This window comes from Miscanthus floridulus, chromosome 4 (assembly GCF_019320115.1).
Source record: "Miscanthus floridulus cultivar M001 chromosome 4, ASM1932011v1, whole genome shotgun sequence".
NCBI lineage: Eukaryota > Viridiplantae > Streptophyta > Magnoliopsida > Poales > Poaceae > Miscanthus > Miscanthus floridulus.
In genome coordinates, this window is record NC_089583.1 from 43,510,401 (window position 1) to 43,582,489 (window position 72,089).

A 72,089-nucleotide genomic window follows, 5' to 3' on the forward strand; every position below is an offset into this window, starting at 1 on the left:
GCCGGCTCATGGGATTCAAGGTATGGCTTTAACAATAATCAAAGATCTTTTGCGTAAAAGCTCTTTAACAAAATTATTTATATAGAAAACTTCATAAAATCATATACAAAGCTGACACGATCCATGTTGAGACCATGAAACTTCATATCCAACACCTTCACAAGCCTTATTCGAGTTCCAGTTATTAGTACTACGATGATGAACAGAGAAGTGAGTCTCCATAACCGAGGAGCAACGACGATTCGAACCGATTAAACCCAGCTGGGGATTCCAGACCACACGACATATGCAGGTCCCCGACCTACATATATCAACCTACTCTTGGATCCTCTAAAGCAAGAATGGGTCCGCGCCACCCGAGAATACAGTACTCCTCCAATCCAGCCCATTGCCACGTGGGTACACGCCATTCCCGCCATCTCTCCACTCCTAGTGTGCGAGTAGCCATTCTCGTAATAGAATCACCAAGTTTAGGCTTACCAGAGTATGTGGTTAGTACTACAAAGTCTCACCACACACAGTTCAACAACGGACGTGCCTTAATCAACACAGGCGGAAAGAACCTGCTCACAAGACCTCCATGTCTTGTGGCTCACACACACCGAGTCCGCTCGGTCTAGATTTATTACTCCACATTCCCATATCACATGATAACATAAGTTAATCAAATCCGGTTTAAAGTTCGCAGGTGATAGGTAATCACCTGACTTTCATCGTTCTATGCATAGCTAAGCATAACTAGGCATATACGAATTTAAAACTGGTAATATGGTAATTATGGAATAACAAGGTGGGTAATGTACCAATTTGACTTGTACTTGACTCCTAATCACTTAATGTAGTAAAAAGAAGCAAAAGCAAAATTAATTTGTAAAATACAAGGTAGAGTTGTATGCATCCGGGGCTTGCCTTCGTTGACGGAAAAGTCCGGTTCCTCCGACGTTTCACAAGTATTCGATCCGACCTCAATAGACGGATTAATCTCCTCAGCAACTTGATTAACTACTATGTGTTCACCTTCGTTCACTACACGTAGTAACAATGCCATGTTTAACATGATGCGGGATACGAAACATGATGCTCGATGATGGATGCAAAAATTAACAATTTGAATACAACTTTCCTTCGTGGTATAGTGGCAAGTCAAACTAATCAAACCTTTTTTGCAACCCCCAAATCAATTGCCAAGGATCATTATCAACTAATCACCCAAGGACATCACTCAATCAAAAATTCAAACAAAACCTAATTCATTAAAGGTTACAATTTGCTTTTATGAATTAATTATTTAATTCAAAATTATGAAATAAATCAACTTATTCTAATTGAGCTCAAAATTTTTGTAAATGTTCCTTACATAATAAGTAAGTGGTAAAACAAATTTCATAATTTTTGGACAATTAAATAAGCCTAAAAAAATCATGGAAATCCATTTATTAATAAATTGAGTAATTTTTATCACATTCAAAAATTACTAAAAAACATTATTTCATATTTTTCTTAAATACTTTACATCACAGAGAAGTCATACAAAAATTTTCATAATTTTTGGACCTCTAAATAAATCTACACAAAAATAACAAAACTAGACACTATTCATTCAAATTTGAAAATAGAAAAATTCCATTTGAACGTTGAGTCACTGACAACCCGGCCCCACCTGTCATCTCTAACCTCGCACGCTGACCACGACAATGACGGCGCTGACCAGCGATATCTCAACGACGGTGAGATCAACGGTGACGGCGAAGGCACTAACATGATCACTACATCATGGCGCATCGATTTGTGGCACAAACGCGACCGATTACTGCCTGGACCGAGCACTACGCCGCCCATGGCGGGCACAACGGCGCGGCTACGCTACGCCGATGATGCAAGCACGGTAGAGGTTAAAAGCTTAGCACAGAAGGGTTCAGCACCTCACCCCAAACACGACTGAGCAACGAGCAGGGTCAGAGGAGCAACGGAGAGGTGGGTCGACATTCCGAGCAAGCACGGCGGAGCAGATCGTCGTCGGTGGCGATGTTCCGGGAGCTGTGGTGGTCAAAATGAGAAATCAATGGGTCATGGAGGACTACAGCATCGTGGCGAAGCTAAAACAAGATGCAGCAGGGGCAGAGGATCACCGTAACACACTGGCCACGGCGAAGCGCTCGCGACGGGGACGCTGCCGGCCGTGAGGAAGAAGAGCGCGCACCGTGAGTTTCCGGTGAAGACAAGCCACAAGGACTAGTTTGCTAGACGCGCAAGGAACTAGCGGAGCTGGGACACACTTTGCTGTGATGGCGCGGGCGCTGGTTCGACGGCAAAAGCTCAATGGAGCTATGGCAACGGCGCCGGGAAACAGAGGAAGGGAAACGACGAAGAACGGTGACGGCTTAGGCCTTAAGGAGCGGCCAGAAGCGCAAGGAAGCCACGCAGGAGCCTTTCCCATGCCAGCATGAAGTCAAGGACATCCACGCGCATGTCTAGAAGCGAACCGAAGGTCGCCGGCGGTGTAGCTACGGCGGTGAACACTGTTCACAGTATTTACAAGTTTGCCATTCGCCAAAATTCACAAATTACTCTCAAATTTTCATAACAACTCAAAAATCTCCAAAAACAAAAGTTGTTCAAAATCAAAAGTTCTACAACTTTGCTTTTATAACCAACTACTAATTCGGTCTAGATTTTGAAATGAACTTTTGAATTCAAATGGGGAAATTTAACGAATTACGCCTTTTTGAATTACTCCAAATTTTACTAAACAACTTGAAAAACTCCAAAAATAAACTTTGCTTAACTTGTCAAGATCTACACTTTTGCTTTTGGACTCAACCCCAAAATATTCATAGATTTTGAAATGGATTTTCAGGGTAGGATTTAAATGTTGAAAATCGGGGTTTTCACGAAAAATTCAAAATCAAACAAACTTTGAACTTGAGTCAAACAATACAATTCAACACATACCACATGAATATAAACTTGTTTTAGTGAATGCATATCAAAGTTTGCAATATGAACAAATGCCTTGCAATGCATATGATGACATGTCATGTTTTAATATTTAAACACCCGGGGTGTTACAATCCTTCCCCCTAAAAGAAATCTCGCCCCGAGATTCAAAGCCATAGAGTAAGCAATGGAAAAGGAAATGTGTCAGTCCAAAAACATCCAAAACTTGTCCATAAAACAATTGAGGTTCCTTTTACAAAACACAATTTGTAACAACCGAGCTCAACTAACATTACTCTATTCTATATTGACGCTAGAAACTCTAGAAACTTTTTTAACAAGTAATCTTCTGATTCCCAAGTAGCTTCCTCTTCTGAATGTTGATTCCATTGTATTTTATAGAACTTGATTGTCTGTCTTCGAGTAACATGATCTTTCTGATCTAACACTCGGATAGGATATTCGGAATAAGTTAAATCCGGTTCTAGTTCCACTCCTTCAACTTCAACATTCTGTTCAGGCACTCAGAGACACTTCTTCAATTGAGAAACATGGAACACATCATGCACAGCTGCGAGATGTTTAGGTAATTTCAAGCGATATGCCACTTTTCCATACCTCTCCAAAATTTGATATGGTCCAATGTATCGGGGTGCCAACTTTCCTTTAACACCAAAACAGTTAACTCCCTTCATTGGTGATACTTTCAGATATACAAAATCTCCTTTGTTAAATACCAATGGTCTCTGTCTTCTATCCGCATAACTCTTTTGGCAGGACTGAGCTATTTTCAAATTACTCTGTATTTGCCTAACCTTGTCTTCTATTTCTTTCACAAGGTCAACTCCAAAGAATCTTCTTTCTCTAGGCTCAGACCAACTCAACGATGTTCTGCATCTACGACCATAGAGTGCTTCAAATGGAGCCATTCTAATGCTTTCCTGATAACTATTGTTGTATGAGAACTTAGCCAAAGGTAAGCACTCATCCCACTTATTGAAATAGTTAAGGACACAACATCTTAACATATCTTCAAGTACTTGATTAACTCTTTCAGTCTGTCCATCAGTCTATGGATGATAAGCTATACTATACAGAAGTTTGGTACCCAATGAAGAATGCAATTGTTTCCAAAAGTTAGAGACAAACTGTGTACCCCTATCTGACACAATAGTCTTGGGTACTCCATGGAGACTCACAATTCGCTCTAAATACATCTTGGCATACCGTATAGTGGGATATGTATTCTGGACTAGAAGAAAATGTGCTGATTTGGTTAGTCGATCTACAATAACTCATACTGAATCAAATCCCTTTGATGTCTTGGGTAGACCAACAATAAAATCCATACTTATGTCCTCCCATTTCCAAGATGGAATAGGTAATGGTTGTAATTCACCAGCAGACCTCAAATGTATAGCTTTCACCTTTTGACAAGTATCACACTTTGCTATATATCTAGCAATCTCTATTTTCATTTTAGTCCACCAGAATCTTTGCTTCAAGTCCTGGTACATCTTGTTGCTTCCCGGATGGATAGATAACCTAGTAGCATGTGCCTCTTCTAGAATTGACTGCCGCAACTCAGGAACCTTTGGTACCACAAGGCGATCCTTGAACCATAACACATCTTCATCATCTATGCTAAAGCATTCCGCTTTTCCACTCTTGACTCTTTCCTTGATATGGGCTATACTCTTGTTTTCCTTCTGAGCAACAATAACTTGATCTCGAATAGTGGCTTCAACATTATGTTGGTCAAACTACCTTGTTGAATTACTTCTACATTCAACTTCTCCATTTCTTGACATAGCGTCAAACCCATTGTTCTCACTGCTAGACAATTGCAATAACTTTTGCGACTGAGGGCATCTACAACCATATTTGCTTTACCCGAGTGATAATGTACTTCCAAATCATAATCCTTAGTCAGTTCTAACTATCTTCTTTGTCGCATGTTCAATTCTGACTGAGTAAAGATATACTTTAAGCTCTTGTGGTCTGTATACATATGGCACGTATTATCAAGCAGGTAATGCCGCCAAATCTTTAGAGCATGAATCACAGCTGCTAACTCTAGATCATGAGTCGGATAGTGTTCTTCATGTTGCTTAAGTTGCCTGGACGCATAGGCAATGACTCGGCCTTCTTGCATCAACACACATCCAACACCAATACCTAAAGCATCACAATACACATCAAATGGCTTCTCAATATTAGGTTGGGCTAATACTGGTGCAGTAGTCAACAGTCTTTTCAAGGTCTGGAAAGCCTCTTCACAATCAGATGACCAGACAAACTTAACTTGGTTCTTCAACAATTCAGTTATGGACTTTGATATTTTAGAGAAATCTGGAATAAACCGACGGTAATACCCTGCTAATCCTAGAAAACTCCGAACTTGATGAACTGTGGTTGGCGGTTTCCAATCAAGCACATCCTTCACTTTGCCGGGATCAACTGCAACTCCTTTGGCTGACAAGACATGTCCAAGAAATTGCACTTCCTTAAGCCAAAAATCACACTTGCTGAACTTGGCATATAGTTGATGTTCTCTCAAGCGGGTTAGAACAATCCTAAGATGTTCCGCATGTTCTTTCTTATTCTTGGAATATACTAAAATGTCATTAATAAACACCACTACAAACTTGTCTAGCTCAGGCATGAATACTGAGTTCATCAGATACATGAAATGAGCGGGAGCATTTGTCAAACCAAAAGACATTACCAAGTATTCATATAATCCATATCTTATGGTAAATGCCGTTTTGGGAATATCTTTAGGCTTTATCTTAATTTGATGATACCCTGATCTCAAATCTATCTTGGAGAAAACTTTGGCTTCGGCCAATTGATCAAAAAGCAAATCTATCCGAGGTAAGGGATACTTATTCTTGATGGTTACTTCATTCAACGGACGATAGTCAACACATAACCTTAGGGTCTCATCTTTCTTTTTCACAAATATTGCCAGACATCCCCAAGGTGAGGAACTAGGTTGAATAAATCGTTTCTCAATCAATTCTTGTAACTGAGTCTTCAACTCGGCCAATTCCTTAGGTGGCATCCTATAAGCTCTCTGAGAAATCAGAGCTGTTCCAGGTTGCAACTCTATGTTAAACTGGACATCCCTATCAGGTGGTAGACTAGGTAGATCTTCTGGAAACACATCTAGAAATTCACACACTACCAGAATATCTCTAATCTCTTTGATAGCAGTTGCACAAACCTTGCCCACTGATCTTCTTAGGGTTGGAAGTTGGATGAGAAGTTGAGAATTACTATTAGGCAAACTTACTCTTAATGTCCTATTCAAAGCATCTATAACAGCCTTATGCTGATACATCCAATTCATTCCCAAGATTACATCTATATCCTGATCCTTAAGGATAATCATGGTAGTGGGAAAAATATGCCCACCTAGGTTTATGGGTACCTGGTATACCATTTCCTTAGTACACAGACGTCCCCCGAGCGACTGTATAAAGAAACTTTCCTTCGTTGCCCCAATTGAAATTTCATACTTCACAACAAATGTTCTATTGATGAATGAATGCGATGCGCCAGAATCAAAAAGTATAACTGCAGGGTGATTGGCAATAGGAAACATACCCATCATCACTGGCTCCCCTTCCGAAATTTCTCCAGCTTGAATATAGAACACTCGTCCTGTCTTCCTCTCATCTTTGCCCTTCTGAGCATTCTGATTGGGGTTCTTGTTTGGTGCCTGGCCCTATTGTTGATTGGCAGGGGCCTTCTGATAATTTTGATTAACCTGCCTAGGATATGGACATTCCCTAGAGAAATGATCAGTCCTTCCACAATTGTAACATGAATAGTTGTGACCCTGGGACATTGGAGCATTGCCACTAGGAGCATTGGTTGACTGTGAGTTCGGATAGGTTATAGCAAGATGAACATTTGACTATTGCCCAGCTTGAGACTGTGGCGGACGGTAAGGAGGATGATTATGATGTACTGGATGATAAATCACCCTCTGCCTCTTCTGATTTCCCCCAAAAGATCCGGATGGCATACTCTTTTTCTTTTTGAGCTCCTATGCTGCCGATACTTTGACTCTAAAGCAATTGCAATATTTACGGCCTCATGATAAGTGACATTGGTGCAAGTTGTCATCATTGTCTGCAACTTGGTATTCAGGCCTCTCATGAACCACCTTTTCTTCTTTGCATCAGTATTAACATGTTCTGATGCATATTGGGATAGGTGATTAAATCTTCCCACATACTGCATCACAGTTTGATCTCCTTGCTTCAAAGCAAGGAATTCATCTAACTTCATTGCCATCACTCCTTTAGGGATATAATGGGCTCTGAAGGCAGTACAGAACTTAGCCCAAGTTATTGGAATGCCAGCTGTTTGCATAGCCACTAAGTTCGCCCACCAAGCACTTGCTGCACCTCTAAGTTGCTGGGCGGCAAACGCAGGTTTTTGATATTCCGTGCATGGAATAAGGTCAAATTTCTACTCTATGGTTCAAAGCCAGTCATCAGCCTCTAATGGTTCATCTACCTTGGTGAACACTGGTGGTCTTGTGTCTATAAAATCAACATATGTAGCCTCCTGTCTGTTATGGTGACGACCACGGTTTCCTTGCATCTGATTCTGATTACTTAGAGCAATCTCATGAAACAAACGGGAATTTTTAGCCGTCACATTGACAAGTGCGGTTATAGCATTAGCTAGATTTGTTGGAACTGGTGGCGGATCTGGAATACCATCCTCATCTTATGAAGTTCCAGGAATATACGAACCCCGCGTACGACGCATCTGCTCATAACAAACCAATCTTTATTCACAAGCCTTTATTGAATTGCACAAAAGCTTAATCCAGACACATTACATAGGGTTTACTAATATAAACACCAGAACCTGTAAGTACTAAAACAAAGATACATAGCTTAACTATAACTAACTATTATACAACTCTACTCTTTTCTGTGATTATTTCAAACTTCAGGCTCGGTATCCATTCCGAAATTATTACCACATTCATCATCACTTTCATTGATCATTACTAATTCTTCAGGATCCTCTTCTTCTTCCTCTTCCGATTCATTATCATCGACAAAGATGACACCGGGGTCCATGGCATCAGCTTGGGGCTCATAATTGGGATTTAGCAGATTACTAAGCCTATGAACTTCCTCATATAGATAAGTATTATGTTCTTCTAAATCTTCTACATAGAATTCTAACTCATGAGTTCTAGCTCTAGCTACATTTTCCCTATGCCAAGCCTCATTTCGTCCCTCCACTATATGAACTAACATGCTTTCGTAGTTCCTGTGCGCGGTAGTGAGACTCCTCAATTGATCCTGTAATTCTCCTACCTGTATAGCATCCAAAGCCCTATCTCTAGTAGCTTGTACTAACTCTACAGAAATCCTCTGTATCTCTGCTTGGGGATCAAGCCTAGAACTGCTACTGCTAGCACCATCGTTTCTAGGGGCAAGTTGGTGACGAGGAACTCCTTTGGGTCCAGTGGACTTACAGGGCATCATCTTGGCATGAGCCATACTGTAGGAAGCCAATTTAATCCAAGTAAGACCATTTGATCAAAGTCTAAAGAGCAGCTATGATGGATTACATTACTCAAACCAGTCTCACTACTCAACTCTAGACTAAGAGGTGAAGGAAGTAACGAGTGAATTAATAATGATGCATGAATCATTCTTACGAACCAAAAACATCAAAGTTTATAATGCACATAAACAACATTTATTTTTATATAGGGCATAGTAATATTACTACTCCACCACACAAAACCTTTTTAATCAAATACGGAATAGGGAGAAAGAAATAAGATAAGTCAGAAGCAATTTGAACCAAATTATCAAGTTAAATTTAGTCATCCCAAATCAATTTGAAGTTTTTGTAAAACAATACAACAAAAAACTTTGTAATGATCGCTCTGATACCATTCTATGGTAGAACCTCCTAAGTTATAGGGCCCACATGCACCTGTCACTGTCCGACGACCTTTGACATTTATGCATATGTTTCCATTAACTTAAAAAGACTATCGGGTGTCCTCGGGGAACCCCGAATCATCCATGATTTCCGAGCAGGATCACGTTACAGAGTCATTGCAGTATTACAACATTTATTCAAACATCAATACCAGAGTAAAAATAGCGGAAGTCTTACAATAACATAATTTACAAAATAGTAGTTTCAAACCTCGCAACTAGGTTCGATGTTTATTACAAAACGAAATAGTGGAGTGGCATTATAATATAATACAAAACACACAATGAAACTGCCCTGCCCAAGGGCCACACATTTACTTCTCATCGTCATCACAAGGTACAACTGTCATGCAGCATGATCCAAAACAGATCTGCTCATGAGGCTCGCTGCAACAAGGGTCAACGAACCCTAAGTACAAAAGTACTCAACAAGACTTAACCAAAATAAAACTGATAGAACTCAGGAGTGCCGGCTCATGGGATTCAAGGTATGGCTTTAACAATAATCAAAGTTCTTTTGCGTAAAAGCTCTTTAACAAAATTATTTATATAGAAAACTTCATAAAATCATATACAAAGCTGACACGATCCATGTTGAGACCATGAAACTTCATATCCAACACCTTCACAAGCCTTATTCGAGTTCCAGTTATTAGTACTACGATGATGAACAGAGAAGTGAGTCTCCATAACCGAGGAGCAACGACGATTCGAACCGATTAAACCCAGCTGGGGATTCTAGACCACATGACATATGCAGGTCCCCGACCTACATATATCAACCTACTCTCAAATCCTCTAAAGCAAGAACGGGTCCATGCCACCCGAGAATACAGTACTCCACCAATCTAGCCCATTGCCACGTGGGTACACGCTATTCCCGCCATCTGTCCACTCCCAGTGCGCGAGTAGCCATTCTCGTAATAGAATCACCAAGTTTAGGCTTACCATAGTATGTGGTTAGTACTACAAAGTCTCACCACACATAGTTCAACAACGGACGTGCCTTAATCGACACAGGCGGAAAGAACCTGCTCACAAGACCTCCATGTCTTGTGGCTCACACACACCGAGTCCGCCCCGTCTAGATTTATTACTCCACATTCCCATATCACATGATAACATAAGTTAATCAAATCCTATTTAAAGTTCGCAGGTGACAGGTAATCACCTGACTTTCATCGTTCTACGCATAGCTAATCATAACTAGGCATATACGAATTTAAAACTGGTAATATGGTAATTATGGAATAACAAGGTGGGTAATGTACCAATTTGACTTGTACTTGACTCCTGATCACTTAATGCAGTAAAAAAAAGCAAAAGCAAAATTAATTTGTAAAATACAAGGTAGAGTTGTATGCATCCGGGGCTTGCCTTCGTTGACGGAAAAGTCCGGTTCCTCCGACGTTTCATAAGTATTCGATCCGACCTCAACAGACGGATTAACCTCCTTAGCAACTTGATTAACTACTATGTGTTCACCTTCATTCACTACACGTAGTAACAATGCCATGTTTAACATGATGCGGGATACGAAACATGATGCTCGATGATGGATGCAAAAATTAACAATTTGAATACAACTTTCCTTCGCGGTACAGTGGCAAGTCAAACTAATCAAACCTTTTTCGCAACCCCCAAATCAATTGCCAAGGATCATTATCAACTAATCACCCAAGGACATCACTCAATCAAAAATTCAAACAAAACATAATTCATTAAAGGTTACAATTTGCTTTTATGAATTAATTATTTAATTCAAAATTATGAAATAAATCAACTTATTCTAATTGAGCTCAAAATTTTTGTAAATGTTCCTTACATAATAAGTAAGTGGCAAAACAAATTTCATAATTTTTGGACAATTAAATAAGCCTAGAAAAATCATGGAAATCCATTTATTAATAAATTGAGTAATTTTTATCACATTCAAAAATTACTGAAAAACATTATTTCATATTTTTCTTAAATACTTTACATCACAGAGAAGTCACACAAAAATTTTCATAATTTTTGGAGCTCTAAAAAAATCTACACAAAAATAACAAAACTAGACACTATTCATTCAAATCTGAAAATAGAAAAATTCCATTTGAACATTGAGTCACTGACAACCCGGCCCCACCTATCATCCCTAACCTCGCGCGCTGACCACGGCAATGACGGTGCTGACCAGCGATATCTCGACGACGGCGAGATCAACGGTGACTCGAGTGATCTAACTTTGCATCGTCGCTAGGATTGAGTCACTACATCATGGCGCATCGATTTGTGGCACAAACGCGACCGATTACTGCCTGGACCGAGCACTACGCCGGCCATGGCGGGCACAATGACGCGGCTACGCTACGCCGACGATGCAAGCACGGTAGAGGTTAAAAGCTTAGCACAGAAGAGTTTAGCACCTCACCCCAAACACGACTGAGCAACGAGCAGGGTCAGAGGAGCAACAGAGAGGTGGGTCGATGTTCCGAGCAAGCACGGCGGAGCAGATCGTCATCGGTGGCGATGTTCCGGGAGCTATGGCGGTCAAAATGAGAAATCAATGGGTCATGGAGGACTACAGCATCATGGCGAAGCTGAAACAAGACGCAGTAGGGGCAGAGGATCACCGTAACACGCTGGCCATGGCGAAGCGCTCATGACGGGGACGCTGCCGACCGCAAGGAAGAAGAGCGCGTACCGCGAGTTTCTAGTGAAGACAAGCCACAAGGACTGGTTTGCTGGATGTGCAAGGAACTAGCGAAGCTAGGACATGCTTTGCTGCGATGGCGCGAGCACTGGTTCGACGGCAAAAGCTCAACGGAGCTATGGCAACGGCGCCGGGAAAACAGAGGAAGGGAAACGGTGAAGAACGGCGACAGCTTAGGCCTTAAGGAGTGGCCAGAAGTGCAAGGAAGCCATGCAAGAGCCTTTCCCACGCCAGCGTGAAGTCAAGGATGTCCACGCGAGCGTCTGGAAGCGAACCGAAGGTCGCCGGCGGTGTAGCTACGGCGGTGAACACTGTTCACAGTATTTACAAGTTTGCCATTTGCCAAAATTCACAAATTACTCTCAAATTTTCATAACAACTCAAAAATCTCCAAAAACAAAAGTTGTTCAAAATCAAAAGTTCTACAACTTTGCTTTTATAACCAACTACTAATTCGGTCTAGATTTTGAAATGAACTTTTGAATTCAAATGGGGAAATTTAACGAATTACGCCTTTTTGAATTACTCCAAATTTTACTAAACAACTTGAAAAACTCCAAAAACAAACTTTGCTTAACTTGTCAAGTTCTACACTTTTGCTTTTGGACTCAACCCCAAAATATGCATAGATTTTGAAATGGATTTTTAGGGTAGGATTTAAATGTTGAAAATCGGGGTTTTCACGAAAAATTCAAAATCAAACAAACTTTGAACTTGAGTCAAACAATACAATTCAACACATACCACATGAATATAAACTTGTTTTAGTGAATGCATATCAAAGTTTGCAATATGAACAAATGCCTTGCAATGCATATGATGACATGTCATGTTTTAATATTTAAACACCCGGGGTGTTACACTAAGGGATGGAGGGATTGGTTCCGTAGGGTATCAGAGAAAAAGGCTAGAGATTGGGAAATTTATGACTTGAATCAATGCCTAACACTCTCACTATTTGGAACGGAGAGGAATGACTCACTTCTGATTTCTGCATCTTACTTTTGGTCCAACACTTTGAATGCTTTTGTTTTTTGTCATGGTCCAATGACCATCACATTGCTCGATATTTACATGCTGACCAGCCTTAGAATAACAAGATCAATTCAACCCTATGATTTTTTAAATGCTGAGTCCAAGAAATTAGCCAAAATATCAGACTGCATAGGATGGGCAAGCTATATTCTGTACCATATTGGGGATGGATCGATTGTTGATGAAAGAGAGCATGTAGCTTTCCTGAATATGTGGCTAGAAAAATCATCTTTTGTGGGTCATCTTGTGGACCAACTAACAATCATAAATACATAGTAGAACATCTAGCAGCCGGCAATGAAATCCCCTCGGAAGATATCTGCTGGGGTTTGCTTATCACCTGATGCACCAAGTATATGTTCAATTACTGAAAAATGAACTAGTGCATACCATCAGTGGCCCTTGGTGGCTTCCCTTCTTCCAACTTTGCTGAAAATTATAAGACCCGATCTTAGGAATCTGAGCTTCTCTTCTTTCAACTTTGCTGAAAATTATAAAGGAAAAGAAGGAAGAACTTGATAGTGTATGAATTAGGGTGAAACTGCATCAGCCATAACAATTGTTGTTGATGCAGGCCACCTTTTTAAGAAATTTTTCAAAGGCTTTGATGCAAACATTTTGACTTGGCTGCCTTATGAAGAGGATGAAGACAATGAACTAGTTCTGCCAGTCAAATTTTGGTTTGAATCAGGTAGCTCAGATGAAATAGCTGCTGCAATTTTTAGTTGTATTATCAAACCCTGTGTACTGCTAGCCGAATTTCTCCATGGCCGTGTGAAAGGTCCTTGCGTGGTTTTGGTAATTGAGTAACAACCAAGGTGGACTAATTGTGTTTATGTGAGATACACAGGTGATTAGTCCACAGGTACATATGTATGAGCAACATATGCCATGAAGGTGAAAATGGCTTGGAAATATTGCAAAGCTCACACATGTGATGATGAAGGAGCTCATTGCACATGAGACATGACATTAAGTCATGTGATCAAGATGGAGAAGATCAAGACAAGACTTGGCTTGATGGACCAGTTGTAAGCATGAAGGGCAAGTCGGAGGCTTTGGAGCGATGGACCGCGTGGCGGTGAAGCTTGAGCAAGACTTGGCGCCCATGGACGAAGGCAATGGTGAAAAGCAAGTGAAGTCAAGATCAATAAACCAATATGATCACGTGATGATATGAAGTGGATCATATCATTGTTGATTGTGTTGATGCATGTGTTGCATCAACATTAGAGGAGATGGAATGGAATGCGCAAGGCAAAGGTATAACCTAGGGCATTTCATTTCACCGGTCATAGGTGTGTAGAGAAGTTTGTGACCGGGTTTAGGATAGATGGTCATACTATCAAGAGGGGCAAACTTGTTTTCATATCGATCATCTAGTGCCACTCGAGTGATCTAACTTTGCATCGTCGCTAGGATTGAGTGGCTAATCCTTTGAAAGATGATTGTGAAAATGCTAACACAAATACACATAGTGGTGTATACTTGGTGGTGTTGGCACATTTATAAAGGAGATGAAGTTGGAGTTGATGTGGATCAACTCGGCAATGGAACAGAGGTGAGAAGGGTTCGAAACTCCACCGGCGCCCTATAAAAAAAGATAGGGTCTCATAGAGTGGACCGGACGCTGGTCACGTGGTGACCGGACGCTGGGGTCCTGTGTTCGGTCAGTGGCGGCAGAGAGCGTGTAGGCATCGGTCTTTGACCGGATGCTGGCACTAGAAGTGACCGAATGCTGGTAGGGCATGTCCGATTAGGCTGATGTACGGTGACATAGGCAACACAGAAAAGTTGGAGAAGGACCAGACGCTAACACTGCATCCGATCGTGACCGACCGGACACGTCCAGTCGCGACTGGTACCTTATTGGAAATGACCGGACGTTGGGGTTTCTGCGTCCGGTCAGTTTGAGCAGCTGCATCCGGTCATCACTTGACCATTGAGATCAAGTGACTGAGGTTGAATGGAGGTGACAAGTGGCGAGGATCCATTGACCAGACGCTGAGGTCCAGCGTCCGGTCGATCTGACTGACGTGTCCGGTAAACCCAAAAAAAGCCTAGTGAAGGGGTAATGGCTATTTTAGCCCGTTGGGCTATAAATAAAAGGGTGTCTTGGCCATGGCTAGAGCAGAGCACCTCGGGAGACTTTGTGTCCATGCTTGAGAGTGCTTGGGAGCTCTCCATCTCACATATGCTTGATAGTGATCATCCGATTGTGTGAGAGCGATTCTAGTGCGATTGCATCATGAGGTTGCATCAAGTGGCACTAGGTGATCGAGTTGCAAGCCGGTGGTGCTTGTTACTCTTGGAGGTTGCCACCTCCTAGATAGCTTGGTGGTGGTCTCCGTCGAAGCCCACAAGAAGCTTGTGCGGTGCTCCGAAGAAGAGCTTTGTGAGGGGCATTGTGCTCACCCCATGGGAGCTGCGAAGAGCAATGCTAGTTGAGCGTGTCATTGAGATACCCTCACTTTCAGGATAGGTTCTTGCGGTGCCCGACGTGCGGGTTTGGTGGGTGATGCCAATTAGCCGTCGAACCACCAAGTGAACGGTCGACACAACGGGGACTAGCGTGTTGGCAAACACGTGAACCTCAGGAGAAAAATCACCGTGTCAACCTTGTTCTTCCTGTTGGTTTGCATCCTCGTTACACAAGCTTGTAATTACTTTTATATACATCATGCTTGTGTAGTTGCTCTTGTAATTAGTTAGCTTGTGTAGCTTACTAGTTACCTTCTTGCTTGTGTAGCATAGAAGTACCTCCCTTGCGTGGCTAATTTGGTTTGTGTAACCTTGTTAGTCACATTGCTTAGTTTATGTAGCTAAGCAATTGTGCTCCCTAATTTGGCATTGGTTGCCTTGTTATTGAGCATTGCTAGTAAGCTTAGATAGCTTTGTGTTTTTGCTTACTAGTTTGTATAGGAGCAACCTTGTTTCTTAAAGTACTAGTGGCATAGGTTTGTGTGACCTTGCTTCTAGAATTAGTTAGGCGAGCTCTAGCTAGCCCGATGCCTTTGTTGCTTAATTAGTATCTTTGGAAGGTGCTAGAGAACATAGATAGAGGGGTGTAGTCTTGGCTAGACCGATAGTTATAATTCCGCACTTGTTTTGGTTAGCCGACGCAATTAATTTTAGAAAGGACTATTCACCCTCCTCTAGTCCGCCATCTCAACCCTACAAGTGGTATCAGAGCTAGGTCTCTCATTTGTGGTCTTCACCGACCCGAGAGGATGGCGTCTAGTGGGCTAGATGTTTGTGAGACACATTTTTTATGGGACAAACTTTGCACTTTGGAAAAATCACATGCTTGATCATTTTCGTGCAAAGGGACCTAAGTTTTGGTGGATTATCACTAGTGGTCTCACTCATGTCTTGGACCATAGAAATCTCACTAAAGCTCAATGAGTTCTCTATAAACTTGATGCACATGCTTGTTGTTTTCTAATGGATGCATTGAGTTTTGATTTGATGAAACAAGTAAACTACATGGAAACCGCTCGTGAGATATGGGAGTCCATCAAGGACACCTTTGGTGATTCCTCAACATGGGATGATGGCAAATTCAAGAAGGAGGATGAGCCTAAGAAGGAGGCATATGAGTGTGTCGAGCATGATCACAATTTGGTGATTGTGAAAGATTGCTCCACCTCATGGTCAAGTGATGATGATGATGATCAATTCACTACAAGTTCACTTGACAAGGTTGATGATGATGCCACAAGTGTTGCACATGAAGATTCTACCTCAAGCACACTTGTTGGTGATCTTGACGATGTTGGTTCATGCTCAAGCCATGATGATGATGCTACTACAAGCTCTCCTACTACACCATATTGTTTCATGTCACAAGGTGACACCAAGGTATCAAATGATAATGTGGTTGATCATGTTGATTCATATGATGAGCTTGTTAGTAGACTTGCTAGCATGACCATGTCTTTAGAAAATGAGAAAGCTAAAACATTGAAATTAGAAAATAAAAACTTATTTCTAAAGAACTCTTGTGAAGAACATAAGAAATTACTTGATGCTTTCAAATCTTCACATGATGAGCTAAAATTGAATCATGAGACACTTCTTTCATCTCATGATGAATTATTAGAACAACATGCCTCTCTCATTAAATTGTTTACAAAGAAACTTAAAAATAATGAGAGCTCATCACATGGGTCAATTGATCAATCACATATTGTTGCTAACCCTTGTGATGTAGGCAAGAAGCATGTATCCACCTCTTGTGATGATTTATTAGATATGCCATATTCTTTGCATATAGATACTTATTCTACTTCTATGTCTTGTGAGACTAACCTTTTGAAGGAGAACAACGAGCTCAATGAACAAGTGAAGAAATTGAGCAACAAGTTAGAGAGGTGCTACAACTCTCAAGTCACCTTTGAGCATATGTTGAAGACTCAAAGAAACTTTGGTGACAAGAGTGGAGTCGGCTTCAAGACTAGCTAAGTCAATCATCAAGAACGCCGCAATGACATAAGTGGCATTGGCTTCAACAAGAGCAAGATCAAGGGCAAAAGATGGGGCAAGAGAAGATATGAAAGAGAGATGAAGAAGCAAGAACAAGAGAAGCTCTCTCATTTCATGTGCCATGAAGTGGGACATCTTGCAAATGGTTGCCCCAATGAAGAAAAGCTCAAGTTGAAGAAAGAAGAAGAGAGGCTAAGGCATGTGAAGTGCTTCAAGTGCCACACTTGGGGTCACCTTACCTCAATGTGCCCAACCAAGCAATTGGTGAAGCAACTAAAAGAGCCTCAACCAAAGCCACAAGTTGAGCAAGAGAAGACACCCCAAGAGCAAATCAAGATCAACCATGAAGATGGTGGTGATTTGATGATAAAGAAGAAGAAAACAAGAAGGGGTGGAAAGGCAAGGCATCCAATGCAAACTCAAGATGCCAAGATGATGAGCAAGAATGAAGATGAGAAGAAAGATTATGCTCACATCAAGTGCTTCAAGTGTAGAAGTACAGGACAATTTGCCTCTAAGTGTCCTACCAAGCTTGAGAAGAAGGCTCAAGCAATCCATGAGAGGCAAGGCAATGAGAAGCACCACATGAGTAAGGAAGAGAAGGCTCAATCAAAGAGAAAGAGCTACTCATGTCGGGAAAGGGGGCACATGGCACATTCATGTCCCCTAGGTGACATTTCTAAGCCTATTTCAATTGTTGATAATAATGTGCTTAGAAAGGATGGAAATGGTACCTCTACGGTTGCTATTGCAAAACATCCCGCTATTCATACTAAGGCTATGCCTAAGTATGTTGTTCCTAACTTGAGAGGACCCAAACTTGTTTGAGTACCATCAAAAAGTGGATGATTGATTGTAGGTACCATTGGCATTGGAGACTTGATTTAATTGATCTCACATTATTCATCATATGTTGAATCAAGTTATGAAGCTTAGTGCACATCCAAACCCAATGCCAAGTAAAAGTTAAGTGAAGTCCAAGTGCTATCAACATACAAGTGCTATAATTCAAGTTGTTGGTGATTCATTGGATATATTTGATGACTTGCAAATAATTGAGTTGAAGATTGCTAGTTGGATGATCATGAGCTAACCAAGGTATATCTCTTGTTGATCATTTCATTTGGGTGCATATGAGTTGATTGAATTGGATAAATATGCAATGTTGCTTGCTATGAGATGATTGATTGGATAATTGATTAGTAGTCAAGTTTGGATTAATTTGTGTTGGATAAGTTCATAAGATGACATTTAGTAAGTGAATTGAATGGATTTATGTCTTGTGAAAGTATTCAAACAAGTTAGTTTCAAGTTTGATTCATATTTGATGAAGTATAGCTTAAGTGATTGAAATCTGTCCTATATTGAAAATCTGAGTGAGCTGTGGTCTTAGCCATGTTTGAGAAATCAAAACTTATTGGATTGGCATGAAAATTGGTGTACATGCTCTAGACTTATGGTATGAGATTCTGTAGAAATTTCATGAAAATTGGATAAGAAATGCTTTGGTTTTGGAGTGGTTCTTGTCAGCTATAGTGCAGCAGTTTTCAGCATGTAGTAGTAGTGGAAGAATTGAAATCTGATAGCAATCTAGAAGTCAAATAAAGCTCAAATTTTTACAGCTACTAGATAACTTAGTGAATCACACCTCAACCAAATTTCGTGGTATTTGGATTTGTACTTTTGGAAATATGCTTATTCCTTTGAAGGGTACAAAATCTGTTAGAAAAGTGACAAATGTTGGATTGATCTAGAGTCACTTTGATTGAAAGGTCCTCAAGTTGGAAATATGTTTATAAGTAATTGAGGCACCTAAGTTTGGTTTTGAGATGATCTATAAGCATGACAAGAAAAGAGTACAAGGTCATTTGATTGTGGAGTGTACTTTGCACCCATTCGGTACTAAAATTGGAAGATCAAGATCAAACTTAAGATAAAGATGAAATTTAAGTTCTAGTGACAATTGGAAATAATTTGGTAGAAAGAAAAGGACTTAAAGAAGGAATCAAGGTTACTCATCAAGTCCATCACTTGGATCAATCAATCAAGTTATTTCAAGCGAGTGTCAAGAATGGTTCTTGGAGAGAGGTCACTTCTCCCTAGTGTAGGGGCTTACCGCCTATGTGTAGGTAAACCAAGTATGGTACTTAGAAGGCTAACATGAAAGTAGTGATCCGAGGGACATTTGAGATGTTTAGTTGAAGCAATCAAAAGGGTTGATCAAGAAAAGCAAGCAACACCCAAAAAGAGAGCTAATCGTGATATTTCAAGTGGTATTCTTAAATTGATGCTCTCATGCAAGCATTGATCAAAAGATGAAGCAAGCCAACAACAACAAGAAAATGCACTTGATCATAAGTGGTATTCATTTCATATGGGTGAAGAGTGAAATTCAAAATGGTGTCTATTGGTCTTCACCAAGCTTATAATTGGACTTCACATTGCTATTGGAGTAATGAATTGGAATCTATGTGACTATCCTCTACTCCAACATAGCAAAGGTATCATTGTAATGTGCATGATCATTTCATCCCTTACTAGTATGCGGTTAGTGCATATAGTACATGCTTCATAGGATCATGCATAACAAATGAAATGTTTAAATTCATAGCCTACCACTATTGCTTGAATGATAAATTGATCTAGTGGTTAGTATACGAATTTGTTCATGAGCAAGTAAAACCAATTACTTGACTTAATTTGGATTGCTAACAAGTGACAAGTACAACATTGGCAAGATAACCCTTGCAAGAGGTGTGACAAAGCTTGTTATTCGTTCAAACCGGACTTGAAAGCTTAGGCAAATCAATTTAGTTCAAGTTAACCATAGAAGCTCATGGTAAGAGTATAAGCACAAGACAACAATGCAAATGGATATCTAGTTCGTTTGTTTCAAGTGGTATCTAGACTCAAGCATTTTATCAAGAATCTACAAATGATGTCTAGATCAACTCACAAGTGATGTCCTATAAGTAGTACTCATGAAGATAGCAAATGTTCAAGAAATGGTTTTCATTGATAAATCCAACAAGTGGTTCCATACTAGAAAATTCTTTCAAGTGATATCATATCTACACATGGTATCAATCACGCAAGACGATGGTTCCACAAGTGATCCTCAACTTTAAGTGGTCATCAAATGAAGAATGCACCCTTCACCTACAAGATCTCAAGTGTATCAAATGAATGACCCATGCTATCACATAGGGGGAGGTGTCCCACAAATTGATCTCAAGATCAAAAATCTTATGTGTGATATCTCAAAAAAAACCCTACACAAGATACAAGTAGTACAAGTTACAAGTGGTATCTACAAGTGGTGTCATTCCAACAAACAAGTGATGTCCATAAAAAAATGCAAGATTCAAGCCTCAACCATCTACCCCAAACGTATACCTTTGCATCAATGAGAAGCTCACCTTTTATGGGAATTGATGACAAAGGGAGAGAGATTATACAAAGATATGAAAGCTTTGAGATTGAGATTGTAGGAGGAGAGATAAGATATAAAAGCTCAAAGAAGTAGAGGTTGGACATGGACATGGACAAAGAGGGAGCAACATTTAAAAAAGAGATGGATCAAAGTTCTTGGACAAGAGAAGCACACAAGTAGGGGGAGCAAGCTCATGAACTTTGATTGATTGCATTTGATATGTGCATATTCATGTGCTTGCTTGCATGCATAAGTTTTCAAATTCAATATGCATGCTTGTGTGGTGTATGCTAGTTGTAGAACTTGAATGATGATTTGATAACTAGCATGCATAGGATGATAGCTAGACACTTGGTATGCTTTTCAAGTAATGATAGTACCTTGCTTTTAATGTTGATCTCACAAGGTATCTAGTGCTTTTATTTTCAAGTGATATCTAGCTAACCATGGTGCTAAGGATGAACTTAAAGGTGCACCTCCAATTGGTACACGCTTCAAAGGTTTATTCTATACACCTTAGCATCATTTAGTAGTATTTACTCTCCCACAATTTTATTCTATGCATATGTGCGAGCTTCAAATCAAACACTCTAGCACATATGTAGGGGGAGCTAATACTACCATCTCAGGTTTGTGGTACTTGTCCAAAATCATTTTCACATGGTAAAATTGCTTGGGCAAGCAACATGAATCCAAAAGAGCTTAATTTCTATATCTTTGTAGAGTTGTCATCAATTACCAAAAAGGGGGAGATTGAAAGGTCCTTGCATGGTTTTGGTAATTGAGTGACAACCTAGGTGGACTAATTGTGTTTATGTGAGATACATAGGTGATTAGTCCACAGGTACATATGTGTGAGCAACATATGCCATGAAGGTGAAAATGGCTTGGAGATGTTGCAAAACTCACACATGTGATGATGAAGGAGCTCATTGCACATGAGACATGACATTGAGTCATGTGATCAAGGTGGAGAAGATTAAGACAAGACTTTGCTTGATGGACCGGTTGCAAGCGTGAAGGGCAAGTCGGAGGCTTTGGAGTGATGGACCGCGTGGCGGTGAAGCTTAAGCAAGACTGGGCGCCGATGGACGAAGTCAATGGTGAAAAGCAAGTGAAGTCAAGATCGATAAACCAATATGATCACGTGATGATATAAAGTGGATCATATCATTGTTGATCGTGTTGGTGCATGTGTTGCATCGACATTGGAGGAGATGGAATGGAATGCGTAAGGCAAAGGTATAACCTAGGGCATTTCATTTCACCGGTCATAGGTGTGTAGAGAAGTTTGTGACTGAGTTTAGGATAGATGGTCGTACTATCAAGAGGGGAAAACTTGTTTGCATATCGGTCATCTAGTGCCACTTGAGTGATCTAACTTTGCATCATCGCTAGGATTGAGTGGCATGGCAATTTGAGTGGCTAATCCTTTGAAAGATGATTGTGAAAATGCTAACACACATACACATAGTGGTGTACACTTGGTGGTGTTGGCACATTTATAAAGGAGATAAAGTTGGAGTTGATGTGGATCAACTCAGCGATGGAACAGAGGTGAGAAGGGTTTGAAACTCCACCGGCGCCCTATATAGAAAAGATAGGGTCTCACAGAGTGGACCGGACGCTGGTCATGTGGTGACCGGACACTGCGGTCCTATATCTGGTCAGTGGCGACAGAGAGCGTGCAGGCGTCGGTCTTCGACCGGACGCTGGCAGGGTGCGTCCGGTCAGGCTGACGTACGGTGACGTAGGCGACACAGAAAAGTTGGAGAAGGACCGGACGCTGACACTGCGTCCGATCATGACTGACCAGACGCGTCCAGTCACGACTGGTACCTTACTGGAAACGACCGGACGCTGGGGTTTCTATGTCCGGTCAGTTTGAGCAGCTACGTCCGGTCATCACTTTACCGTTGAGATCAAGTGATTGAGTTTGAATGGAGGAGACATGTGGCGAGCATCCATTGACCGGACGCTGAGGTCTAGCGTCCGGTCGATCTGACCGACGCATCTGGTCAACCCGAAAAACGCCCAGTGAAGGGGTAACGGCTATTTTAGCCCATGGGGCTATAAATAGAAGGGTGTCTCGGCCATGGCTGGAGTGGAGCACCTCGGGGAACTTTGTGTTCATGCTTGAGAGTGCTTGGGAGCCCTCCATCTCACATATGCTTGATAGTGATCATCTGATTGTGTGAGAGAGCGATTCTAGTGCGATTGCATCATGAGGTTGCATCAAGTCGCACTAGGTGATCGAGTTGCAAGCCGGTGGTGCTTGTTACTCTTGGAGGTTGCCACCTCCTAGACGGCTTGGTGGTGGTCTCCGTCGAAGCCCGCAAGAAGCTTGTGCGGTGCTCTAGAGAAGAGCTTTGTGAGGGGCATTGTGCTCGCCCCGCGGGAGCCGCGAAGAGCAACTCTAGTTGAGCGTGTCATTGAGCTACGCTCACTTTCGGGGTAGGTTCTTATGGTGCCCGACGTGCGGGCTTGGCGGGTGATGCCAATTAGCCGCCGAACCACCAAGTGAGTGGTCGACACAACGGGGACTAGCGTGTTGGCAAACACGTGAACCTCAGGAGAAAAATCACTGTGTCAACCTTGTTCTTTCCGTTGGTTTGCATCCTTGTTACACAAGCTTGTAATTACTTTTATATACATCGTTCTTGTGTAGTTACTCTTGTAATTAGTTAGCTTATGTAGCTTACTAGTTACCTTCTTGCTTGTGTAGCATAAAAGTAGCTCCCTTGCGTGGCTAATTTGGTTTGTGTAATCTTGTTGGTCACATTGCTTAGTTTGTGTAGCTAAGTAATTGCGCTCCCTAATTTGGCATTGGTTGCCTTGTTATTGAGCATTGCTAGTAAGCTTAGATAGCTTTGTGCTTTTGCTTACTAGTTTGTATAGGAGCTCCCTTGTTGCTTAAAGTACTAGTGGCACAGGTTTGTGTGATCTTGCTTCTAGAATTGGTTAGGCGAGCTCTAGCTAGCCCGATGCTTTTGTTGCTTAATTAGTATCTTTGGAAGGTGCTAGAGAACATAGATAGAGGGGTGTAGTCTTGGCTAGACCGATAGTTATAATTCCGTACTTGTTTCAGTTAGCCGACACAATTAATTTTAGAAATGACTATTCACCTCCCCCCCCCTCTAGTCCACCATCTTGACCCTACACCGTGGCAAAATAGCTACTGGTTCTTTTCCCCATATAATCTCCCAACTTATGAATTCTATAATTCTTTTTTTGTGGCCCGTCAATTCGGCCTTGGCCAACTACCTCCTCGGCTATTCTTTTGGAACACTCTAAAGCCAAGAGAAGGTATCAGTGAGATGATGGAAGCTTCTAGAGTTTTTCAATTAGGATCAGACCTTCCTTCCTTTTGCCTGCATAAATGGACAAGGGCTACTTTCTCCTCAAATTTGTTTGATTCCTGGTGGCAAGAATGACACTCTCACCTTTTCTGTAGACCAATTCATTCCAACTGTTAGGCCCTAGATGAAGAATTTGCTTCTGATAGTGAGGTAACTTACTACTTTTCTTTCAAAAGGATTATCTAACAAGTTCTCCTATCAACTCATCTAACAAATTCTTTTGTAGGATACCGAATTTGATCCGCCAAGTGTGGACAGGAAAGGGCATCCCATAGAATACTATCCACCATGTCCAGCCTCAAGAATGGGATCAACTGCACCTACTCTAAAAAAGTTGATAAAAACCCATGCTGCCCCAACAATACTCACATATCAGTCTTCAAAATGCAAGGCAACCCAAGGTGTAACTCAGAAAACCACCACTAGGAAGAGACTTCACAGAACAAAATCATCAATTGCTCAGGTAACTTAACTTATCTTCCATCTTAAGATGATATTCAACTTCTAATTCAATCCCTTTCTTGCAGACATCGACTATTGCATCTTAGTCTGCCTTGGGTGCCGAATTGTTGTACCAGGCATTCGAATTGGCATCTACCAACCACTCATCGGCTAATCCCCCTAAGGAGCCGATTATAATTGAAATGACCAATGCTTCTGATAGACCCAAAACAGCAGAAGATGAGCACCTCTCTACTTCACCTCCTGATGCTACCAAGGTATCTCCTCAAGCCTTTTAATTTTATGTAATCCTCACTCTTCTCTGATCAGTCTCCTTTATCAGACACCACCTGAGAAAACATCTATAGAAGAGCAAAGGCCTAACAACCCAATAGTTAAAGATGATCCTGTTGATGCTGATACCCAACCCATTGATTCTCCAACTCAGCAAATAGTCGATGGTAAGAAATTCATATGCTCATTCCTATCCTTCTATAACAAATATAAATAAAAAAACTTCTTGATGCCTGCAGACACTAGCATCGAAAGTCCAGAGCCGATTCAACCAAATGTTGAAAAAGATGTTGGCACATAATCAGCTATTCCTTCCCCTCAGCCAGAGTCTCTTCTAGAAAAGGTATTGTGTTCCTCACCATTCTTCTAGAGACTCTGGCTGAGGGGAAGGAATAGTCGGACTCTACAAATAAGGAAAATTATGGTCCAAGTTATTATTAAATTTAGGAGTTTTCTTTTATTCCAAGAATTGTAATCAGTCATATTTAGGGAGGATTCATGTTTAGGTTCCGGGGTATAAATATTAGACCCTGGTTATTGTAAAAAAGGTCGAACACACAATCAATACAATTTTTTCGGCTTTCGCCATCGCATTAGGAGTAGGAGTACTGTAGATCTCGGCGAGTTCTTCAGCAAACAGGGATGCATCGACTGATCGATCTTCAGCTTGCTTGTGAGTACCGTCACGACTTATATTGTGCTTGTAAAGCTGCATCAGCTGATTGATCTTTTATAAGCCATAATATAAGTTAGTTATCGATTTTTATTGGAGTTTGTAAGGCTGCGTCAGCTGATTGATCTCTTATGAATCATAATATAGATCAAAGTTATCGATCTTGTGTTAAATAACTTGTTTAATACAATTTCACCGATTATCGAATCTGCTAAGATTAGTATGATTTTCCTTGCTATTTTTGGCTGATTCACTAGTTATCGATCTTGCTATAATTAATATTTTATTAATTATAACAAAATCACCCGATTGAGATAGAGATAGATCGGCATTATATCATCTTAATTGGTCGTCCTCTGATCTGGTCCCGCTTTAAATCTTATAATTGATGGCTTAATTCCGCTAGATCGGCTGTTTTATCTCTATTCCAATCAAACATAGTACGCATTCAAAGATATGTTTCACTCTCGAATAAACTCACTAGTTAATGAGATCTAATCCAAGGACACTACCATAGCTGCATCGATTCGGTCGAACCACACTGGTAAAACTTTAGATTAAAAATTATCGATTAGCGGTCTTGTTCATGATAAAGACATATACTCTATTGCACATGTTGCAATGCCGCCGATGGCTGGCCACCACCTTCTCCTGGTCCGTGAACTCCCTATCCAGTGCCATGCCCCTGTCGTGGTCACTAGCAGCTCTGGCACCTGGCCTCCTCAGCATGGGTACGGGAAGCGGAGGCCGCGCGAGCGGGGAAGCGAAGGGAGTGAGGACGTTCGAACGGGAGGCGCAACGGGGCGCGGGCATCCGAACGGGAGGCGTGGAGGGGACACGGCCGTGCGTGAAATGAGCAAGAGGCACCGGTGTCCAAATGCGGGCGTCCGTCAGGATTTCCGGGTGCTGACCATATCGCAGTTGGAATGGTTCACTATTTGTATAATGTTTTTTTATCTCCTATTCCTATAATGTTGATGAGCTTGGAATGATTCGTAGCTCCAACGCAGGCTAACCGAATGGACCCTAAATGAGGTATGTGACCGTGAGCCTGTTTCTCGGCGCATTTTGGGCCAGCCCTCGTCCCGCGGAGGCCCAAGGTCGCCCCATCACTGATTCGCTTAGGCCTACTAATCTCTGTCCCGCCGTCGTGCTCTGCCTCAGCATGATTGAGCACCCTGTGTCTGTGTCAGTTAGTCCTCGCTGAACCAAACAGCAGACGAGTGCACCATGGGAGCCTTGAAGCTTGCAGCCTTTGACCACTCTCTCTCTCTCTTTCTCTCTTGACCACTCTCTCTCTCTCTCTCGACAGTGTGTTTTGTTTGTGTGTGTGTTGCAGCCTTTCGCCGTAAATTTTCTTTTGGTGCCGTTTGCTCGGGTACAGGTCAGAGGACACGGGCAAACGACAAGGCACTAGAAGAGGCAGCAGCATCCGTTACATCCATCCGAGTAGTACCACATAAGTACGTGGCGTTGGCAACGTATTAGGACACAATCATTGATCCAGTGGATTAGGTTAAGTTATCTTTAGAAAGGGAGGGCATCTAAAGAAAGCACCCGAGAACATTCTCTTTAACAGCCGGTGGCGAGTCAGAGGTCACAAAGTGGTGGCACCGCCGTTGCGGCGTCCCACTCTGATGCTGACCTAATCATAGGCCGGAATGGATAAATTAAGAAGCTCTGTCTTAATAATCAATCAGACGGCCCTCTTCTAAGTTCAATGATTAGCTCCATATTCGCGTTAGGATCAGACGGGAGGAGCTGTCTGTCTGTCCTTAACTTCGTCACGCTGATAGATATAATCTGTGTGTGGTGTGGCAACACATTATTGTGGCGTTGGGGCTCCCAGAGTGGCTTGGAAACTGAAAAACTTGGTGTCACCACGATGAGCCACAGTAATTTTGGCAGTGGACGAAAGGAGAGGAGGGGAGGGCCCGGCCCAGCGCAGCGGAGCAACGGTAGACGGTAGTGGTAGCCGTGCCCCCCTATTTTCGCGAAAGCAAAGCAGAGAGCTGGCTGAGGCAGAGGCGCAGACGGCAGAGCAGAGCTGGTATCCATCCACGGCCTGATCTGATGGCCATGGGCAATTCCTATTCCTATTCGGCCATGGCGGCATGCATGGCCATGCCAATGCCAAACAGGCCAAGGCAAGGCAGCGGCGGCGGCAGTCCGTAGTCAGTCCCACCGGGGAGCGGGGACGGTCAAACTGAGACGCTAGCGCAGCGCGGCGAGCAGTGCCTCCCCAGCGGCCAGCGTTGCGTAGCCCGGGCCTCCTCTCTTTTTTTTATCTGGTCAGTATCACTGTGTCTCGGAGTACTCCTACAGTACATGCAGTAGCGGCGGCCAGCAGCCACATTGCTAGGCTACGGTTGCTGTGTTTGTCACTGATTGGTCTTGCGTCCTTCTAATCTAACACCCTGCTCGCTTACGTTGAAATCGGAATTACGCTCAAATGTCGTGAGAGAAAAATGCAGTGAGTAGCAGCACTAGTGCTCTCCCGCTCTCATATCTTTCCGCTTTCGGATGCGTAAGTTCCTAAGCACGCCTCGATGATTTTGGCAACAGGGGCAAGGAACTTTTGTTCTTATCATCGTGATTCCAATTCCAGGCAGCAGAAGCGACCCGGTGAAGATTCATGAACTCCGCGCAGCATGCTCCTACCCGTAACTGCTAAAGCGGCACGGCAGCCCCACGTAGCACTACCTACCGCGGGGGGAGAGAGGAGAAGGGGACAACAACGGCCAGGCAGCTCAAGGACAGCTGGAGACGCCGCATGCCACGCGCGAGCTCTCTCGCGGGAATCACAGGCCGCCAGCAAGCAGAAAAGCACCCCAATGGCGCCAATACCCCATGGTCCATGATACTGCAATAGTGACAGGTGACAGCAAGGTAGGATTGATTGAGAGGGCAAGACGCAAGCAGAGTGGAGAGGAAAGATCCACGGAGAGAAATTGAGCCACCAGTGACTGCTTTGCTGTGTCTCGTCGCCATGGCATCATGGCTGGGTCGGTCATCTGATAGCTTTGGTTTCTTCAAGGTTGGAGCAGGCCAAAAGCAAAGGGCACTAGAGTGCAATGCAATGCAGAGACAGGTATGCACCTATAGCAGCTACCTCGTGATATGATTAGGATCAAGTGCCCAAACTCACAAAGCAAGACAGCCGAACGAGCAAGAGCACAGATGATCAATCCACTCCACATTGTCGGTTGATTTAGACAGAAGCAAGGTTCTCACTGATGATGATTATGATGCTTGTCGCTACATAACAATGATTAAATGAGGCTAGGAGAGCAGATAGGAAGGAGACGGAATCCCTTGGACAGCAGATTACGACACATGATGATGGTTGATGATTACAGGGAACGAAACCAAATTTCACGCACGCACACGCAACGCAGCTAGCTGCTGAAACAAGGGCGACCGAACCACCCGCACAAGTTGATTGATGATGCATGCATGGCAAGTGAATGCAACACTGACGCGCTTGCCGCTGCCCCCTAAGATCGCCATTGCTCCAGCAGAAGAAGCCCTTTGCAAATTAAGAACGCTTGGACGAGAGGCTCTCCTCCGCTCACGCGTTGCTCCTGAAGGAGCCGAGGGCCTTGATGGCGCCCGCCCGGAGGATGTACTGGTGGTAGAACGCCGCGATGGCAGCGCCCGCGAGAGGGCCCACCCAGAAGATCCACTGCAAAAAAGGGTTAACCGGATCACATCAATCAGTACATCTGCAGCGCAAGGACAAGTGTCAAATAAACCACAGAAAATTAACAAGACAACATACGTGGTCATCCCAGGGCTTGTCCTTGTTGTAGATGACGGCGGCGCCCAGGCTCCTGGCCGGGTTGATGCCGGTGCCGGTGACGGGGATGGTGGCCAGGTGGACCATGAACACGGCGAACCCGATGGGGAGGGGAGCCAGAACCTGCCCAAAAAAAAAAAAATCACGGACGGTCAGGTCAGGAGTAAGGTAATAAGAAGCAAAGCCGATATACAGTATCATATCGTACTTTGGCAATAATAGAAACCATTAGCTAAAATACACTCGTATTGTACCACATCGAATGCGACGGGCGCCGAATGGTTGCCAAACTGCTGAACTAAACGCCTGCAGGGAGGAGGGTACGGTGCGAGGCGCCAATAATTCACCATGGTCGTGCAGGGAGGAGAGGCTCACATGGCGTGGGACACAACACGAGGGCGGGCGTGCACGGACCAGCTCATGACGAGGATGGACCCGACCCTACAGGGCCGGACCAGACCCAGCTCAGCTTTTTACACGATGGGGGCCCACCCCCTGACCCGTACCACTACTACCGGCCCCGAATGTTTACTGTGCCCGTCAATGGGAGTCAGCCAGGGGATGGGGGCGGTAAAAAAACTTCTTTTAATTATGTCTGGAGGGTGATGGCTGGCCGTGGCGGGGCCTGACGATGCCCTGCCGGATGCCACTGTGGATATGACTCCTACTCGAATGTTCCAGCAAGTGTGCGTTAATAACGGCCATTAATCACGACTATGAAAGCCTTAATGACGCACGGTGGTTGTGTACTGCTATTTTACAAGATTTGGAGCTCACGCATCCAGACACACACACCTGATTCACCTGCCTTCCACACGTTTTAACTCAATCAACTTCAAGCTTTTAATAGTTTTAATTCTCACCCCACCAACGAACAACCTTAGCTAATAAATAGTGTAAAATTTGTAGCTAGAAGCATGGAAGAACAAAACAGACAGCAGGAGAATCTTTCAAAAACTAAAACACTTTAGTTAGTCTACGGCGAAGAAATTCGCTCTGGAGCAATGATGATACTCATATTCTGCCCTGGACTTTCCAAAGAGGAGATAAACTGGATATTCTCCTGCCTTTTTGTACGTTGCCAAGATTTGAGCATGTGATTAGCTCGCATGACTTGAGCTCTAATTAAGCTCGCCTAGGACTCAACTTACGAGTGATGCCAAGTATTAAAACAAGCTAACTTTTAAGCTACAAAATAGTATACTCTCAACTAAGCAGGTAGCAGCAGATCGAGACACAAAGCTGAAAGAAAAAAAAGGAAGAGGCGGTGGCGTTGGTCGGGTGCTCACCGGGACGTGGGAGTCGCGGGCGCTGCGCTTGGGGTCGGTGGCCGAGAAGACGGTGTAGACGAGCACGAAGGTGCCGACGATCTCTGCGCCGAGCCCCGTCCCGCGGGAGTACCCCGACGCGAGCGAGTTGGCGCCGCCGCCGTACCTGTCGAAGTAGGCGCTCTGGAACGCCTTGACGAGCCCCACGCCGCAGATGGCGCCGAGGCACTGCGCCACGATGTAGAGCAGCGCGCGCACCAGGGAGACCTTCCGCGCCAGGAAGAGGCCGAACGTGACGGCCGGGTTGATGTGGCCGCCCGAGATTCCGGCCGTGCAGTAGACCAGCACGAAGATCATGCCGCCGAACGCCCAGGCGATGCCCAGCACGCCCACGCCGCCGCACGCCGCGTCGGCGCCCGACGCCGTCGTGTCCGTCTGGTGCTTGTACCCGATCACCGTGGCGACGGTGATGTACAGGAACAGCAGCGTCGCGATGAACTCCGCGATCACGGCGCGGTACAGCGACCAGGAGCCCAGCTCCGCCGCGTCGATCAGCGGCGCCGGGGGCGGGTCCGTGTAGTCCTTGGCAGCGAACTCGCCGCCGCCGGCGCCGCTCTCGATCACGTCGTCCTTGCCCATGGCCGCCTAACTTGGCTTCGCTTAGCAGCAGCGAGAGAGTGAGTGAGGGAGAGAGCTGGCTCCGCTTGCAAGGAATGGAATGGATGAGTGCGTGAGGAGGGAGAGGGTGGTGCTATTTATGGAGGGAGTGGAGAGTAGGCAAGTGACAACACAGCACAATAGTAGTGCTGCAAGGCTGGGACGGGCCATGACTCCCCCTCCTTGATTATTGCTTGATGGAATGGAACAGGAAAAATTCAGCAGCTTCTGTACCAATTTCTGGTTTTTTATTACTTTTAACTTTGTGTTGATAAGATTGAATAACCTTTTCTCTCTTTTTTTTTCTCACTTGTCTTGTTCGGATGTTTTTGCTGAAATGTTACAAGAGAAAAATACTAAAATACTGTTTCATGATTAAAAAGTAGTTTGAAATAAGTTCAAGTAAACAAGTCATTTGTTTTTTTCTTCGCTCTGTTTGTTTGAGCTTGTTTGACTTATAAGCCGTACTTTTTTAACCAACGAACGGTATTTTTCTCTCACACCAAATCAGCCAATCGTACTTTCAGTCATGATTTATCAGCCAAATAAGCCCAAACGATAGGGCGCTTAGGTATAAGAGTCGTATATATTTGATCATCCTGTTTATTTGGCTGATAAGCTAAAACCAAAAAATATTATTCACTGATTTGTTTTTAGAGAAAAATATTATTTATTAAATCAAAAAAAAAGTACGGCTTACAAAAGCTAACAGCGCGCCTGACGCTGGCGCGCGCTCTGTCTGTGCCTTTAGTTTTTGTTTTGCGTGCTCCAATGCAATGATGCTGGCTGGATAAGCTTATCGAGGTTTGTGCTGTAAAGCCAAGGATCCCCACAAATCCATGGGCTGGTGGGGTTTTTGTTTTCAGAGGGGGAAAAAATGGGTACAGAAGTTTCCAGGGATGGAATCCTGAGAATCGAAAATGTGACAAGATAAACTTTAAAAAATGTTACACGAGATGTGGATTATTGGTCTCCCTTCGCTGTCAGATAAATCAAACGGAAAAAAATATTGACCCCCCTCTCTAGTCTCTATCAATCGTCAAGGAAGCACCGAGAGAATTTTTTTATTTTTAACACAATTTTAAATTAATTTTAAAATTAACACTATTTAATTTTATTTTCAAATCTAACACTTTTGACCGCGCCTATTCACACGGCATGGTGAATTAACGCTGTCGCGCTATGCATGGGGACGCGGCAAGGCTGCCCACGTGGCAGTGACCAGACCGCTGACCGATGACGTGGTCGGCTCTGCCGCGCCGCCGATCAGGGCACGGCAATGACGCGCCACCGCCTAGGGCGGGGCAGAGCCTAATACAGGCCCGCGGCCCTGTCCCGCCGCGCCACGCCACCGCCACCGCCCACGCACACGTGCACGCACGCACGTCGCGGCGCGCGCGCCTGCCCGCATGCGGTCGCCGCGCCCGCCGCTCCTGCCTGTCCGCCGCGCCTGCCGCCGGCCGTGCCACGCACGCCGGCGCGACACGCCCGCCGCGCCCGCACGCGGACGTCGCGCCGGTTGCGCCACGACCGTCGGCGTGCCACGCCCGCCGGCCGCCCGCTGCGCCCCCCGCCCACGCACGCCGGCGCGCCGCGCCCTCCGGCCACGCACGACGGTTGCTCGCCGCGCCCACCACCGCCCTCACTGCCACATCCGCGGCTGCCGCATCCGGCCTCACTGTCGTGTTGTACACCGCTCCCTCTCTCTATCCCGTGTCCACCCGCCAGCGCCCGCGCCTCCTGGCTCGGTCTAGCGCGTCGCCGCCGTGAGGTCGAGCGCACGCTGCTGCCGCGAGGACGAACGCCGCTGCCGTGAGGTACTCCCCTAGTGTATTTGTTGATTGAATCGACATTGTTAGTATAGTAAGTTAGTACAATAAGTAAAGTTAGTATAGTTAGTAAAGTATAGTTAGTAAAGTTAGTTAGTACAGGCAATATAGTAAGTTAGTAAAGTTAGTTAGTTTAGTTAGTACAGTTAGTGAGTCTAGTTATACATTGTATTTAGTATAATTAGTTGTTGTAGTTAGTCTTGTATAGATGTTAATATTAGATTAGTTAGTATAGTTATAGTTAGAATATGTATTAATATTATTATGGACAGTACGTACGACGATTTCGACGACTTGATGAAGTTTCTTGAAATGATTTTGTAGATGTATTGTTGTGTTAGAGTTTTTTACGGAGGAAGTGTTATGAGAGAAGATGGTATGTTTGAGGATATGGAAGAAGAATTGGAATGGTTTGATGAACCTCCTAGCTTCAACGACCTTTGTGTCCGTTTGAATGAAAAGTTTGGCGGTGATTTCACACTAAAGGGGAGGTTTGATACTAGGAAGACTAGGGCACACTATGTCTTGATGCCCTTGCGTGACCCTGCTCACTGATCCCGCTACACTCGGGTGCTCCAAGATTCCAATGTGCCTATGGCTGAGGTGGTGGTGGAGAATGGGTACAGGATGTAGGGTGTTCTGGACGGGCCGTCCATTGACGGTGTTGGAGGCAATGAGCAAGAATTGAGGGTCAAAGGGGAAGCAGCTCAGGGTAACATGGATTTGGATGGTCAGTTATCGCAGGAGCAGTTTCATTCAAGTCAAGTAGGCTGTATAAGCAATGACTTCGATGTGAATGAGTTCGAACTGGAAAAGGAGGAGCAGGAGGAGGAGGACAGGATCGGTGATGTAGTTAGCAGTGATTTGGACGATTCAGATGATGACCAGGGAGATAGACATGCTATGCCCACACCGGTTGATGCCATGCCAGTACCTGTTCATGGTATGCCATTACCAGTACCAACTGAGGTTTTGCATGCTATCTAGGCTCAGGGTAGACTAGTTATAGATTTGCCAGCAGATGATACCCCTGTAACACCTCTGGTGTTTTAAACACTAAAATATGCCATGTCATCATATGCATTGCACATCATTTTTGAGTTAGTGAAAACTTTGATAATGCATTCACTAAAACAAGTTTACTTTTATGATTATTTGTGTTGACTTGTATGGATGAATCAAGTTCATAACTCTGGTATTAAATTTGAATTCCAAAACCCTAATTTCCAGCCTTTAAATTCTGCCCTGGAAAACCTAATTCAAAATCTTAGCACATTTTGGGGTTGAGCCTAAAAGGAAAAATGTAGAGCTTGTCAATGTGTACAAAGTTGGTTTTTAGAGTTTTCAAAGTTGTTATGTAAAATTTGGAGTAATTTAAAAGGGGATAAATTCTTAAAGTGTCCCCTTTTGATTTCAACCTTGTATTTTCAAATCTAGACAGAATTTGGGTATGGTTATTAAAGTAAAGTTGTAGAACTTTGAATTTGGAACAACTTTTATTTTTGGAGATTTTTGAGTTTCCATACAAATTTGAGAGTAATTTGAGAAATTGAGTGAGTGGCAATTCGATAATTTGCTTGAACAGTGCAAGCAGGCAGCTCTCGCCGCCGGCCATGCTTCCACTGGCTTCTACGCGCGTCCGCGAGTGCCACCTCCTGCTTTGACGTGTCCGCGTTGCCGTAACATGTCGAGCGCACCTTCTTCCGCCGCCCTCCGCTCGCCTGATAACTTTGGGCGCCGTCCAATCGCTCTCTCCCTTCCCTCTGTTTTTCCCGTCACCGCCGCCCTGCTCCGTCGAGCTCACACCGGAGCCACCGAGCCTTCCCGTCTCCAACCAGTGTCACCACCATAACCGTGTTTGCCTGGCGCACCCGTAGAGCCATCTAGCTGAGCCTCTCTCTCCCTGGAGTGCCCGGCATAACGTCGTCTTCCTCCTCTCCGGCGAGATGGCACCGTGATCCACTCCACCGTAGACACAGAGTTCTGGTGGGCTTCTCACTTCGCCGTTTATTGTTTCATGACCCTCATGATTTAGCGTTGCTCGTAGTCTTGATCGTTCATCATTTGGCAGTTCGCTTTTGCCAGAACGGAGCTTTGCCGTGAGTTCACGCCGCTGCCATCGTCTCCAACGTCGATGACTTAGCTCCGACTCGCCGCAGCCATCGTTCTTGAGCGCATCAGCTTCGGGGTGAGCCACAGATCATGCATGTGCGGTCTTTTTAACCTCTACCATGCCATTGCCACTGGACCATGGGATGCCGGTGAGTTTTGCTCCGCCGTGCCACTGCGCTCGTCGCTGCTTGCGTTGTAGAGCGTTGGGGTTCTATTAAGGGCTCGGTTGAGTCCGTTAGGAGTTGCTGAGTACGCCGAAGACCTTTGTATGCCGGTGAAGTCGTAGATCACCAGGTGCACGTCGGGCGTGCTCCACTGAGCCGCCATCATCGCCGGCAAGGTCACTCCAGTGACCTAGAGCTTCAACCCGTGCCACAGGTGTGTGCGCAATGGCTAGGAGATCATGTTGGTCCGATTCTCGCCCCCGGAAACCTCGCCGCCGGCGAGAACGCACCGGTCAGAGGCTCGCCGTCGCGCTGCTCTCACTGACGGGTGGGACCCCGATGTCAGTGACCGTTTATGTGAAAATGAATTTTTCTATTTTGCTGAAATGATTAAATAGTGTTGTGATTTGTTTATTTTGTGTAGAATTAAATAGAGCTCCCAAAATTATGAAAATTTTTGTGTGACCTCTCTGAGATGTAAACTGTTTAGAAAAAATATTAAATGTTACTTTTAAGTACATTTTGAATGTGATAAAAATTGCTCAAATTAATTAAGAAATGGGTTTTCATGATTTTTCTAGACTTATATAATTATCCAAAAATTATGAGAATTGTTTTTACGCTTAGTTATCAGGTCATGAGCGTTCCCAAAAATATTGAGCTCAATTGGAAAAAGTTGATTTATTTCATAATTTTGAATTAATTGTTAAATTAATAAAAACAAATATTAACCGTTAATGACTTAGGTTTTGTTTGAATTTGGGATTGAATGATGACCTTGGGTCATAAGCATAAAATGATCCTTGGCATTTAAAGTAAGTGTTTGAGTTTATAAAAAAGGTTTAGTTAGTTTTTGGCTTGTAACTATACCGTGAAGGAAAGTTGTATTCAAGTTATTAACTTTTGCATCCATCGTCAGGCATCATGTTTTATATCTCGCATCATTTTAAACATGGCATTATTACTATGTGTAGTGAACGAAAGTGAGAACGTGGTAGTCAACCAAGTTGTTGAGGGAGTTAATCCACCTGTTGAGGTCAGGTTTGATATCTGCGGAACATCTCCAGAACTGGACTTTTCTGACAATCAAGGCAAGCCCCAGATGCATTTAAACCTACCTTGTGTTTTACAAATTTATATCGCTTTTGCTTTTAAATACTGCATTAAGTGATTAGGAGTTGTGTGGAAACCTAATTGGTGCATTACCAACCTTGCTTTTCCATATCAACCTTGTTACCAGTTTCAATTCGGGAATGCCCACTTATGCTTAGCAATGCTTAGACCGATAGAAGTCAGGTGATTACTTGTCACCTGCAAGATATAAATAGATTTTTGGGTACGATTGGGTATTTATGTTATCATGAGATATAATCTTGTGGAGTAATAATTCTAGACCGGGCGGACTCGGTGTATGAGAGCCACAAGACATGGATGTCTTGTGAGCGGGTTCTTTCCGCCTGTGTCGGTTAAGAACCGTCCGTTGTTGAATTGCATGAGGTGAGACTTTATAGTACTGGCCACATACTCCGGTAAGCCTTAACTCGGCTATTCTATTACAAGAATGGCTACTCACGCACTGGGAGTGGAGAGATGGCGAGAGTAGCGTGTACCCATGTGGCCATGGGCTGGATTGGTGGAGTACTATATTCTCGGGTGACGTGGACCCATTCTTGTTTTAGAGGATCTGAGGGTAGGTTGGTATATGTAGGTCGGGGACCTGCATATGTCGTGTGGTTGGGAATCCCCGGCTGGGTTATAATCGGTTCGAATCATCGTTGCTCCTCGATTATGGAGACTCAACTCAATGTTCATCATCGTAGTTAATAAATGAAACTTGAGGAAGATTTGAGAAAGGGTTGATATGAAGTTCATGATCTAAATATGGATCATGGTAGATTCATATATGATTTTGATAAGGGTTATTTGTTGAAAGAAAGAATCTTGTTAGAGAGCTTTTACACAAAAGAACTTTGATTCTTGCTAAAGCCCTACCTTGAATCCCTGAGCCTGCATTCCTGAGTTTTCTCTGTTTATACGTCGGTTTAGTCTTGTTGAGTACTTTTGTACTCAGGGTTCGTTAACCCTTGTTGCAAGTGAGCCTCATGGGAAGGTCTATCTTGGACCGTGCTGCATGACGGTTGTTCAAATCGAAGATGTCGAGTAAATGTGTGGTCCTTGGGCATGGCACTTTTATTGCGTGTTTTGTTTTATGTTACTAAGCTACTCCACTACTATGATTTGTAATAATAATCGTACTTAGTTTGTGAAACAACTGTTTTGTAACTAAGTTATTGTAAGACTTCTGCTATTTTACTCTGATGTATATTAATGAATAAACTGTTGTAATACTGCAATGACTCTGTGATGGATCCTGCTCGGAAGAAATCGTGGATGATTCGGGTTTCCCGAGGACACCCGACAGGCTTCTTAAGTTACCGGGAACATATGCATAGTCGTCAGAAGTCATTGGACAATGACAGGTGCATGTGGGCCCTATAATTTAGGAGGTTCTGCCACAGAATGGTATCAGAGCAACCATTACAAAGTTTTTGTAGTATTGTTTTACAAAAAACTTCAAAACGATTTGTGGCAAATAAATTTAATCTGTTAATTTAGTCCAAATTGCTTCCGACTTATCTTAATTCATTCTCGCCAGTCCTTATTTAATTAAAAAGGTTTTATATGGTGGAGTAGTAATCTTATTATGCCATATATAATAAGAACTATTGTTTATGTACCTTATGAGCTTTGATGTTCAAGTTTCATAAGGATGATTCATGCATCATGATTAATCCACTTGTTAATTACTTTCCCTCTTAGTTTGGGTTGAGTAGTATAAGTCCCATTGTTACTACTCTTTAGACTTTTCTCAGATTGTCTTACGGTTATTAAATCTTGCTTTCTACAGTATGGCTCGTACCAAGGTAATGCCCCGTAAGTCCGTTGGACCCAAAGGAGTTCCTCGTCACCAGCTTGCCCCTAGAAGTGATGGTGCTAGCAGTAGCAGCTTTAGGCCTGATCCCTAGGCTGAGGTATAGAGGCTTTCAGTAGAGTTAGCACAGGCTACTGGAGATAGGGCTTTGGATGCCATCCAAGTGGGCAAGTTATAGGATCAATTGAGGTGTCTTACCACCACTCACAAGAACTATGAGCGTATGTTAGTTCGTATGGTGGAAGGAAGAAATGAAGCTTGGCATAGAGAAGATGTAGCTAGAGCCCGAGTTCATGAGTTAGAGTTTTATGTAGAAGACTTAGAAGAATATTATACCAATCTTCATGAAGAAGTCCATAGGCTGAACAATCTCCTGAATCCAAATCATGAGCCTCAGGCAGATGCAATGGACCCAGGTGTCATCATAGCAGATGATGATGAGCCTGAAGAGGAAGAAGAAGAGGATCTAGAAGAAGTAGTGGTGGTCAATGAAAGTGATGATGATGGTGGAAATGTTTCTGGAATGGATACCGATCCTGAGGTTTGATGTGATCAAGGAGAAGAGTAGAGTTGTAATATAGTGAGTTCTAGTCTAGCTAGGTAGTCTTGCTTAAGTGCAGACTTGTGTATAAATAAGTAAACCCAATATAATGTGTTTGTAGTAAGCTCTTTTAATATTTCAATAAATGCTTGTGAGTAAAGTTTGGTTTGTCATGAATAGATGCCTCATACTTGGGCTTCTGATATTCCTGGTTCTTCGCAAGACAAGGGTGGTGTTCTTGATCCACCACTAGTTTCGCCAACTTTGGCTGATGCTATCGCGGCACTGGTCCATGTGACCATAGATAATGCTCGGTTGCTTCGGGAGTTAGCTAAAAACAATCAAAATATGATGCAAGGGAATCATGGTCATAATCATCAAAGGCAGGAAGCTACATATGTTGACTTCACGGATACACGACCACCAGTATTTACCAAGGCTGATGAACCACTTGAAGCTGATGATTGGCTTCGTACCATAGAGCAGAAGTTCGACCTCATTCCATGCACTGAGTTCCAGAAGCCTGTTTTTGCTACCCAACAGCTTAGAGGTGCAGCAGGTGCTTGGTGGGCGAACCTTGTGGCCATGCAACCAGCTGGTACTCGATTAACTTGGGCCGAGTTCCGCACTGCTTTCTGTGCCCATTATATTCCAGATGGAGTTATGGCCATGAAGCTTGATGAGTTTCTTGCTTTGAAGCAAGGTGATCAAACAGTCATGCAGTATGTGGGCAAGTTCAATCACCTTTCACAGTATGCACATGAGCATGTTAACACGGATGCCAAGAAGAAGAAGTAGTTCATGCGTGGTCTTAGTACCAAACTTCAGACCATGATGACTACCTGCACAAATGTCACGTATCATGAGGCAGTTAACATTGCTATTGCTTCAGAGGAAAAATATCGGCAGCATAAGGAAATTAAGAAGAAAAAGAGCGTGCCATCTGGGTCTTTTGGCGGCAATCAAAAGAGACAGAAGATAATTTATCATCTAGTGAATCACTACCGTCCTCCTTATCACCCACCGCAGTTCCAAGCCGGTCAATAACCAAATGTCCGTCCTGCCATAACTTACCTGAACTCACAATAGACAAATGCTCCTGGTGTTCATGCTCCAACACCCCAAGGCCACAATTACCCATGTTTCAATTGTGGGAAGTCAGGTCATTTCTCTAGGGAATGCCCGTATCCTAAGCAGTATAATCCGAATTTTCAGAAGGCTCTCGGAAATCAACAACAGGGTCAAGCTCAGGACAAGAACAATAACCAAAATGCTTAGAAGGGCAAAAATGAAAATAAGACGGGGCGCGTTTTCTATACTCAAGCTGGGGAGATTCCAGAAGGGGAACCCATGATGCTGGGTATGTTTTCTGTCGCCGATCATCCTACAGTTATGCTTTTTGATTCTGGTGCATCTCATATATTCATCAATAGAACCTTTGTCATAAAGCATGAAATCCCAATTGGGGAAACAAAGGATAATTTTTATATACAGTCGCCCGGGGGACGTCTGTGTACTAAGAAAATGGTGTACCAGGTACCCATAAACCTGGGTGGGCACATTTTTCCCACTACCATGATTATTTTAAAAGATCAGGATATAGATGTGATCCTGGGTATGAACTGGATGTATCAGCATAAGGCTGTTGTAGATACTTTGAATAGGACAATAAGGTTGAGTTTGCCAGACAATAATTCTCAGCTTCTTATCCAACTTCCAATCTTAAAGAGATCAGTGGAAAAAGTTTGTGCAACTTCCATCAAAGAGATTAGAGATATCCCTGTAGTCTGTGAATTTCTAGATGTTTTTCCTGAAGATTTACCCGTCTACCACCTGATAGAGATGTTCAGTTTGGAATAGATCTTAAGCCTGGAACAACTCTGATCTATAGGAGAGCTTATAGGATGCCTCCCAAGGAATTAGTTGAGTTGAAGACTCAATTGCAAGAGTTGATTGATAAAGGTTTTATCCAACCTAGTTCATCACCTTGGGGATGTCCTGCAATTTTTGTGAAAAAGAAAGATGAGACTCTGAGATTGTGTGTTGACTATCGACCATTGAATAAAGTGACAATTAAAAATAAATATCCCTTACCTCGGATAGATTTACTTTTTGATCAACTGGCTGGAGCCAAGGTTTTGTCCAAGATTGATTTAAGGTCAGGTTACCATCAAATCAAAATTAAGCCTGAAGATATTCCCAAAATGGCATTTACCACCAGATATGGATTATATGAGTACCTAGTAATGTCTTTTGGTTTGACGAATGCCCTAGATCACTTCATGTATCTGATGAATTTAGTGTTCATGCCCGAGCTAGACAAGTTTGTAGTAGTCTTTATTGATGACATCTTAATATATTCCAAGAACAAGAAAGAACATGCTGAACATCTCAGAGTTGTTCTGACACGTCTAAGAGAACATCAGTTATATACCAAGTTCAGTAAGTGTGACTTCTGGTTAAAGGAAGTGCAGTTCTTAGGGCATGTCTTGTCGGCTGAAGGAGTTGCAGTAGATCCAAGCAAAGTTAAGGATATACTAGATTGGAAACCACCAACCACTGTTCATCAGGTTCGAAGTTTTCTGGGAATGACGGGTTATTACCGTCATTTCATTCCAGATTTCTCTAGAATATCCAAGTCCATCACTAGATTGTTGAAAAACAAAGCCAAGTTTGTCTGGTCACCTGACTGTGAAGAAGCTTTCCAGATCTTGAAGAGATTATTAACCACTGCACCAGTGTTAGCACAGCCAGATATTGAGAAGTCGTTCGATGTTTATTGTGATGCTTCTGGTATTGGTATTGGATGTGTATTGATGCAAGAAGATCGAGTCATCGCCTATGCTTCCAGACAACTTAAGCGACATGAAGAACATTATCCAACCCATGATCTGGAGTTAGCAGCAGTTGTCCATGCTTTGAAGATTTGGCGGCATTACGTGCTTGGTAATACTTGTCATATTTATACAGATCACAAGAGTTTAAAATATATCTTTACTCAATCAGAATTGAACATGCGGTAAAGAAGATGGTTGGAATTGATTAAAGATTATGACTTGGAGGTGCATTACCACCCTAGTAAGGCAAATGTGGTTGCAGATGCACTCAGTCGTAAGAGTCATTGCAATTGCATGACCGTGAAGACAATGGATCCAACTTTATGTCATGAGATGGAAAAGTTGAATATAGAGATAATTCAACAAGGTAGTTTGACCAATATAACTGTTGAATCAACTATTTGAGACCAAATTATTGCCGCTCAGAAAGAAAACAAGGGTATAGCCCATATCAAAGAAAGAGTCAGGAATGGAAAAGCGGCATGCTTCAGAATAGATGATGCAGGTGTGCTATGGTTCAAGAATCACCTTGTGGTACCAAAGGTCCCTGAGTTGCGGCAGTTGATTCTTGAAGAGGCACATACCACCATGCTCTCTATTCATCCGGGAAGTAATAAAATGTACCATGACTTGAAACAGAGATTTTGGTGGACCAAAATGAAGATAGAGATTGCTCGATATATAGCCAAGTGTGATACTTGTCAAAAAGTAAAAGCTATACATTTGAAGTCCGCTGGAGAGTTACAGCCATTGCCTATTCTAGCTTGGAAGTGGGAGGATATTAGTATGGACTTTATCGTTGGTCTACCCAAGACATCAAAAGGTTTTGACTCAATATGGGTTATTGTAGATCGACTGACTAAGTCAGCACATTTTCTTCCAGTCAAGAGTATATATCCCACTATCCAATATGCCAAGATGTATTTAGCACGAATCATGAGCTTACATGGTGTACCAAAGACCATTGTGTCGGATAGAGGTACACAGTTTGTTTCCAACTTTTGGAAACAATTGCATGCTTCGATGAGTACTAAACTTCTATATAGTACCGCTTATCATCCATAGACTGATGGTCAGACTGAAAGAGTAAATAAAATACTTGAAGATATGTTAAGGTGTTGTGTCCTTAACTATTCCAATAAGTGGGATGAATGTTTGCCTTTGGCTGAGTTCTCATACAACAATAGTTATCAAGAGAGCATTAAGATGGCTCCGTTTGAAGCACTCTATGGTCGTAGATGCCGAACGTCGCTAAATTGGTCTGAACCCGGGGAAAGACGGTTCTTTGGAGTTGACCTTGTGAAAGAAACAGAAGAGAAGGTTAGGCAGATACAAAATAATTTGAAGATAGCTCAGTCCCGACAAAAGAGTTATGTAGATAAACGACGTCGACCATTGGTATTTAACAAGGGAGATTATGTATATCTGAAGGTATCACCAATGAAGGGAGTCAACCGTTTCGGTGTTAAAGGCAAGTTAGCACCTCGTTATATTGGACCATTTCAAATATTGGAGAGGTGTGGAAAGGTGGCATATCGCTTGAAGTTACCAGAACATCTCTCACCTGTACACGATGTGTTCCATGTCTCCCAGTTAAAGAAATGTCGTCAAGTGCCTGATCAAAATATTGATATTGAAGGAGTGGAACTTGAACCTGATTTGACCTATTCGGAATATCCTATCCGAGTTCTGGATCAGAAAGACCGTGTCACACGAAGGGGGACAATCAAGTTCTACAAGATACAATGGAATAAACAATCAGAAGAAGAAGCTACTTGGGAATCTGAAGATTTCTTGCTAGAACAGTTTCAGGAGTTTCTTGCGTCGATATAGAATAATGTTAGTTGTGTTTTGTCTTTACAAACCATGTTTTGTAAAGAGACCTTAGCTGTTTTATGATCAGGTTTTGAATGTTTTTGCTTGACACATTTCCTTTTCCATTACTTTATCCTAGGACTTTTAAATCTCGGGACGAGATTTCTTTTAGGGGGAAAGGTTGTAACACCTCTGGTGTTTTAAACAGTAAAATATGCCATGTCATCATATGCATTGCACATCATTTTTGAGTTAGTGAAAAGTTTGATAATGCATTCACTAAAACAAGTTTACTTTTATGATTATTTGTGTTGACTTGTATGGATGAATCAAGTTCATAACTCTGGTATTAAATTTGAATTCCAAAACCCTAATTTCCAGCCTTTAAATTCTGCCCTAGAAAACCTAATTCAAAATCTAAGCACATTTTAGGGTTGAGCCTAAAAGGAAAAATGTAGAGCTTGTCAATGTGTACAAAGTTGGTTTTTAGAGTTTTCAAAGTTGTTATGTAAAATTTGGAGTAATTTAAAAGGGGATAAATTCTTAAAGTGTCCCCTTATGATTTCAAACTTGCATTTTCAAATCTAGATAGAATTTTGGTATAATTATTAAAGCAAAGTTGTAGAACTTTGAATTTGGAACAACTTATATTTTTGGAGATTTTTGAGTTTCCATACAAATTTGAGAGTAATTTGAGAAATTGAGTGAGTGGCAATTCGGTAGTTTACTTGAACAGTGCAAGCAGGCAGCTGTCGCCGCCGGCCATGCTTCCACCGGCTTCTACGCGCGTCCGCGAGTGCCACCTCCTGCTTTGACGTGTCCGCGTTGCCGTAACGTGTCGAGCGCACCTTCTTCCGCCGCCCTCCGCTCGCCTGATAACTCTAGGCGCCGTCTAATCGCTCTCTCCCTTCCCTCTGTTTTTTCCGTCACCGCCACCCTGCTCTATCGAGCTCACACCGGAGCCACCGAGCCTTCCCATCTCCACCCAGTGCCACCACCATAACCGTGTTTGCCTGGCGCACCCGTAGAGCCATCTAGCTGAGCCTCTCTCTCCCTAGAGTGCCCGACGTAACGTCGTCTTCCTCCTCTCCGGTGAGATGGCACCGTGATCCACTCCACCGTAGACATGGAGTTCTAGTGGGCTTCTCACTTCGCCGTTTATTGTTTCATGACCCTCATGATTTAGCGTTGCTCGTAGTCGTGATCGTTCATCATTTGGCAGTTCGCTTTTGCCGGAACGGAGCTTTGCCGTGAGTTCACACCGCCGCCATCGTCTCCAACATCGATGACTTAGCTCCGACTCGCCGCATCCATCATTCTCGAGCGCATCAGCTTTGGGGTGAGTTTTGCTCCGCCATGCCGCTGTAGCCACCGGACCACAGGACGTCGGTGAGTTTTGCTCCGCCGTGCCGCTGTGCTCGTCACTGCTTGTGTTGTAGAGCGTTGGGGGTTCTATTAAGGGCTCGGTTGAGTCCGTTAGAAGTTGCTGAGTATGCCGAAGACCTTTGTATTGCTGGCAAAGTCGTAGATCACCGGGTGCACGTCGGCCATGCTCCTCTGAGCCGCCATTGTCGCCGGCAAGGTCACTCCAGTGACCTAGAGCTTCAACCCGTGCCACCGGTGTGTGCGCAATGGCTAGGAGATCATGTTGGTCTGATTCCCGCCCCTAGAAACCTCGCCGCCGGCGAGAACGCGCCGGTCAGAGGCTCGCCATCGCGCTGCTCTCACTGACGGGTGGGACCCCGATGTTAGTGACCGTTTATGTGAAAATGATTTTTTCTATTTTGCTGAAATGATTAAATAGTGTTGTGATTAGTTTATTTTGTGTAGAATTAAATAGAGCTCCAAAAATTATGAAAAGTTTTGTGTGAGCTCTCTGAGATGTAAACTTTTTAGGAAAAATATTAAATGTTACTTTTCAGTATATTTTGAATGTGATAAAAATTGCTCAAATTAATTAAGAAATGGGTTTTCATGATTTGTCTAGACTTGTATAGTTATCCAAAAATTATGAGAATTGTTTTTACACTTAGTTATCATGTGATGAGCCTTCAAAAAAATTTTGAGCTCAATTGGAAAAAGTTGATTTATTTCTTAATTTTGAATTAATTGTTAAATTAATAAAAACAAATATTAAACCTTAATGACTTAGGTTTTGTTTGAATTTGGGATTGAATGATGACCTTGGGTCATAATAATAAAATGATCCTTGGCATTTAAAGTAAGTGTTTGAGTTTATAAAAAGGTTTAGTTAGTTTTTGGCTTGTAACTATACCGCGAAGGAAAGTTGTATTCAAGTTATTAACTTTTGCATCCATCGTCAAGCATCATGTTTTATATCTCACATCATTTTAAACATGGCATTATTACTACGTGTAGTGAACGAAAGTGAGAACATGGTAGTCTTAGTGGCTTGTGGACTTGAGAAAATGTGAAATGAGTGCTATGTGTGACATACATGTGTTGTATTTATTTTCATAAGGACTATGCATGCTAAAATGAAAATATTTGATGTGATGCCTTTATATTTATTCTTGTGTGATATATCTTGTCATATGCATCACGATTTTATTTTGTCACACACACATGCACCCCACAGATGCAATGATTAAGGGGGAGTCTCCTATATGTTTTAATGTGTGCAATTAACATTTGAGGTCATTTTATGAATTCTAATCATAATAACATATTAAGGGGGAGCCTCTCATAAATCATTGAACCCAAAAGCTTAAATGTTTATATTCTTTTGTAAGCTTTAATTGAGTTGTCATCAATCACCAAAAAGGGGAAGATGGAAAGTGCATCTAGCCCTTTAGTGGGTTTTGGATGATTGAATGACAACGTGATTAAAGGTCTAACCCATTTGCTAGGTGTGGATAGGTAATAGGTTATCTCACAGGTACTTAATTAAAGCCAAAATGATGTGATGTTGTATAAACAATCTAGTTCAAGCATAAGACAATAATGCAAATGGAATTCATGCAAAGGCTTATTTTATTGTGGGATTTCCATGTACTGTGTGAAAGCAACCTCGTAAGAATTAATTAATGAGACATGAGGGATTGCATATGGAATGGTCTCATATTTGAAGCTTGCTAAATTGAAATGAAAAAGATAACAATACAAATGAATGGATGATTCAACATAAGATGTGACTTGATGGCTTGAGATGGTGAAGATAGCAAGGAAAGGCTTCGAGGTACTAAGCAAGGGTGAAGGGAAAGCGACGGCTTGGCGGGCGAAGAACCTAGTTAGGGTGAAGAAGGAAGTACTTGCATTTAGTTGAGGTACTAATCAAGCTATGATGGCCATGTTTATGTGGAGGATCAAATCACTATTGGAGTATTTGATGGAAGTGACTTGATACATTTGGGATTATTCAAAATTGATGAATGGAATCAAGTCACGTGCTCAAGAGAAAAGATCAATATCAACATGTTGGCACCCTTACTTGATGAAGATTGAAAGAGACGGCATTAATTCAAAAAAGGTCAACTCAAGCGGTATAAATTCGTTTTTCCTTTAATCTTGAGTTTAATAGGTATGCCGTACTATTAAGAGGGATGCATCATGTTGATAGATAATGTTTCATAAGTGCTCAAGCCAACCCATGTGAGTTTTGAGTGTTCGACAGACAAAAGAGCTAATCTATTTTTTGCTGGTCTGGCAATACCGGACGTGCCGGTATTTGCCCAGCAATGATAAAAGTGTTGTTCTCGGGTTAGTTCGTCGGGAGTTCCGACGTGAGTCGGAAGTTCCGACGGTCAGGAGTTCCGACGTCTCGCGCTTAAAACTGACTTGGAGGTTCACTGTCCTGGTCATACCGGACGTGTCCGGTATTCATACCGGACTTGTCCGGTATGGACGACCAGAGGCCAACGGCTAGTTTTCAAATGCCTTGAGGGCCGGGAGTTCCAACGTAAGTCAGGAGTTCCAACGGTCGAAAGTTCCGACGGTCGGAAGTTCCGACGGTCGGAAGTTCCGACGGTCGGAAGTTCCGACACCTCACAAACTTCAACTCAGTTACTTAGTTTTCAAATATGCTGAGGGTCGGGAGTTCCGACGTGGGTCGGGAGTTCCGACGTGAGTCGGGAGTTTCGACATTCATCGGGACTTCTGACACCTCATATTGACACTGTAACTTAGTTACCGTTGGGGCAGTATAAGTCATGACGTGTCCGGTATGGCAACGACTATAAAATGGTTAGTTTTTCCAAGGGGGCTATAAATACCCCAAGCCTCCACCTTTGAAGGCTGCTGATTCTGCTGGTTGCTATACACGTTTTTGAGCCTTGCCAACTCTCCCAAGTCCTCTCTTAGTGAGTGTGTGATCCAAATTGCCAAATTAATTAGTGGGTTGAGAGAAATTCAAAAAGAGAGCAATCCAACCACTTGAGCACTTGTGCATATTGTCAATCTCGTGATTCGCATTTGTTACTCTTGGACTCTTCGGTCCTAGACGGTTAGGCGTCGCCGGAGAGCACCCGAGAGATTGTGGTGTGCCTCGAAAAGTTTGTAACAGTCGATTTCGCTACCTCGAAATCAACTAGTGGAAGGAGGAAAAGGAGATGGAAAAGACTCCGGCTAGAGTGACCTTCATGGTTCCCTCTAGGGCTGACCTTCGCTGGGTCGCTCGCAGCCCCCTCAACAGAGAGTAGGACTCAAACGAGTCCGAACTTTGATAAAACAAATATCGTGTCTCAATTCGCATTTTATTTGATATTTGTGTTGCTCTAGCTCTTATGCATGCTCTCTGTGTATATTATCATCTCTAGTAGGTGCCTACAGTTTGGTTTGAAGATAGAAATTGAAAGGAGCAAGTTCGGGGCTGATCTGCAGAAATCGTGTATACCGGACACGTCCGGTATTAGAGCTCAGTACTGAAAATATTTATTCTCTGTTCTCACTTTGTGTTTTAGGGTTGTAGCTTCTAGATATATTCTTTATACCTTGTTTACTCTGTGGCTAACTTGTGAGGGGTGGTATTATTCTTAATTTGGAGTTTCCATTTTGGAAACTCCCTTTTCTAATTGTTTTCGTATTTAAAGGTGTTAATTTTTAGAAACGCCTATTCACCCCCTCTAGGCGGCACCCTAGGTCCTTTCAGGGGCGCGTCCAGAGGGTGATGCCCAAGACTCTATAATTAGTAGCCGTCGCTCTCTTTAGGGTTTGGATTTTATTTAGTTCTTGATTTCCTTGTGAAACAGACGTCGTTTTGCTGTAATTGCGCCACCAAGGCCGCTTGCTGTGAACTAGGGCCCTAGTTCTTGATCTTGTTCGCCTGTGGCGATTAGTCCTTTCGAATAAAGACTTGAACTCCTTCTCATTATCATAAGCCTCATATTTATTTGCAATTTCAGACTACGTTCATCCCGTTCTTACTTGTGTTCTAGATTCGCTTGTAGGAAAGCCTTCTCGGCGAGGTCAATCGCATTCGCGTGGTTGATAACTAACGGAGCAGTGGTGTAACGGTTGTGAGGGTCTGAATCAGTCTTTGTTCGAAGCCTAGATCATGAACGTCAAGTCTCCACCAATCGACGCTATCGTACCTATCGAAAGATCGGGCCTTGTCTACATCAGTAGAACCACTCATTGAAACGACACTTCACAAATCCATAACGCTACTAGAGAATATATTAGTACACGTACACATATATAGATAAACATTTAAACAGATACACTTTCCACTTACTTCATGTCTGTTCGGACACACGAACTTCAACATATTCCTCGTGTTTATCATAGCTCGATCTCCGCATTCACACAGAGGAGGTTCCTCGAGTCGTCTAACTGTGGCTAGGTGCTTCTCCTTAGCCATCATTGGTGGGGGGTTAGGGGAGGGTGGAACCCACCGCTAGAAGTGCTCACGTGGATGTCTCCCTCTACACCAATCGTTGAAAAGGAGGTACCTAGGGTTAAACTTTTCTGCACCGTCGATCCACTGAAAGAAAAATCATCTCTCATGGTCCTACACAACAAGATTCCAACAAAATATTAGTAGCCTACTTACACAAATAAAGAAAAAAAAGATAGTGGAAACATTTATTTATATTAAAACGACTGCATGTGTAGAAGCAACGCACCGCTATGTCTGGATGTCTCGATTGAAACACGTCGGCTGGAAAACCACAGTCACAGTTAGGGACAGGGAGGTCAGGAGGGATGGGGCATCTTTGCTAGACGCGTCGGGGCATAATTCTCGAGGACGACCCCGTTTTTGCCAAAACTTCTTCCGATACATTTCTTGCATCTAACAAAACGGTTGTAATTTAACAAACAAAAATCAAAATATCACAAATTAATGTCAATGAGAACCATTTGCATTACAACAAATAAAATATAACCTACACTTTGTTGCAAACTCTATCTTAGATGCAAACATGAAAACTATATAAAAACAATACTTTGGTCAGTAAAAAATAAAATTTAGTACATCAACAGTGTGTCCATATATTTATTCACATATAAAAGTTGAGATGCAAACTCAAACAAGTAAAATACATGGTAATCATAATTCTAACAAACCAATTAATCTTAACATTGACAATCCTAATCCTAATCCTTCAATCCAACGTTCTAACGAACTCATATTTTCCTCCATACCCTATCTACTCATTTAAATCATTCGATCCACCCTGGAGGCCAAGGAGGAGCTTCATTGCATGGCACGTGGGCAGCCTCGCCGCGCCCCCTTGCATGGCGCTGCCGCGTTAATTCGCCGCCGTGCGAATAGGCGCGGCCAAAAGTGTTAGATTTGAAAAAAAAAATTAAACAGTGTTATTTTTAAAATTAGTTTAAAAAATGTGTTAAAAATAAAAAAAAATCCACCGAGAAAACTAGCTTCGACCGGAACGGGAGGCAACGAGTGTAAGGGGTTGGACGGCAATTTGCTTACATCTTTAGTCTCCTGTTTAACATGGGACGTCTAAACCTTAAATTAATTACGATTGAGCTTTCTACGAGTTCACTCGGTAGGAAACAATGTAATAACCTTAGGTAAAGGTATGGCGCGCGTGGTAAAGAGTAGTAGCTGGGAGAACTAACCAATTACTAGCTCCTAATTAATTCGACAGTCCTTGCAACGTGGAACAGAAGAAAGCGAAGCGTCCTGTTCGCTTGGCTTATACAGCTTGTTCGGCGGGGCTTATACGATCGTATACGATCGTAGATTATAAGATAGAATAGTATTTTTCTCTCACACCAAACCAACCAACAATATATAATTCACGATCGTTTACGACAAAACGAACAAGCTGATAATATGTACTTTTTCAGCCAAAGAACCATAGTTTTTTCTCACAACAAATCATCCAACAGTACTTTCAGCCATAGTTTTTTAGCCAAGCGAACAGTGTGAAGAGGTTTTACACCTGATCGAAGCGGACTCATAACACTGTTTTTTTTTTTTGACAATAACAACTTTTAATATATAATGTTAAAGTACATTACAACAGTGTGGAGAAGAAATTCCCATATTACGTGGCACAGCCAACTGCCCAGACGTACGTGCTGTTGTCACCATTGGTTTGCTCATGTAACATTGCTTACCACATACTCCGATCCGTGGTAGGAGTACGTCACTAGGAGGCGCCTTGCGTATTCAAAATTCGGGTAAGGTACACCACCGGGTTTCATGCATCGGCAACGGCACGTAGGGCCTTTTGAACAGACTAATGTAAAACGTAGGAATCGCTGAAAACACAGGAACAGAGGTGTAAAATAGAGGATTGAAAATACAGGATTTTTATAGGAATTGGTTTTTAGAATACAGGAATACTAATAATATAGGAATCTATTGATTTGCAGTAAGGATAGTTGTTTAGAGTAAATAAGAGCTAACTACTTATTAGCAGCTGTAGTATCCTAAAAATATGCTACATGGACGTATGATGCAACCACTTACTTTTGTCTAATCAATACATGTAGATAATAAAAAATAGAGATGCATGCATCTTCACAGTGAGCTTGTCTAATCAATGGCTACTGTAAACTGCAGCATCTGTCATCATAAGCTTGATTAGCCTGTGAGCCGCACGCAAGCGCCGCAGAAAAATTCCATCGGCTCAACGTGGATGTTTTTTTCCTCCAAAAAGTAGAGGATCGCTCGCCGTTTCAAAGGAAACGGAACCATTCATTCCTTTGTTCCAAACGCATCTACAGTGAAAAAAAACCATAGAAACTTCATTTCTTCATTTTTCCTTTGCTTTTCCCGTGAACCAAACAGGCCCGTAGCCAAGGAGCGTGCAACCGACCGACGACGAAATGGGCAGCGGCATGGTTTTAAATAGCTCAACATTACTAGTATACTATGTATTGATTGGTTGATTGATTATAGCTAGACAGAGAGTGTTTTATAAATAATAAAAGAAGTTTATGTATGTTAGTATCTTGCAACGACCATAACCGGCGAGGATACTGGAAAAATCTCCTGACCATTCCAGAGCGGAAGAAGGAGATAAGCAACAAAAATCCGCACTAGCCGTCGTCCATGACTCGGTCATCGCATCGGAATATCGGATGGCATCGCAATCAGTGAGCCGCCCCGCCCCCATTCATTCGTGCTGGCCTGGCCACCGGCCGAGGAGCCGTGCGTTGGACTTGCGCAGAGCATGCCGCACGAGGAATAAAATTCGGGCCGATTGGGCGGCGGGGTTGATCGACGCATCCCGGCACCGGTACCGCCCTCGCTGCGTACTACGCTCTGTACTGCGTCCAACGACGACTGCCTGGCCAGCAGAGGAAGCTGCTGCTCTTTGTTGGTCTTCATCTCTGCCCGGCCGGCCCCTCCCGTCGCGTAATCTCATCTCAATCAATCGTGGCGCCCGCAGGCTGGCTGCCCGCGAGGGCGGGCGCGGCCGACCGGGCAGCCTGGTTGAGGTGGGCGAAGGCCGTGCGTGTCCGCCATTGCATGCATGTCAGCATGTGCCTGTGCCTGTGCGGCTGGGTGGCCTGGGTGGAGGACATATCAGCGGCGGGTGAGACTGAGACGAGATCATGGCTACGGCGACTGCGATGCGGCTTGCGCACTCCATCCATCAGACGGTGGCGCAAGTGGACGGACGCTGGCTCGGGCGTGGCGCAAGTGAACGAAAGGCGAACCCAATCAGCGCCGCGGATGGGCCGGACGGAGAGTCCTTCTGGTCTTGTCGCTCCCGGCGCACGTCGCGTCGCGTCGCAGCAGCGCGCTCCCCATCCAGCGTGGCGGGTCACACTCACACGCTTCCCCGGGCCGGACCGCTCCAACGTTCACCTAGGTGCCGTTTGGAGTAGCCACTAGTAGGCACGTCCAGCTACTCCGATCGTAGGCTGCTCTGGCGGTCTGGCCCCGCTCGGAGCCTGGTCTCGCCTTGCCTTGCCTTGGGTCGGATTCCGATCGCCTGGGGGCCCCGTTGTTCCAGACCCTTCTGTTCTGCCACCGCCCTCCAGCAGGTCCGAATTCCCCATCCCTATCCGCGGCCAGCCAGGGCCAGGGTAGTCGTCGCCCGTGCTCGCTGTTCCAACTCCAACGGCAGCAACGCCGACAGCCGCTGGGGTCTCGGCATCGGCAGGGCCGCCACTCCGCGCGCAGCCACACATCCCACCCATCCGTGGGCCGCAACGGCTACGTGTCGCGACTCGGCTCGCGCGCCGCAATTCTTTACCGTGTCATGTCTGCTCCGGTGCCGTACTGTTTCGACGCTGTCACGATTCACGAAGAGCGTGGCTGCGTGGGAAGCGAACGACTGCGCCTGTGCGTCAACCTCTCGGATTCCTCTTTTCTTCTGGTTCTGGGGGTTCAGGCGACGGAGGTGCCCACCTGTCCACGGGAGGTCGAAAACGTTTGGAAAAATGTCTTAACCATTTTTGTTTTCTAAGACGAGCTTCGGCTCGACTGGCCAGGAGGTGAGGCGCCTCTGCCTGTTGACCGGAGTTCGAGCTCCGCTGTGGGCAGAATTTTCGGTACCTACAAAAAAAAATCCCCTCGTCTGTCTCGACTTTCCCAAAACACAGGCAACGGACCGGCCGACTCACAGGGTAACGGGCCCCTATGTAAGGGCGGGACACGGTGTTCAGGGGTTTTCTCGGCCTGCGTGAGAAGGTCTTCTTCCTTAAGCACAAAGTTGCAGGGGCTGTCTGCCCATCGTAGGCCGAGTTTTTTTTAGTTGAAAATGAGAACGGGAAGGTTGGATGGGAAAATGAATCTGGTATTACGGGATATTGGGAACGGAATATTTCGAACGGGAACGTGTCGATTACGATCGGGAAGCGGTAACACAAGACAGGAACATCCATATATGTAACCACTTGAAACAGTGAGCTCGATGCAACAATAGCAACCATGTATAATCCATATGCAAACAATAGTAAACAGTGCGCGTCTCCGTGGCATAGAAATAAAAATTTGCACGGATGACAGATGATCATTGCAAATTAGGCAATTAGCAATTAAAAAAATTAGAAATCGTATCATATAGTTTATGCTTACTTTGCGGCTGCTTGCACCTTGCACAGTTGCGCTTGCGCCTGTAGATTTGCTTGCTCACATAGTCGCAGCGAATCAGTGGTCGCTCGGGCTCGGCTGCTTGGTGCTCGCTATTGGCAGCCGCAACACAGACTGCAGCTCTACCTTTGATGTCTGCCTGTCCGCAGTCCGCTCCGCTTCTGAATGACTGAATCGCTGATCGGGATCGCTCGCGGGGAACTGGAAGTGACGTCGATGCGAGTAGCGAGGCGTGAGGCGTCGCCGCCGATGTTAATTTCCTCGTTGCGACTCCTGAGAGTCGTCTGCCGCCTTAAAAACGGGAATTTCCCGCGGGAGTTCCGGACCAAATACGAAATCCGCTAATTCGGTCGGAAAATCACTCTAACCGATTTCGATCCCGGATTCGCCGAATTTTCTCGGATTTCTTCCCGAATCCGTTTTTTCCGAGAAAATGATATCCAGCCGGGAATTCCGGTGTTCGGTGTCGGTCGATACGGGAATTTCCCGTTCCCGCTTTCATCCCTACATGGGAGCCCGACATGCCCCGATCCTCTCGTATCTCGGGGCGTGGATGCGATGAAAAGGCAATCACATGGATCAAGGTCTCATTTTAATTCAAGGTGTGTTTAAATTCAGGGTGCAAATTTTTGACGTGTTACATTAGGTGTCATATGAGGGAGCCATATGAGATGTTCGGATACATATAAAAAAACAAATTATAGAATCCGTCAGTAACCCGCGAGACGAATTTATTAAGCCTAATTAATCTGTTATTAGCATATATGTTAATGTAGCACCACATTGTTAAATCATGAACTAATTAGGCTTAAAATATTTGTCTTGTAAATTAGTCGTAAACTGTGTAATTAATTATTTTTTAAGTCTATATTTAATACTTCATGTACGTGTCAAACATTCGATGGGACGTAAAGTAAACTCTAGAGCGAGTAACTAAACAATAGGGATGAAAACGGTACGGATATTTTCTGACCGTATTCGAAACTGAATCCGCTTAGAGGGGTTGAGATCTGTCCGTATCCGAGTCCGGATATCAACATCCGATACCGTATCCGTATCCAAATACTCAAATCGCATATTTATGATATCGATATCCAATCGTATCCTATCTGACATAGTTGACACTATCCATATTTGAATCTGAATTCGGACAGAAATATGAAAATAAACCGTCCGTATCATGCAAATATGCAACCCATTCATTTTCCTTCGTCGTATCCTTCAACTATTTTAACGAGGAGAGTCCAGAACAGGAAAGCGCAGCGGGCGCTCCGAGAAAACGGGGTATCCCTCTACGGCATTTGCATGTGCACTCGCTGCTGCTGCAGGCGCTCAGCCACATGTTTCATCGGGAAACCTTTGTTTATTCCTCCTAATTAATTACTACCACTGGCAGACCCGGTCTTCTAATGTTCCCCAACCGGGCGGCAGCAGCAGCACTGCAGCAGAGGGACGAGGGATGAGAGCATCTCCAAGTTCTCCGAACTTCTCCTAATCCTAAATTTATAAAAAGATTCATAAAAAAAATCATCTTCAACAACGTCTAATATAATCTCTTAATATTTTAGAAGTTTAAAAAAAAATCTCTTTATCCGCGTAACTTTACGCGCCGCACAAAGTATCGTTCGACTCCCGTTGCGACGAGATCCCCAGGACCGGCACTGCGCGAAACTACCTCAGCTCGGGCTCCTCGGTGCTGCTCCCGCTGAAACCCAACCCCACCGAGGCCGATGTGCTGGTCTGCGGCGGCGCGCCAGCGGGCTCCTACAACGCCACCAAGGGCGGCGCTGGCACCTTCGTCCCGGCGCTGACGACGTGCGGGCGGATCAAGATCACCGACGCCGCGCCGGCGTGGGTCATCGAGACAATGCCGTCGCCGCGGGTGATTGGCGACATGATCCTGCTGCCCAACGGCGCGGAGGTGGCGATCATCAACGGCGTCGCGGACGGCACCGCCGGGTGGGAGTCCGCCAAGACCCCGGCGTACGCGCCCGTCGTCTACCGTCCCGACCACTCGCCGGGGGACCGGTTCGAGGAGCAGACCGCGACGGGCGTCGCACGGCTGTACCACTCCTCCGCGACGGCCGCCTGCTGGTGGGCGGCAGCAACCCGCACACCTACTACAACTTCAGCAACGTGCAGTTCCCCACCGACCTCAGCCTGGAGGCCTTCTCGCCGGAGTACCTCTACGCGTCCAACGACATGCTCCCGCCGAGGATCCTCGAGCCGTCCCCCACCGGCGCGGCGACGAGCGTGGCATACGGCGCGACGGTGGCGCTCCAGTTCTTGGTCCCGGCATCGGCGCGGAGAAGGCGTGGCGGCGCCGCGGGCCTCGGTGACGTGTCGGTGACGATGGTGGCGCCGTCCTTCACGACGCACTCATTCGCGATGAACCAGCGGCTGCTGTTCCTTGATGTGACCAAGAATGTGGCGGTACGGGGCCGAGCCGGCGCACGCCGGCTACGACGACGATGCCGGCGACGGCGGTGCTGGCGCCACCGGGGTACTACATGCTGTTCGTGGTGAACGGGCACATCCCCGGCGTGGGGATCTGGGTCCAAATACAGACACAGCAGTGACAGCGTGCGATTGGGAAGGGTTATAGATTTCATTCATTTTGTTTTCGTTCTGCCATTCATATACTCTTGTTAGTTCTGCCATTCATTTTGTTTCGTTCTGCCATTCGCGGTCTCAGCGTTCGGCGCGTCCGGTAGTTTTCCGGGATGGAAAAGGAGAAAACCCGCAACATAATTTATGTGGGCTTTAAATTTAATTTTTTTAGATGTTATTTATTAGAAAATTTTGAAGATAATTTTCTTTTTTTTTTAAATTTTTTTAGAAGTTGCCAAACTATAAAATTTAAGGAGAAAAAAAATAAGAAACTCTTAGAGATGCTCCGAGGATGGTGGATGGTGGATGGTGGATGGTGGATGGATCAGCCCAGTCACGTTGCATCACGCACCGCGCACGGGTACACCTGGGGCCTGAGCGTTCAGGGGTTATCTGGATTGGTTAATTCAAAATTCAGGTAATAAAAACTGCTGCCTGGTATTTGGGTTTGAGTTCGGATAATTCGGATACAGCTTCTGTGCATGTGAGTGTGACACTGTGTGTGTACGGGCGGGGCATATGTTACCTGATGACTGATCAGTGATGCTGATGCCATTGCGGCGGTGTGTGCTTTGAAATACGACGGGTAGGATTCTCCTTATTTTGAGAATCTTATATTCGGCTTGTTCGTTGGTTGATTTATGGGCTGGTTTAGGCTGGTTGGTGTTGGTGTATTGTGAGAGAAAAATACTGTTGGCTGGCTGGTTTGGGCTGGCTAAAACCAACAAGCGAACAGGCTCATTCTCATCTACTAAACATGATAGATTTTATAAGAATTTTATCCCATAGATTGTTAAATCACGAAATCTAATACAACTGTTAGGATTCATTTTATTTAGATTTTTAAAATCCCGTAGGATCCAAACGGCACGGTGGAGTACGCTCTTTCTTCCGAAAGCCTCGTTAGTTCATTCTTCCCGTATCTACTTGCCGTTGGATCTCGCCTTTCTCACGTCCCGCCGCTTGTTGGTGGAACCATGGTAGAAAATCTGTGGGGTGATGATGCGGCCTCCAGGGCTTGGGCTTCAGTCAAGTGCACAGGCACCATCCATGATCAGCCATCGATCGCACTCTTCTCTTCGGATCGGACAAGCTCATGACCGTGCACACATTTTCACACGTGTTCCATTCAAACAAGTAGGAGTTCATTTGTACCAAGAATGGCTTAAGCACGACATTATTTGCGTTGACCTACACCTACATAGTACTCTCTCTCTCTCTCTCCGTTCTTAAGTATCGTTTAGATTTTCGTGCTAGTCAAACGCTTCAATTTGTCTGGATTTATAGAAAATATTAATAAATATATTTGTATCCATATTTAATGATTAATCCAACAATACTTATTAAGCATCATAAATATAAATAATTTTATATAAATTTGGTTAAAATTCAGTACATTTGACTCTTCGATAAATGAGAACATCGCTTAAAGAGTGGAGTATATAATGGAAAATAAATGTATGGACAACAAGCACTATGGTACAGTAAAACATCGGCCATTTATTGGAACCCATGATTTTTAAAACTACAAATTGTGTCAGCTCCTCACATAGAAGCCATGTCCACGTCGCTCCAAAATCTACTGGCCATCCGATCTAGCATTCGACGGCCCAAATCGCTTGAAGCGGATTCTCGATTGCACCCGCTTCTCCTACTTCTGGTTAGCTTCTCTCGTTTCTCCTGTGCTTCTCCCACTTCTCGTCAGAATCCACGATCAAATATATGCGGCGGTTTTAGCTTCTCATCCTAGATTCTTTCACCCCTCCTCTCTGTCGGGTATCGATATTAGGGATACCCGGAAGAAGGAGGCTAATGGCCACGAACAATTAACTCGCCCGACCCGAGGGCGTGGGCTCCGTCTCATCCGACCCCGAGGGCGTGGACTCTGTCTCGCCCGACCCCGAGGGCGCGGGCTCTGTCTCGTCCGATCCCTCGAGGGGGGAGCCCGCCTTGCTCGACCCCACGAGGGGGGATTCTGCCTTGCCTGGCCCTAAGGGAACATATTCGATCTCAGGCGGGAGCATAGGCCCCACGGGGGCCCATACCATCTCCAACCACTACGGGTATAAGAGTACAGATCCGGGGTCAAACTTCCGACAACAGAAAGGGAGTAGACACGTCTTGACATGACCCGTGGCCACGACGGGCCATACTTGGGAGCTCACGTCGCCAACAGCGTTGAGTAGGTCAATACTGTGCTGCCTAGCCCCTCGGACGACTTCCGTCAGGGGTATCTGTTGACCATGCTGCCCGCCGGGATGGAATGTGGCGCCACAACCAGCTGACGATGCCCACGTGTAGCGCCAGTGGCGAACAGGGTCCTGACATGGAGCTGTCCCCGTCATCATCTATAGGACCAGCGGGACCCAAGTAAAAGCGGATGAAGGATGACGTGACCCCGGAGGCCCTCTTCCTCCTCGCTTTTCTCTCTCTTTCTTTCTCTCTCTCGTGTAACATGCGCCTTCCCCTTCACCTATAAAAGGGGAAGCAAGATGCCCCACGGGGGGGGGGGGGGGGGACGAAGTTCAACTAGACTCAACTCCATTCGATCATTCTATCAGAGACTTAGGACCTTCTCCTTCTCTTGCCCGTTTCTAACCCCTACTACAAACAAGAGCCGATAACATGAGCAGCCTCAAACTAGACGTAGGGACATTCCTCCCGAACCAATATAAACCCTTGTATCCTCCGAGCACACCATCCGGGCCAGACGCGTAAACACCAAATTTACTAGTTGACGGTCTGAAACACCAACACTCTCTCTCTTCGCTCTCTCTCCCTCGTTCTCTCGATGCTACGAGCGATGGCGCCAGGGGCGATCGGTGCGGCGGCAGCGGTAGGCGCCCTCCTCCTCCTTGTGGCAGAACCACCTGAATTAGCATATTTTCGGAGGTGCTCGTCTCCCACTAGACACTAAGCACTTTAAAAGTGAACTACATTGGACCGTTCTGTTGAGCCCACCAAAGGGAGAACTAGAAACAATCCATGTTTTACCGCCAGGATCCAATAATGAATACGAGTTTATATAACTTAGTCCATTTCATACAATAAAGAGTTCTCAGAAATTATTTATTACAATACCAGAGTGTAGAGTGCAGTCCATTTCATACAACAAAGAGTTTTTGGAAATTATTTATTACAATACCAGAGTTTAGAGTGCGATAATTAAACAACAGAATTTAAAATAACGTCTAGCGCAAACGATACAGGGATCTGTCTGTACCCACCAGAAGAATCCTCCACAAAAGAGTTACTCCTCAAGCTGTCCCTGCAATAGGGTAAAATAAACCCTGAGTACACAATATACTCGCAAGACTTACCCGACTAGTGGAAATAGTTTCCTAACTCCAACGGGTATGATAGGCAATATGGGTTTATTGTTTTCTTTTTGTTTGCGAAAAGCATTACTAGAAGTACGTCCTTAAGATCATGTTTAATTAGTAGTTATGATTACTTCATTAGCTAACCATTCTAGGTAAGCACCTGTACTACCTTCAAGCAAGGGTTGAGCAATCAGAACCAATTTATCATCTTTCATATTCTAGTTCTTACTACGGTGCTTGACCATAGCCAAGTCATACTGTCTCACGGAAACGGCGATTCATGAACCAATGTATCCCAGCTGGGTACCCCGAAACACATGCCCCATTTGTACCACAGACACAAACAAGACCAACCCATTCCACTTCTGTCATGGGGTCTAGGTCCCCGTCCAAACTTGGACTCCAAGCCCCCACTCTTGAGACCCGGTCTCAATATGGTGCTTATACCTCCACCTTTTCCTGCCTCCAATTAGTCGGTCTAGAAAGAGCCGGAACCCACGATAAGAGCATAACGAGCATTCCCACGCTCATAAGCAAGTATGTGTCAGGATAATAAGTTTGTAACCTGACTACCATCCACAGCAACGGACGGTCCTCAATTAACACGGACAGAAAAAACAGTGTAACCAAGCTAAGCCCCATGGCCGCGGGACACAACTCACCACACCCACCATAACCCATATCATATCCCTGTCCGGTCTCTATTTTCCTTTCATCATTTTTATCATGAGAGTAATTATAATAATCACCTATTATGAGTAACGGCAGGTTATTCACGCTACCAAAAACCTAAGCATAGCAGCTACTCGAACCTATACTAGTAGGACTCATAGGACAGTTATATCTATGCAGGTGGTTTTCATAAGATTTCTATAACATAAATGCACATAACATATATATACAATGATTATAAAAAATAAGGGTTATGCACCGGGGCTTGTCTTGAGCAGATGCAGTGTCAACTTAGTCAGTCGGTGGCGGCTCCGATACCTCCTCCTGCACGAGAATCTTCTCCTCATACTCCTCGATGATCTTCTCGAACTCGTGCTCACTAGTGGTCACGGTCCCCGTCGACTCATTCTCTATATGCATGCGATGATGATGAAGCTATTTAGTATTTAGGTAACAACAACTCTTAAAATAGGAATATGCATATAAAGCTACTAAGCTAACTTTAATGACTAAGATACTAAGCTAACTATCATCTTTACCAAGCAAAGTGTTGGGTTCAACTAGCAAACACCTAGTTTTGCAAATCAATGGTATGCCTTTATTCCTATTAAAGATTTAATGTTGATTTAAACAAGGAACATTTAACTACCCTAATGTTTAGTCTAGTCTAAGGCTACAAAAATTACAGTGAGTATATAATAATACAATGAAGCTACTATAAAAATTTTAGGATCAAAGCTACCACAAAAATTCCTACAATAATTAACCTAACAATATTAAACACTTTCAAATGATTTAATAGCTCTCCGCATCAACACAGATATGTATGAACCAACTACACTAACAAATAGACAATAATCTATGGAACCTAACAAAATTAGTTTCACGATTTTTGGACACCTATACGATTTTATATTAATTAAACAAAATTGGCTCACAATTAAAAATAAAAAGCTATTTCTAATTCTTTATGAAAAAGAGGAAGCGAACTAGCCCAGCGTAGCCCAACGCGGGCGTGGCCCACGCGTGGAAGCGGCCCACGGTGAGGGAGCCCGCGCGCATGCTAGCATTTTTACAAAAGAGACCTCATACTTGCTCCAAACTACGTCACTGTCTTTTTACTATTTCTTTCCCTCTCTGACCTTTGCACTTAACCCCCTAGGTTTTTCTTAATTCTTCCATGCACGCCCTTGAGGCAGGGCAAGTGGTGGTGTGGCGAGCACTAGCACTGGCCGGCCACACCGGCCATCTAGGGTTCACGCGGACCTACCTAAAGGGTCGACCACCATATATGACCTAAGCGCCTACACTAAGTGGTGGTGAGGGGTAGCGGGATGCACTAGAGCGGGTGGCAGCAGTGCGCGACCATCCGCGGTGGGGGTGCAGTCGTTCTGATGCACTAGGGCAGCTATAAGCCTAACCAACTAGTGAGTGAGCATCAAGAGCTTACCGTGGACCTAGTCGAGGTGATGGTTTGGTCGGAGACTACCTGAGCCAGGCTAGCCACGTGCAAGTGGCGAGCTCGACTACGAGCTGCGGTGACACGACCATCTCAGCGGTGCTGGTACAGCGGTATAGGTATAGCTAACGAGCGTAGGATGAAGAGGGAGTCAAGGTGAAGCTAGTGGTGTAGCTGGTTGAGCTCGAATGGCTACTAGGAAGGGTTGCCACCATGCTGGCCGACTGTGGCCTTAACGGCTCGGCATCAGGGAAACTCCAAAATTGGAGCTCGGTCGGGCATGATTTAAGGCTGGGTGGGGTCGATTAGCAAGACGACTTAATGGTAGAGCTAGGGACGTGATGAATCGGGCAATGGTGACTCAACCATGCCAAATTTGATGGCCCAGCTCGGTGGCCATGGAAGCAGAGAAGAGAGGGGGGCAGGTCTGGCTCGGCTTGTCCTCGCCTTGGCGGAACATAGCTGGCTACTAACGAAATGGCACACATGCATGTGCTATAGGCTAATGTGGTCAGAGGGAACTTGCGCGTGTGTCCCCAATCGATACCAAGCCAAGTGTGGCACAACACCATAATGGTGAGAAGACAGCGTGGGGCAGCAAGGGCTAGCCCACGTGTGCGGTAGCGAGATGTAGTGGTAGCAACTGATGAGGACATCAACACCAACGATACATCTACGTCGACAGAAGTACCAGTTTCTGGTCCTATTACTCGCGCCCGTGCTCGTCAACTTAATCATCAAGTAAGTTCACTCTTGAGTTCCTATCCATCATATTTAGACCATGGTGACGTGTGCACTCTTGTTTTGGTTAGGAACTAGAGAGAGGACCAAAAGGGAAAAGGATTCGCGCAGGCTGGATTCGGACTCCAGGACAACTCTAACTAGTGATGGTCACCACGGTCGCATACGGACTCGGATTGGGGTGTTCAAGTACTTCATGGAATCCTTATGAAGTCTATTTTGACATGGATCTAGAATCAAGTTCATATCTATTCTGAGGCAGCTGCAATGACAGAATTACTACTGAGAGGTTTTCTGTCCAACGGTGCTGCGTCGCCTTAGTTTGGCCCAATGGGCCGTGTATCAAGTCAGGTCAATTAGGGATGCGTCCTAGGGTTGGAGCACGACCAGCACCCTATTGGTCATCCCTATACCTTCATATACCCCTTAGACACCACCAAAAATAGGGGGGTTTTGTTTAGATCAAGTTTAGCTCTCGCTACTTGCTTGTAAGCACGCGTGCTGGATCAGCCGTCCGTCTTCTTGTCTCTAGAACCCCACCTTATTTGAGATTGAGTTTGAAATCCTTCATCTTCATCTAGTAAATTCAATACTTGTTATACTTGTTCTTACTAGTTCTTCGATTGCTTGTAGGACGAGTACCCTAGTGGCCGGGTGACGAGCTCCACAAGATCACGATAGCCATTGGAGGTGGTGTATCGGTTGCTAAGGTGTAGCTTGGAAGGCTACAGTCGGGCCATGAATGTTGTCTCGATGCACCAATCAAGTTATCCCATGCCCTCTCATCGAAAGTTCAGGATTCAACCCTAGCGGGTTCATACCAGTTGGTAATCAGAGCCAGATTTATCGGTGAGAGACTTCGAATCCTTCATTGTTTTTAATTTTTCCTATAGTCTAGAAAAGCCAAAAAAAATAGTAGGTTAGTTTACCCGCAATCCTATAAACCCTTTGAGCCTTTGCTTGCACTGCTTAGTTAGGGCTTGTTGAGTTTTTGGTTTGCATCGATTGTGTTGAGTTGCTGGTCTTAGTTTTAGTCCTTTAGAGTTTTGAGTTCTTGTCACGTTCTAGTCACAGCCGTGTGCTACCATATAAACCTTCTGTTGGCTGAATCCGAATACATCCTTGTGTTCAAGTCTGAGTAGGAATCTGAGTTTGTTTTGAGACCGAATCCCACGCGGTGTTGAAGTTCGAGTTGGAATCGGTTTTGAGTCCGAATTGATAGCTGCCTTGTTATTGTTTTGAGTACGAATTGAGTACATCTTTGTGCAGTAGTAGTTCATATCTATACTCAACTTCTCCACGTCTAGCATATCCATATTAGCTCAGCTTACTTTAGAGTCCTAATCTTGTTAAAGACCGAATTGGAATCGGTGTGGAGTCCGAATTGGTTGCTGCGCCGTGTTACCAAATCTTGTTGCTGTTTGCACTTGTGGTACATATATTGAAGTGTTCCAGAAAGGCAGTAGAAGTCCATACCTTTACTCGACTCCTCCACATTGTGCATACATATTGGCTCGGTTTTACTCCAGAGAGAGAGAGAGAGAGAGAGAGAGAGAGAGAGAGAGTATTTTTTTATCGGAATACCCCTGTCCTTTTAGAAAAAGTTTGTGTGGTGTGTGACTCTTGTGAAAAAAACAAAGAAAAGAAAGAAAAAACAGGAAGAAAAGGGGCTGTTCGTTGCGCTTCTCCATTGTTTCCGGTGGTGTGTTGTGACTTCCTTTGTGTCCAGGCTCGCGCCTCTAGCACGGTCTAGGCTAGGACCAGCACAGTACCACCGTTGAACGATTATTTAGCTTGCTTTTGTGACTAATGTGGTGCTAGTACTTCCTTGCTTTAGCCCACCTATAGCTCCACATATTACGACTACAGCTTGACAGGTGTTGTTGTTGCGGCACTGATACACTTCATTCCACGATTGTAGACTTGTTGGTTGTCATCCCCTCCTGTTGAGCAAGGTAAGAACTGGTAAGAGCTTTTGTAACAGGTTGAGAGTGAGCGTCTTGCTATAGCTACATCCTAATAGCTATAGGGCTTTTATTTCTTCACCTGTTTTCTTGTTGTCCTTGTCTTTTAAACCATGTCAGGATCAGAGGATGTTAACAGGATGCCACAATCTCCTCGCACCAAGGGCATCATTCAACATTTTACAAGGCAAGTGTAGCTGTATATAGAAGGACTTGATCAAGATTTATAGGTGACCAATGACAAGATTAGGCAATTGGAGGCCATCCAACTTGCCACCACCACCAACCTTACAGGATTGGAGGCATCTGTTGCCCGTATGGACAGAAGTCTTGCTGCTCTTCTAAAGCGTTTTGATGACTTCCACATGAAAGACAAAGAGCAACATAATGAAGACAACAAGGATGAAGAGCGACTCGAAGAAAATTATGATGATGATTATACTACTGATACTGAACATGATGCTCATGACACTCATGACCGGCGTCGCCTACGCCATAATTGTAGAGGTATGGGTGGTCACCGCCGATGCGAGGTACCCAATAATAATGATGCTTTTAGTAAAATTAAATTTAAAATACCTCCTTTTGATGGTAAGTATGATCCTGATGCATACATTTCTTAGGAAATTGCTATTGACCAAAAGTTTGCATGCCATGAATTTCCTGAGAATACACGTGTTAGAATTGCTACTAGTGAGTTTACTGACTTTGCTACTGTTTGGCGGATAGAACATGGCAAGAAAAATCCTAATAACATACCATGAACATGGAATGCTTTGAAACAAATCATGAGGGCCAAATTTGTTCCTTCTTACTATGCACGTGATTTGTTAAATAAATTGCAACAACTGAGACAGGGTGCTAAAAGTGTAGAAGAATATTATCAAGAATTGCAAATGGGTATGTTGCGTTGTAATTTAGATGAGGATGAGGAACCTGCTATGGCAAGATTTTTGGGTGGGTTAAATCATGAAATTCATGACATCCTTGCATATAAAGAATAGACTAACATAACCCGTTTGTTTTGTCTTGCTTGTAAAGCTAAAAGGGAAGTGCAGGGGCGACGTGCTAGTGCCAAGAATAATATTTCTGTAGGGAAGACTAATTCATGGCAGCCTCGCATGACTACTACTCTGACTACACGTACTCCTATGCCATCATCTAGCGACAAGCCTCGTGCTACTCCCGCAAATTCAGTGGCAAAGACGATCTAGAAGCCTGCTGCGAGTGCTTCATCCATGGCATCTATAGGTAGAATAAGAGATGTTTAGTGTCACCGGTATAAGGGATATGGACATGTGATGTGTGACTATCCAAGCAAGCATGTTATGGTCATCAAAGATGATGGTGAGTATTCCTCTACTAGTGATTTTGATGAAGATACACTTGCTTTGCTTGCTGCTGACCATGCAGGTAGTGTGGAACAACCAGAAGAGCAGATTGGTGAAGATGATGCAGATCATTATGAGAGCCTCATTGTGCAATGTGTGCATAGCGTACAAATGGCAAAGGCAGAGCAAAATCAGCGGCATACACTGTTCCAAACAAAGTGTGTCATTAAAGAGCGTTCGTGTCGTTTGATAATTGATGGAGGTACCTGCAATAACTTGGCTAGCAGCGATATGGTAGAGAAGCTTGCACTTACAACCAAACCACATCAACATCCATATCACATTCAATGGCTCAACAATAGTGGTAAGGTTAAGGTTACGAGACTAGTATGAATTAATTTTGCTATTGGATCATATCATGATGTTGTTGAGTGTGATGTTGTGCCTATGGAAGCTTGTCATATTCTACTAGGTAGACCATGGCAATTTGATACGGATTGTATGCATCATGGTAGATCAAATATGTATTCTCTCATACATCATGATAAGAAAATTGTTTTGCTTCCTATGTCTCCTGAAGCTATTGTGCGTGATGATGTTGCTAAAGCTAAGAAAACTAAAACTGAGATCGATAAAAATGTCAAATATGTTAGTAGTAAGAAAGATGAGATAAGATTGAAAGGACATTGCTTGCTTGCTACTAAATTTGATATTAATGAATTGGTTGCTTCCACTTCTGTTGCCTATGCTTTGGTATGCAAGGATGCTTTGATTTCAGTTCATGATATGCAACATTCTTTGCCCCCTACTGTTGCTAACATTTTGTAGGACTATTTGGATGTTTTTCCAAGTGAGATACTAGCAGGACTATCACCAATACGAGGGATTGAGCACCAAATTGATCTTATTCCTGGTGCATCTTTGCCAAACCGTACGCCGTATAGGACAAATCTGGAAGAAACAAATGAAATTTAGTGACAAGTGCAAGAACCACTTGACAAAGGTTATGTGCATGAGTCCCTTAGTCCTAGTGCTGTTCCTGTTATTTTAGTGCCTAAGAAAGATGGAACATGGTGTATGTGTGTTGATTGTAGAGCTATTAATAATATCACCATTCGATATCGACGCCCTATTCCACGTTTGGATGATATGCTTGATGAACTAAGTGGTGCTGTTGTGTTTTCCAAAGTTGATTTGTATAGTGGGTACCACCAGATTCGTATGAAATTGGGAGATGAATGGAAAACTGCTTTCAAAACTAAATTTGGTTTATATGATTGGTTAGTCATGTCTTTTGGGTTAACTAATGCACCTAGTACTTTCATGAGATTAATGAACAAGGTTCTACGTGTGTTCATTGGAAAATTTGTTGTAGTCTACTTTGATGATATATTGATTTACATCAAATCTATGGATGAACATCTTTATCACTTACGTGCTATTTTTAATGCTTTACAAGATGCACATTTATTTGGTAACCTTGAGAAGTGCACCTTTTGCACAGATCGAATGTCTTTTCTTAGCTATGTTGTGACTTCATAGGGAATTGAGGTTGATCAAGCCAAGGTAGAAGCTATACAGGATGGCTTGTACCAAAGACTATCACACAAGTGTGGAGTCTCCTAGGACTTGCTGGTTTCTATCACCATTTTGTGAAGGAGTCCAGCACCATTGCTGCACCTTTGAATGAGCTTACAAAGAAGGAAGTGCCTTTTAGTTGGGGCAAAGTATAAGAGAACTCCTTCAACATGCTAAAAGATAAGTTGACACGTGCATCTCTCCTCCAACTTCCTGATTTTAATAAGACTTTTGAGCTTGAATGTGATGCTAGTGGAGTCCGGGTCCCCACAAGGCTAAAGGTCATCATGGACCAAGTCATATAGGCCCACTGATAGAAGTAGCATCAGGGGAGAGAAAAGGCCACCTGCTAAAAAGATGCCCATATATCCAACCGATTTCTCGGCATGAGCACTTGATAGAGTGAACAAGGGGAAGGTGTCCACACATTTGAACCCTTGCAAACACTAGAACAACTTTGCGCTGATGGTGAGAAAACTTAGGTGACATCACAAGAATTCTTCTGACTACAACAGTTGATCCTCTCGCTCGACAAGGCGCTGAAATCAGTGACACAATCGCCCTATGCACAAGAATTCTTCTAACCACTCAAGACCCTCATAGTAAGGAATTAGACCATGGAGGGTCTAGCAGAGCCAAGGGTACTCGAGGAAGAAAGCAGAAGGGAAAGATAACTAAGTCATTGGGTTGCTCTCGCCGGGGTCGAATAAGCATTTATAGTTGGTATGGAAGATTGAATCCAAGCTCCCATAAAGCAATAGTGCTCTCGCGAAGCTTTAAAGTGTGGGCTCATAAGCAGGCAAGGACATTAGTGAAGGTGATAGATAGTAGGCCCCAGGTCAAGGTTCTCTACTCATGACCACAGACCCATCGAGGGTACATGCGTGGTAATTTTGGAATAAAATTACTTTTATCCCAAAATTGGTGGGCATGTGTTTACACCAAAATTTGGGAAGAGAAGAACATGGCAACTCAAAGCTCCTAATATTGTATCATCAAGGAATCGATCAGATGTGAATTGATATTAGCTGGTTTTGATGCAGTGTTGGAATCGGCTATTTTATGGATGACATCAGCAGACAACATCGACGGACTATGGATGGTGTTTGGGAGAAAAATGTTGAACTCTATAAAAGGGAAAAGGATTGGAGTCCAAGTTATCTTAAATTAGGAATGTTTTCTTTTATTTCAGTGATTGTAATAAGTCGTGTTTGAGCATGATTCATGTTTATGTCCCGGGTATAAATATTGGACCCTGGCTATTGTAAGAGAGATCCAATCAATCAATACCAATTACTTTTTTTGACTTCACACCAACCCTTAGGAGTAGGAGTACTGCAGATCTTGGTGAGTTCTTCAACAAGCAGAGCTACATCGATCTGATCAACCTACGGCTTGTCTATAAGTATCGTCATGGCTTATACTTCTGTTTGTAAGGCTGCATCGATCCGGCCGACCTCTTGCGAGCTCTAGTATAAGCTAGTTATCGATCCTTATCTAGTTCAAGTACGGCTGCATCGGTTAAGTTCGACCTCCACTGCTCAAATTAGATTAAGGTCAAGTTATCGGCTCTACCTAAGGGTGGCATCTTTTGGGTAGATTCATTAAGTTACTGATCTTACTGATGTTCTTATTGTCATTAGTTTCAGTAATATCAACCTGCCCGATCGAGATCGATCTAGATCGGCCTCACATCCTTTTAGTCCATCATTCATTTTGTCACATTGCGATGGTTCTTACTTTAAACGACGGATTATGTTTCATCGACCATTCTACTTTGGTCTTGATTGTGCATAGTACATGGCTAAGGCATGTCTGATCTTAAGAAGGTTTGCTAGCTAGTTGAATCTGGTCTATAGCTCACTATTGTGGCTGTAACGATCTGGTCGATCCCCACTGTTAGCACTTTAAATCGGAGTATGCTAGCTGGTAGATTTACTTTTGACCCAGCATGACCTTGGCTATTTGCTATGCCTGCATCGGCTAAATAGCCGATCGCCTATACTTTAACGCTTATAGTGTGTTTCCATGATTCTGTTAAATGTGAATAGATCTGTTAATTTTAAAGGTTTGATCTGTTATTTTTATCGTGGCTGCCATCGATCCGGTCGAACCCCACTGTTAAGGATAATGGGTTAAATCTGATGAGTTTATAGATCTGTCCATATTAAATAGTCGATTGTTCACATACTGTAATCCCTTTTCTATCTGAATTGGCTATTTTAGCCGATTTGCCTGTGCTTTCACAGATATGACACGCTTTCATGAATCTTTTGAAGTATGATCGGTTCTATGGATTTTTTGGTTCTAGACTATCATCATCATGATAGCTGCATCGATCCGGTCGAACCTCACTGTTGATGGTAATAGATTAGATCTAGATGGTTCGTAGATCTATCTATATCAAACAGTCAATTGTTTGCATGGCATGTCCCTTTTCACCGAATCCATTGGCTCTACACCACGTATTGATCAAATCTAATTTATCCAGTGATGTATCTTTGACGCATACATGATGATAGCTTAAGAGAAATGATCATTAAAGTTGGGTGCATTGTATTCGTTACTATATAAAATCAATCATGATTCGTGAGCGTTACAGTTCTTAACAGCCGATTTCTTCTCATATCGTCTATTTAGTCGATTTTCCCGTCTGGCTGCTCCCGAAGCGGCACACTTGGAACTATCTAGGTAAAACTGGCATGTTCCACCCTAAATTACTGATAAACTTTCTCTCCTTATCAATTGCATGTCAAATTGACTAGCACGCCTTTGGGAATTCACAGGATCAGCTGGTCCTATGTTGAAGCCAAGCGGATCTCCGGGCTTACTCCGAGTTGATCCTTCCGACTTGCGGTGTGTTCGGCGCATCGACACGTTTTTGCACCGACACACGTTTTGGCACGCCCAGTGGGACACCCACAATCGTCATGGCAACTCAGAACAACAGGGACATTCCTATGGTGCCTTATGAAGACCTACCTGATGAGGATAAAGATGTCATCAGTAAAGCTATAGAAGAATTTTAGAACAAGTGTTTGTTGTCCTACATCAAGACACATGACAATAAAGTTGTTCAAAAATATGCACTACCAAGAGTTTTGATGCATGGGTAGTCAGATATAGACGAAGCTGATGATAGATGTTTCTTCGTAGATGCTGTAAACAAATCTGTTCATGATGCCATGTTGAACCATGATACAACTTTCTTGAACACATTCTACAATACCATGAAAGTGGTGTTTCATGGATGTCCAATTGATCAGGTTGGACCGGCTTATTACAACATTCCACATCCGTCAACTCAGGGGACTAGTCAAGCCAGTACTAGCCATCAAGAAGCAATACTAACTGGTAATGATGACGTCCAGGCAGTTTAGAGCTCATTTGAGCAAGTTCAAGGTACCACTACTAATCAAATACAAAATAATCTTGGATCATTAGTGCAGTATGTGCAACAGCCGATAGGGCAAGTTCAGAATCAAATGGTTAATTTTGGCACATCAGGCCAAATACCACTGTCGGCTAAAAAAATAGCGCCATTAGTTCAAAGGATTCATAGAAATACAGATCCCAACATTTACAACCAGAGACTTCAAGCAGCAAACCAGCAAAGGACCCAATAGATAGAGATTCCACAAGGATATCATTATGGCACAGATTACAATACCCTTCATAACATTCCAAATCCATGGTATCAAGGTACCCAAAATTTTAATCCATAGATGGGTCAATAATTACAGAGAAATCTAGATTCAAATGCCGATGAGTTGTTGCTCAGAGTGATCGAGATGATGAAGAATCAGTTTGGTTTGAAGCCAAAAGGGCAGACCTTTTTGTACAAACATCCATTGAAGAGGCTCATCGAGTTTGTTTCTTGTCCTTGTCCCTGTCAAGACTAGCCTTTACTTGGTTTTCATCATTATCAGTTAATTCTAGTGCCAATTGGGCTGACCTAGAGAAGAAGTTTCATACATATTTCTATGCTGTGTTAGGAGAAAAGAAAATCACATATTTGACGACCATAAGGCAAAGAACTAATGAATTGGATGCCGAGTTTCTTCAGAGGTACCGAGAAACCAGGAATTTATGTTTTTCATTGAATCTGACTGATGATCAGCTGGCTGCTCTGGCCATTCAAGGAATGTTGCCAACATGGAGAGAGAAGCTGCTAGGGCAAGAGTTTGACAATTTAGGTCAGTTGGCTCAATGGGTGGCAGCACTCAATAGCCAATTCCAGAGTATGCGCAAAGATACCTGATTTTAGAAGAATGCCGCAATTGCTGTAGCTTATAATCCATATTCAGTTAGTGATGGCAATGAGGACGATGAAGAAGAGATTGCTGCGGCTGAATGGAATTGGGGTAAGAAGATAGTAATGGTGTCAAATCATTGGAGAAAATGAGTCAAAGAGAGCTATGATTTCGACGTCACAATATCAGACAAGCTCTTCGATTTCTTGCTTGAAAGAGGACAGATCAAGTTGCTCGTCAATCATATCATGTTACCTCCTGATCAGTTGAAGAATAAGAAGTTCTACAAATTTTATAACGCTACTTCTTATTCTACTAATGAGTGCAGAATTTTTCGGCAACATATATAGAGGGCTAGTCAGCAAGGGAAGCTTAAATT

General features: G+C 43.7%; 1 protein-coding gene and 1 pseudogene across 1 annotated transcript; one reads left to right on the top strand and one right to left on the bottom strand.

Annotated features, from left to right (window-relative positions):
- Window positions 1-28,524: 28,524 nt before the first annotated feature.
- Window positions 28,525-31,142, bottom strand: LOC136549649 (aquaporin PIP2-1-like). Its single transcript, XM_066541025.1, has 3 exons — window positions 30,434-31,142; window positions 29,127-29,267; window positions 28,525-29,030 (listed from the first exon to the last, which is right to left on the bottom strand). The coding sequence occupies exons 1-3, from the start codon at window positions 31,049-31,051 to the stop codon at window positions 28,917-28,919; spliced, it is 873 nt and encodes a 290-aa protein (XP_066397122.1). The 5' UTR covers window positions 31,052-31,142; the 3' UTR covers window positions 28,525-28,916.
- A 10,093-nt stretch (window positions 31,143-41,235) lies between these two features.
- Window positions 41,236-56,392, top strand: LOC136548449 (aldehyde oxidase GLOX1-like; annotated as a pseudogene).
- The last annotated feature ends 15,697 nt before the right edge of the window (window positions 56,393-72,089 follow it).

Bases quoted from the DNA above. Each gene is read 5' to 3' on its own strand.
- LOC136549649 (XM_066541025.1), bottom strand. From the start codon at position 31,051: ATGGGCAAGGACGACGTGATCGAGAGCGGCGCCGGCGGCGGCGAGTTC. The intron at 29,268-30,433 runs GTGAGCACCCGA...TTTTTTGGGCAG, and splicing joins CCCGCGACTCCCACGTCCCG to GTTCTGGCTCCCCTCCCCAT. The intron at 29,031-29,126 runs GTATGTTGTCTT...CCTTTTTTGCAG, and splicing joins ACAAGCCCTGGGATGACCAC to TGGATCTTCTGGGTGGGCCC.